This window comes from Mercenaria mercenaria, chromosome 12, assembly GCF_021730395.1.
Source record: "Mercenaria mercenaria strain notata chromosome 12, MADL_Memer_1, whole genome shotgun sequence".
In the NCBI taxonomy this organism is placed as follows: domain Eukaryota; kingdom Metazoa; phylum Mollusca; class Bivalvia; order Venerida; family Veneridae; genus Mercenaria; species Mercenaria mercenaria.
In genome coordinates, this window is record NC_069372.1 from 55,738,615 (window position 1) to 55,810,703 (window position 72,089).

A 72,089-nucleotide genomic window follows, 5' to 3' on the forward strand; every position below is an offset into this window, starting at 1 on the left:
ATATTTGCTTCCAGATATTGGTAGTGGAGGAGACCCCGTGTGCACCCCCGTGCATCATTTTTTGCACGAGCTGGCACCTGGATAGAAACACCGACCTTCTACAAGCCAGCTGGATAGCTTCCTCACATTGAAGAGTTCCGTACCAAGCGAGGTTTCAATCCAACTGCGACAATTGGCAAGTGAATTGAAGTCAGAGACTTAAACCATCAGCCATAGACCCCTCAAACGCTTCGCTAAAGTTGGATCATTTTATGTCGCGACTACAATATATCGCTTAACTGCAAATTAAAAGTTAACGTTAAACAGTTTTGTCACCGACGGTACTGCAATTTTATTCCAAGAGATAGTGATTTGAAACACCTATAAACGGATGTCATGTTTAAATAACGGCATTCTACTTATACATCTTACATATTTTTACTTTCCTCTTTTATAGAATTACAACAGCTAACTTTTCTCTGTATAATAATAATAATAATGAATATTCTGCTTCCGTGTCGGGATATATCAAATGCTACATTTATCAAACCTATTACGATGAGATGTTTAGTTCCCGCATCCTAATTATCAACAGCAAATCAAGTGCAAAACGCTTATCTCACACTAGCAATATTTTAACATAGCACCGTGCAGTAAATACGGGAACTTTGGACAGCGACATCTGCTTCGTTGTTTTCTTGGATTACCTAACGAAAGGTGACTGATATTTCTTTTTAACTAACACAACCATTTTATTCATACTAAGGAACGTCTGCATTATATCAACAGACGTTTCTGTAACGGCAGATTCCGCAAGGTAAATGCGATTCCGCACGCCTCGGTCAATATGCAAATTAGGTACATTTGTATACACGTGTCATAAAAAAGTGAAATAACTTCTTCGGCACAGTTTTTGGTATGGATTTGGTGTGACCATCACATAGAATATACATTTTTATATCGCTCTGCTTTTAACTCATACATTTTGCGGCCTTGATTACTCTTGGCAAACGAATTTTGTAAAATGTTTTCTCACGAATAATGTTTTTTTCCTATAAACATACCATACCTGTAAATTATCGGTAGTAATAAATAAATAAATTGTCCTTGAATTAGTTTGTTTGAAAATGAAAGATAACGCTCAACTTTTTTGCTTGAATGATTATTCATAGATCTTCAAGTAAACTATATTTTTATGTCCCCGAAGGTAGGCATATTAGTTTTCAATTGTCGTCACAACGTTAACTTTTTGCATGAAGGCAACGTTAACTTTTTGCATGAAGGCACTTTACTCGCGAACCACTGCACCCAGGACCTTCAGACTTCACATGCTGATGGGGTCACCAGGTCAAAGGTCAAGGCGCTGCGTGGGCATTTTTCACCATTAGTCACTGTGACAGCTCTTGTTGGGAAAGACATCCGAATCTATGCATACTTTGTTCAGAGAACTAAATAGTCCTAGAAGAGTTATCTGTCACTGGCTTCACTTTTCCAAGTAGGACCAAAATTTTCGGATTAAAATTGCCTTTCAGCAGGAAATATGAAGTATGAAAGTTAATTATTTATTTATTTGGGTTTTACGGCGCACCAACAGTATAGGTTATATGGCGCCAAACAGGACTCCATATAACCTATACTGAGTTGGTGCGCCGTAAAACCTAAATAAATAAATAAATTAACTTTCATACTTCATTTTTCCTGCTGAAAGTTAAACCATTATAAAATTGAGGTACTCCGGTATAAAGTTTTCAACAGAAAGGAATATCAGATGCAATTTGAATTTAATACTTTAATATTACGGACAAGAAGTGTGACGGGCGGACAGACGGACAAGATGGCGACTATATGCTCCCCCCACCCCCACTTCTGGGAGCATAAAAATTGGTGATACACATTGACGAAATGGGTACTCGAACGGTTTTTCAAAATTGACAGTTGTTAGCATCTTACATTTTGTGCATGTATAATAATTCTTAAATTAAATAATCATGTATTTTACAGTGAGTTTAGGATATGCTGCATCTGTTCCTTTTCATGGCTTTTCTCATCGTTTCTGTTTGATCAGCATAGAACTTCTCCATTTTGTCTCGTTCTTCTTTCAAACGTTTTTCCTGTTCCTGTTTATGCCTTCGATGCTCTTTCTCATATCTTTTTTGGAGTCGATCTTCTATATCTTGTTCAATAGCATCTAAGTAAGAAAATAGATGGATACATTTGTCTTACAATGGTTTTAGAAGCTTACCTTAAATCTGCTGTTTCATTTTTTTTAGCAAGAACAGACAACAAGCACAAATTATGATATCATACTGAAAGTAACAAACACACATCTCTCTCTCTCTCTCTCTCACACACACGCACGCACGCACGCACGCACGCACGCACGCACGCACGCGCACACACACACACACTGACACTTGGCTGACCAGTTAATGCTGAGTGCAAAGCGAGGAAACTACCAGTACAATTTTTTACGTCTTTGGAATGACGCGGCCAGGGAACGAACCCTCGACATCCAGCACTCGAAGCGGGCGCTCTACTTCTAGGCTACCGAGGGGGTTCCTCTTTTCTTTACTTCTATACCTTTCAGCAAAAGAAAACAAGAAAAAAACAGAAACACCACTAGTGGATTTACGTGTGGACATAGATAAGAATTACAGTGATAGAGTAACCTCTCTTTTGGTCAGATATTTTCTATACTTGTGTCCAGATTTAATTCTTTGGAAAAGAAAAGTATTCAAGCGAACCAAAGCTCTATCCAAGTTACTTACGCAAGTCTTGGTATTGATTGTATTCAAATGTCTGCATGAAGTTTTTCTTTTCTTTCTCAAATTCCAAGTATTTCTGTCGTAATGTTCGTTCCATTTCGGCTGGAAATAAACAAGCGCCGATTTACGAAACAAGCAGTTGTTACATGTATTAAAACAATTAAGAGAGGATAATAAAAAAAATCGTATCCTTTAAAATTGAATATGTTTTGTTTAATTTACAACTACTGAACCACAGTTTCGGTGAACTTGTTAAAAATGTTCATTTCCAGCAATATTTTCACAGATTGTATATACCACTGGTCATTTACGTAGTACTATTTGTACATGTATTTTGAGAGAAAAATTTTGCCTAAAATATGTGAGCCGCTTTTAAATTAAATATATGTTTTGAAATTCTTTCAGTGTTATACATATACATATATCAACTTATATTAACTTATATCGTGTTAGGCAATTTCATCAGTTTAACGAATATTTGCTTTGTTTGATTTATAGTCCGGCAGAAGTTAGAATCTTATTATGTATTGTACCAACTATCACAACAGTCTTACAAGTATCTCCGTAGTTGGACTTGGTGTAGTGATAGTTTTGGTCCTGTGGTATCCTGAGGTTTATACAGTTTTCATTCATGCCAGAGTTCTATTTAAGCCGATGCTAGGGGTCTAAGTGTTGATGAACATTCCATTATCTTTCATAAACAGACTCAATAAAGCCGACTTTGCTATACGTTTGCTAGGTTGCATTTTATGCTTCCAAAGACTCTTCGTGTAGATTTTATTATCTATCACAACACCAGGCAATAAGTGCCGCGTAGCAGCCGTAAAACGTCTCATTGTATTTATGTGGACTTGGGTGTTATATATTTCTATTCAATTTTATGTATATTTGAGTTTCGATTGAGACGGTGCTCGGGTGTGATGGGTGTTACTCATTTTATTACCTCTCACGCATTCTATCCATATAAAGGATTCCTTTATTATCCGCGCTGTAGGCGCGGATTTTTTGTGATGGCATTTTGTGAGTGCAATGTATGTCGTAAATCACGCCTTTATCCTTTCGATTTGCAAAATTTCAAATTTTTATTTTTCAATGTCTGAATTGGCCTATAATAAAGGCATTGGATTAAAAAACACAAACGAGAAAAATAAGTTTCATAAGAAGAAAAGAAGCAGGAAAGAAATCAAAGAGCAGAAGAAAATTTGTCGGACATCACGTGGAAAATCTCTTTCCTTTTTAGTTTGATGAATGTGCCAGAAATGAATAGTTTTGATGAGCGTGTTTTTCCATGAAGTCTAAAACATTTGAATGTGCATCTCTCAAGCTCATACTGATGGTTTACCAGTATTATTTGAAATGTAAGCTTATCCGAATATTTTGTTCAGTGTGTTGTATTAATTACCGTTTGCGTAATAATATTGACAGAAGCTTCGCAAATGTTATGTGCTAATAACCAATCTGCGCGTTTTGTAAATCGCACAGCGCAAATAGCCTATTTGCAACTAGCTCAACGATTGGTAAATAATGGTATTGATAACATCTTAGCTAAGTTTGAAACTCAGTCATTTCGGATGAACAACTACGTCACAAGACTGAATTTAAGAACAACCTTGTGTGTACACACAATACATTTCAGTCAATATACCGAAACTTAGAATAATTTATCAAGGTCAATTTCGCATATGGGTTATGATCAGTCATAAAGTAGCCACTAAATACAAATATCCTGCTCACACTACAAAAACAAGGATGAATATCCAACAGGGAAAGCCACGTTCTAAAAAGGCAGCCTCCCCAAAGGTAATCCAAGCACTCGAACGCCCACACGACCAACACACAAACATAAAGCAAATACACAAGGACAAAACAAACAAATAAAGGAACACAAAGGCAACATTCTCCAACATTCATGAAACCACATCAGACTGTCTGTTTCCTAGGGTATACAACAAAGACACCAAAAATCGTTATTTTAGCTCCTGTTCTACACTGCTTCGTTTGGCGCCGAGTTTCCTTTTGCAGCATCTTGCAGCAACTTTCGTACTTGTATATCTTGTTAGGCCTCGAAACTGTATGAAACATGTCTTTTAAATAGTATTAAAAAGATTCTGTCTGCACAGGACAGCATGATCATGCGTATAGTATTTGTAAAGCAGCTTGCCTAAATTCGCGTATTCAATTTACCTCTACGTCTACTTTCTTCTTCGATCAAGTATCTGTGATTCTCTTTCTCCACACGCAGTTGATCGAGTTGAATTGTAAGCTTTTTATCCATTTCCTTGCGCATTTGATCTTAAAAAAGGGTTTATGACATATATTACTCCTTTAGAGAATGTCGTTTGATTTTGTTTTTAGATTGTGAGAGTTTATGCAGTAATAATAAATGAAACAAACTTTATTTTTTATCAAACTATTATAATTATACAATATGTGCCTCAAGACAATCTATCATTATTTTGAGCTCTCAATTTATACATTTGCAGTGTTTTAATCTGCAAGTAAAAACGACAAGTATGCTCTCATTTAACCTGGTTTGACTGTTCGGTTATAGATAATGTCTTACCTATTTTTCTTCTCTGTGTCAATTCCGTGTCAGTCTGATAAATTTCCATCATGACGTGTTTTTTCTTCTCTTTGAAGCGTTTAACTGCTTCCATCAGCTGCAACAGTTTTGAAAATGTTATAGAATGTCATATAAATTTCGTATTATGAAACGTAAACAAAACCATAGATAAATTTCTACCATAGCCGAACTATTTTTGACTATATTCATAGACATAATTCAGACAACTTGGGGTTCTAATAATACCCTTCTCTCCATGAAATGAATAATATTACATAATGTAAATGAGAAAGAGTCTTTTGCGGTTATCCGAAATTAAGAACAAGATGCCCACGGACAACATGTCGGGCCCGCCAGCTGTCATAAGGACTATGAGTTGCACACGACATTCTAAGTCCACACAAAAATCCTTACCAGTATAGATAGGTCATAATACACTTCACAATTGGATGTAACATGCATGTAGTACTACAGAAAAGTGGTCTTTGGTTTTTCCTACGTCCAGTAATAAAAAAGTTACAATATAAGCTATTTATAGTAACAACAAAGGGAAGTAATTCTAGGTTCTTGCGCATGACACTCCGTCTCATGATGGTGAACAATTGTGCCAAGTTACATCAAAATCCCTCTATGCATGAAAAAAGAAATGCTCCGGACAAAGTCATTCTTGTATCTGACCTTTGACCTCTAAGTGTGACCTTGGCCTTAGACCTAGGGGCCTGGTTCTTGCGAATCCGTCTTATAATGGTAAATTTGCATGCAAAATTACATCTAAATCCCACCATGCATTAAGAAAAATGCTCCGGACAAACTTCAATTTGACCTTTGACCTCCGACTGTAACCTTGACCTTTAAGATAGGGACATGGGGTTTGCACTTGACACTCCTTCTCATTAAGGTTAACATTCTTGCCAAAAATAAACAAGATTGGTTCATGCATGTTAAAGTTATGATCCAGACAAAATCGGACGGACGGACGCACGCACGCACGCACATACACCGAAACGCCAAAAGTGGCGACTTAGTCGAGCTCACCGCAAGCGGGCTCAACAAAAATGTTCTGTGAAAAGTCAAAGACTTGCATAACTTTGATCTGCTGAATTTCATAAGTTAAAGAAATATATCTTCTGACATGTAATCTTACCGAAACTAACAAGTATATATATTCAACTTCATACATCATATATCATATATTCAGCAAATCATATGAAACTGACATCGCAAATGGCGTCAAAATGTCAGACTCATTTTGAGCCCTACCGCACCGTTGTATCATGCTACAAAATCTCGTGCAAATAATTTTCCTAAACTTAATGCATTACTTGCTTTTTAAACACGCCCGTTTAGCTCAACGGGGAGAGCGAGATTTGAATATCACGGGGTCGTAAGTCCGAACCCCGGGTGAGGCGTGTATTCTCAGTTACGATTTGATTAAATGACATTCTGTTTGAATTCATTTAATGCGCTATCTCTTATTCATGCGGAAGTTTTCTGTAAATTGCAGAAAACAGATAAGTACCGGTGAAAAATACAGAAACATCGGTTTGGTTAACTGCCCATCGTTACGCAACTGAAATGACGTTGAAAAACGGCGCTAAACCAAAACACGTACTTCTGAACTATTTCTTTATACTTAATACAGACAGGGCTATTACCATAGTATGTATTCAAGAAAGCCTATTTCCGGAATAAACAATGCAGTATAAATAGAGAATATTAGGTTACTGTCTTATAAATTTAAATTTATTAAGTGAGTCGGAGAAAATATAAAAGTCGAGGCTCTGCCGAGACTTATATTTTTTCGTAGACGAACTTAATAAATTTAAATTTATAAGACAGTAACCTAATGTTCTATTTATCCTACCTTCTGATCTAAAATCATTCTTTAATTAAAATTCAAAATTTACCACCAACTAGATCTGAGTCTGTCTTGCACAGAAATTAATACGCCCCACCATTACACAAACAGGTATTTAAAATAAAAATATTATAAAATTAGAGCCGAAAAACAAAGGCTAACCTTGTTCTGCTTTGTGTCTGACTTCTCTGTTCTGCTGAACATTATTAAAGAATAATTTTAATTTGCTGCCAAGTGAAGTTTTGTCCGAAGTTCAGTTGAATGTCGGATTGCCCATCCTCACCAAGCAAACGATTGACGTGACTTATATATACGCCATATCGCCGCTTGACAAAACGAATAGGCAAACCGTTTCCTCGATGATTTTATTTAATAACACTCCATTACAGATGCAATATATTCCTAGATTGACGAGTAGAAAGCTAAAATTCTGAACAAACGCTATACATGAGTCACTTTCCCTTTCTCCGAGCGTTTCCGTTATAAAAACTTTTTGTAGTAATTGCAAGTACGGTATGCATACACTATACATTTGTGATGGTCTCACATACCTAATAAAAGCGCGTTTAGGAAAATCATTGCATAAATATGTCTTTTAGCAGTTATTCTCAAAAACAAGATGGCGTCGTTTTAAAAAAAAATCCAAAAAGTAGTCCGCCAAGCTTTATTTAGTCACTGACCAGATAAAGCAAAATTTATCTGACCCCTTGATTTTTGCCTTTATTTTGCATGAAGGTAGGATAAAGTATCATATCACGTCACATTCAACACGTTGTCTCATGCCCGCCCGCTTAGCTCAATAGGGTGAGCACAGATCTACGGATCGCTGGGTCGTGAGTTCATTTCTTGGGCGAGGAACATGTTCTCCTTGGCGATTTGATAAAAGACAGTGTGTCTGAAATCATTCGTCCTCCATCTCTGAAACATGTGGGGAAGTTTGCAATCACTTGAGGAGAACAAACTTGTACTGGTGCAGACTCAAGGAACTCTGGTTAGATTAACTGCCTGCTGTTACACAATTCAGAAACGGCGTGAAACCGAAAACAAGCAAGCAAGCATAATCTGTTTCCTGTTAATATCTCTTTAATTGTACTTGGGTAAAAAGTGTACTTTGGTGATAAAAACAAGTCTTTTGATTCGTATAGAAATTCACTTCTCGAGAGCAGAATGCATCACTGCAGATCGAGGTACTGCTTTAACGACCCTTTTATTAATACATATGTATACTTGTTTCTAGTGTTATATCAGCAAAACTTTACTATAATTTTGGACACATAAGACTAAAAACTCGTTTGAAACGGTGAACGTTTTAACGCATGAAACTTCAAGACTCAATCATTATGTCATTCTGATGTCATATTTGACGCCACAGTTAAAGCAAGTAGTCCCATAATTACATATTTTAGTTGAATACGTTAATTGCATTATTGAAATACCAGGCTGTACTGCAGACAACAAATTTGTAGGTATATAATAAATAGCATTTTATCATCCAAACCCTCCGCAGAAAGCTTACAGCAAGACTTCTACTGTTAAGAAAAATGGGAAAAGAATGGTCAATGGAATTTAATCCCGATAAATGCGAAGTTCTAAGCGTGCACCGTAAAAGAAATTCTATCATATACGAGGGATGTTCGAAATGAATTGCTTATTTCTATCTGGAGACTACAAATTTCAAGTTAGCCCAAAAGGGCTCATTTCATGCCCTCGAAGTACTCCCCGTGGCTAGAAATGCAAAGTTTCAGCCGATGTATCCACTTCTTGAAGGTTTCACGGTACGCTGATTTGGGCACAGTAATAAGGTACTGATGAATGGCAGATCCAAGTGCCTGTCGGGACTGGTATTTCCGCCCAGCAAGGAATGATTTCAATTTCGGAAACAAAAAGAAATCACATGGGGCAAGGTCTAGGGAATACGGCGGTGAGGCAAAACAGTTACTTTTTCTTTCTTCAAAACGCCGTAACTATTGCGGAGGTATGAGCGGGGGCATTGTCATGTAGAAGACGGACATGTTTAAAACCAGTGGCAGGGCGTCGTTTCTGATAATACTTTTTCAGTTTCTTCAGCACTACGTCTTTGTAGTACTTTCCGGTGATGCTTTTGCCCTTTTTCACCGGCACTTTTATTGCGACTCCTTCGCCAGAGAAGAAGATTGCATACAAAACCTTCTTTGCACTCAAAGAACGTTTGGCAATTATTGGGCGTTTGCTGTGTTTAGTGGCCCAGGTCTTATTGCTAACCTTTCTGACGGGCTCAAAATAATGGACCCAGGTTTCATCACCTGTGACGACATTGGCAAACTGCTTTTTGTCATATTTTGGAAACATTCGAAGCAGCTTTTTGGCCACTTTAACCCGTTGCCTCTTTTGCTCATCAGACAACAGATGTGGCACCCATCTAGCAGAAATCTTTCTGACTTTCAAATGATTCTTCAAAATAAGGTGAACCGTTGATAGTGATATGCCTACCTTTCGTGCAATATCATGAACTGTAAATCTGGCATCTCCTTCAATGATTTCCTTTATTTTGGAAACGATTTCTTTACTAGATGCAGATTTTGGCCTACCTGATTTCGGTGCATTTTTGATGGACTCTACACCAGACTCAAACTTCTTTTTCCACCACCGAACTGTGTCATAAGACACACAAGAAGGTCCATAAGCAGTAGAAAGTTCAGTCATCAGCTGCTTCAAATAACAACCAAGTTTTGAGCGAGCGTTGATGTAAGCCCGTATTTCATCTTTCTTGTCGACGCTTCTACCAACCATTTTTACTACAGTGGTCAATGATTGCGTGTATTCAAATGGCAAATTTTATGTCTTACACTTAGTCTAACATGTACATTTATACACCGTTGTGTAGGTATTGAATAACCCTATACAGGTAGGTATTGGTTTTTATCGTGCCCAACGTGGATATCGAGCTAGATGACAATAAGCAATTCATATCGAACACTCCTCGTATCCTTACACTCTACATAATGTCCAACTTCAGTACAATCATCATGCAAAATATTTTGGTGTTACCTTAAGTAATGGTCAAATCATATAAATAACATAATATCCAAGGCCAGTAATACTCTCCGCTTCATCAAAAGGAATGTAAAAACTACTAACAGAGAGGTTAAAGAAACGGTCTATAGAAACTATGTCCGCCCCAGATCGAGTATTGTTTCACAGTCCGGCACCCCTGTCAAATCTCACTTATAAAGTAGAAAGGGTACAAAGCCCGCTATGTTTTTAATGATTACCAGTATACCAGTAGCGTTTCAGATATGTTAACAGAATTTAATTTGAAGATCATAGAACAAAGAAGAAATTATTCCTTACTGATTATGTTCTATTAGATAAGAAATGAATTAGTGGCTGTGGACCATCATCATCTCACACAGGCACGAAATTTAAACTACTTAATTCCCCAGTCCAAAACATTGTACCATGCGAATTCCTTTTTCCCCAGGACTATCAGGCTGTGTAACAGTTTACCAACAAATATCCAGTCCAGCCCCAGTTTGCAGACATTTGTCAGCGGGCTGGACTCGCACCCTCTCTAATACTATAATCTACTGTAACAGTTTTTAATTATTGCATACTTTAGGTCTTGTATCTTTTTAACTTTGCACGTAACATTTTTGAAAAAAAACACTGTTTCCTGAAAGCGCCTGCCAGTCATAATCGTTAGGCGATTGTTCGGAGTAGACAGTTGAAGTTGAAGGCGTTTCCTTTCATTCAGACACATCAAACACTGTTTTTGTCGTAAGGATTAGAAACCACTTAATCGAAGTGTTGTGTGTATTAATATACGAACTGACAACAGTTTCAATGTATGAAATAATTTGGACAACGGTGACATTGAAAAAACATCATCTAAATTTAATCGATATTAAAATGTTTTGTAGACGAATTCAAAAGTAATAGGAACTAATATGTTTTGAATATGCAAGTTTTAATGCTTATAAATCTCGTAGTTATTATTAACAGTTATTTTTACTAGCTTAGATTATCATTAACTAGGTTAATTTAATACTTATGCATTAATTTTCATCAAGTATCGGTTAGTTGCTCTGTACCACTGTTGGTACTAATCAGCCGTTCTCCCAATTGAAGATTGATCATATTTTAATTTATAATTTGCCATATTCCTGTTTCGGACCCACAGACAATTTCTTAAAATGGTACGTTATATAAATCGTTCCGCACGTTTGAAACAAAGTAGAATTTCATTAAACCGTATCTTTACAAAGCATTACTACATCCTAAGAGAAGTTATCTAATAAAAATATAGAGTCGTGTACTTGATACTTTGTTAGACCGGTTTAGAAATATTGGTCTTCCGAACAAATATCACAATGGCTTCTATAGGACAGTCGTACATCTGATGGCATTTTGGCATCATGAGAAAGTTGCACAATATATACTTTAAGGAAACTTTTCATAGTTATAGATTGTCCATTTCTCATTCATATGGCTAAATCAAATGTATAAATCCTTGTGTCTAATTCTTCAAAATTTTCTAAATATCAATTTAGCCCTTACTTTGCTGCTTATTATAGTCACTATTTTGACATATTGTTCATCAGTTCTATCAGTTGTCAAACGTAACTTCCATTTAATAAAAGTGAAGAACTACCTTAAAGATTTAGTGACTATTTGATAAATTAATGTAGTGCACTAGTAAAGTTACAGACATATGATCGCCAAGCGTAATACTTTTTCATTTGCTCAAATGCCTAGGTCATGAAAATGCACAAACAATTGCAGAGTCATTTTGCTGTAGCATAGCTGCTATTACGTTTCATAGGTAGTTTTATTAAAATGTACTAACCTCGTCATAATCATATTCTTTCATTATGCGAAAGAAAACATCTTCTATTACATGAAGGCCCGACTTGAAATTCTTGTATCCGCCTTCTGTTTTGTACATGTTTTCACTGTCCATATATATGCTGTACAGGGAGGACAGTTTGTCAAAACATATGTCCTGTATACATCTTTTATTATCTGACCTGACTTCAGTCCATATAGCTAGGACCTCCTCCTTAAATCAGAATGAAAACTTACATTGTACAAACTATTGTAAAACGCAAGTCTAATATAACTAGGAACTTCTAACGCTCTGTTGCTGTTTTGAAAATACCTTTAATACTATTAACAGCACATCTGATACGTTTGAACTGCCTGCCATAAGGCTAGAACCATGTGCAGTTAGTCCAGGGCCCGAAGCCTTGACCCCTCCATTAAAGGGCGAGTGCTCTGCCTACTGAGTTAACCAGCCGCCTGCCTGACACATATTCTTCCTTAACGCGACCACGTCCGTACCACGACATACACCTCAAAGAATTGGAAATTCGTTCTCAAATTCCGGCGATAAATAATATTTGAAGCGTCGTAAGTAAAATGTACAAAAAGATCCTTTGAAAGCATAGAACGCTTTGAACGCTTTCTAATAACATAACAGCAGACTCGGTTTGATTACGTCTGTTCCTGAGGGATAATGAAATGTGCAACATCCCTTGCACAAGCTTAGGAAAATCCTTTTATAACAAATCTGAATGTTCACAATGATCACAAAGGGCCAGAAAATATAACAAGACTATCTAAGCAAGTATGTCATGGTCCCATGTTGGGTGCCAAATATCACAGGATGAGCAAAACATTTACAGTCGCTTTCACGCCGAGCGGTCAAGTGACTGAGCAAAACGGCTGCCTGCACAAAGTTCTCCCATAACGTGACCAAGTTCGTTTATTGCAAAATTATCATTGTATTCATTTCAAAACATCTACCCATTTCTAAAAGTTTACAAGAATACACAGGAATGCTTTGTTCGCATTATACGAGCAAATATGTTTTACAAGGCTGCATAGGTGTATCTATCTAATTTACCAGACTACATTAATATCAATTTGTTTCTAATATAAGGCAGAATAATGAGTCTGTTTTGTTTTGTCATGCTTTTCCTGCCTGAATCTCAGGCCTGTGCTTGCAATATCAATACCTTTATATGTGTTTAAATAAGGTAACGATCGTAAAATGAATGAATGAAAATGGGCTATTACATTTTAATTTGTGTTATAACCAACACATTTTCTAAACTTGTGAGAATGTTCATAAATAATATTTACAGTTAACAATATGGCGTGTATTGTCAAATTATAGAAAAGATCTGTTTAGTATATATAAAAAATAACCAGTCGCTGCAAATGTTCGTATTTTTTCCAAATATCCTATGAGTTGTTTGACTTAATGATAAAGCAATTGCTGCTTTTTATGTTCGGTGAATATGAGGATTTATCAACCTGGAAAGAGTGAAACCAGCTTCTAGCTACACCATCTGTCAATATGACATTTTTCAGGTCGATAAATCTTCATATCGACCATTCTAGAAGGCAGTACTTGTAAAATATAGTATATACCATTTGAATGCAACATAAACATAACGTGAAATGTTTTCAATGTTATTTTTTATAATACTAGTTTTTTTTTGTAGCATTTTAGCACTAATGAGTGTGTAGAACTTCTCCTAGATTCTTCATTTCTTCATTAATCAATTTTGCTTGAAAAAAAGAGTTGTAATAATAACCATAAATACAAGAGCATCATTATAAAATACCAATAACAAAAATAAGTTTTATACACAAGAATGCAGATTTTATTTTTAAGGATGCCTTCAGTATTTTTTTAATTTAAAAAAGTTCGGCATATAATGTGACTAACATCCCACTACCATCCCGTAGAGCGGCGTTTTATATAAAAGTATGCATGGGTAGATAGAAGTATTCAGGCATGAGATCATATGCACAATAAAAATACAAATATCACATTTAGTTATATACGGGTTGAAAAAAATATGTGCAAACATTTCCTAAAACTTACACGTGACTTACATTAAAACATATAACAAAGATATAAAAACATTAAGCAACAGTATCTAATAAATTGGAATGATAAAAAAGATAATTATTTGAAAGTTTGTCTATGTATTTAAAATATTTTCTGCTGTTCTTATACAAGGAAAAGCCAACAAGTCATCTCAAAATGCACTTATTTTAAACGGTGTCCACGACTTGTAAAAACACAATGTACTGATTAAAATATCAGTGTTGGTATCCCCTGCCAAAAGGCACACAGGTTTATCCTTGAAGAAGCATTCTGTTCCTGCAAAAACACTTAAATGCAATCGGATTATAGTCTTTTTGAAAGCTGTCTACTCAAAGGTATTGATCGAAAATTGTTTTTTATATTTAGTAACAATGACACTGACTCAAGCCACCAAAAATGAAGACAAACAAAAATTGGTCTCAATGAAAGCTACCTGTTTACCACGTATGGTCTGCTTACCTCATTCCTAACTGAAATTAACATGAGAAAAACCAGTTTCTATTTTTCGTAATTTGATTCTTGACCTTGACCTTAGCAACTAAATATACATCTCCATGCACGCTTCCTAAATCCAAGTATGGACACAATACCCAATTTATTACTGAAGTTATTGAACAGAAACGGTTTTTTTCTTTTTTTAGCAATAGTGACATTGACCTTAACCCCAGTGGCCAAAACTCATACCATGCAACAGTTTCCAAGAAGGCTATATTTATACTAAGCTTGGTCACAATATCCCATCTGAAAATGACATTCAATTTGCAAAGAAATGGCCTATATTGTAATAACTCATATGTTCCTGAAACAACTTCACTGAATCTTGCAGGGCCACATTTCCCTCTTACAATTAATATTATAACGATATTTTATTAAAATCCTTCAATCCATGTCTGAATTTATGACTTCGGACGGACAGAAAATGGAATAAAAGCAAAATTGATGTAATATATATGTAGGTACAAAAGGCCATAAATTTTGTTTTTCTCCAAATTTCTGTTTGTCTGAAACTTGCAGGGCCTTATTTCCCTACTGCATTTAACATTACTGAAATCCATTGAACCATGTCTGAGATAGGACTCAAGACGGACAGGAAAGGGACTATCTATGTACTTTATATAACGCAAAAAAGAATCACATTTTAACCTTGTTTTAATCAAATCCTTTCATCCATGTCTGAAATATGTCTAAAGACGGGCAAAAAATGAATAATACAAAATATAATGTATGTACAAAGGGCCATAACTCTTGTCTTACTTTTACAATCTGACGAAAACTTTCTGGTGGCATTTAAAATTTCCCTACAGCAGTTAACATTTGTAACATGTTTTATTCAAATATATTAAACCAGATCTATATAGCTCCAAATAATTTCATAGATCTGGTCTTGAACGGAAGGACAACGCAGTACGTAAATGAAGAGTTAAAAAGAAGCAAAGAAAGTATAAAAAGGGTACCTCTCAGTAATAACAACAAGTGAATTTGAAAGCTACATGGTAATATCGTATCGTTTCGCTTTTCTCTAGGGATTTTGCATGTTTATTGAACGATAACGCACATTTGTAAGTGCAAACTTGAATAAGAATTTGTAACTGTGTCAAGAACTTTTTCTGAACTTTCTACAACAACAAAAGAAAATGAGCGATCATAAATGTTATTGTTTCTTTCTGGGATTTTTACGTTAGTTCTGCACGTTTGTAATACCGAAAGTCTCGTCTTAATGGCTTAATAAAACCTTTGTCCCTAATACGAATAAGAAATAATAATAAATCAAAGTTTGTGTAATCTGGTACAAGAGGCTTTTGTTTAATGTTATAAGTGGAACGTCTGCATCTGAAATAATTCCTTTTAGCATAAAAAAGACCCTAGCTTATCTTATAGTCTACATGTTTTACATTGTATTCTGTAAGCAAACATGTTTTGAAAACCGGGGTCTCCAATAGAATCTCTTCAGGAAATGTTGCTCGAACCCCAATTGTTTCTTTATGTTTCTTAGCAATACAGCAATCACATGAATATTTCTGTCTTGTTTGAATTTCTTTTTTAGTACATAATAATGTTTCGAAGTTATTGTATCAATGTTTAACTCGAATTCTAAATTGCAGAAAATATATTACTAATACGTACAGAACTGCCATATGTCACGATTTGGTTTTTGACGAAAGCATTTATTCGTTTCAAGATTTCAAATAGAGTAATATGGTAAGGCATTTATAAGTTGTTTACAACTTTGTTAACAATATTAACAAAAGTATGTTAAATACTGAAATAAACTATTTCATTCACCACGAGAGAGAAATAATTAATGTTTTCGATGGTCATGTATGGATATCTAAATCAAATATAAATAAGATATTTAATTAAATGATTGTATGTATATCTTTAAGAACATACAGATGTTATGCTAACGGGGGGGGGGGAGGTTATGGTAGCATAGCTTTGGCTTTGTACATCAGGATTGTTTAAAAAGATATAATGTAACTTTTGCTTAGGTATACGCTTATTGCGACATGTTTTACTCTTAATTCAACCGATATAAAACACGGCTATATGTAGGTATTACCTCGATGTTTTCCTCGCCTATGCTTGCTTCATAAGGAAAAGCCCCATTTCGAAACATTCGTAATGCTTTCTTCTGCACTTTGAATAGCATGCGCTGAAGATCTTCTTTCTTTGGTACAGGCAAATGTATATCAATAATATCAGACTGAATGCTTTCTTTCACTTTATTCAGTACCATTTGGTTGTGTTGTGATGCCGCTTGTGTGTAGGCATCTTCGACATTTAATACATGTCCTTTTCTCAACGCCTGCACGTACGATCGCAAAATCGCTGCAAACACTAGATGATAATACAATAAATTTGAAATACACAATGATAACTGCCAGTTTTGTCTCAGTATATCTAGAAGTATATATTTGAGTATGTAATAAACAGTATATTATTTCCATTAAACAGCAAACAGAAGGCAAATGCAGTAAATATTCTGAAGAGTTTTATACATAGCTGGTGGTACTAAACAATCCACATATTCTCCTAAAAGTATTGTAATGACTGCAGTGCTTACATCTGACATACTTCCTCCGTGATAAAAATGTGGAGTGCTATTTGCATCAAAGATCATATGTGTATTAACCAATAGCTTTTAGCCCACTTTAAATGTTTCATTTCTGGACAAAGTCAAATTAGCAGAATTTAATAAAATCTTATTTGATATAAGTTAAGATTGTTTCTTAAAATTAATATTTACTTGAACCGTCTACTGTCCTATTCATTAGAAGACGCTTGGGAGCACTTGAATATACACATTTCTTCAGCTTTTCAACATCCTGCAAGAAATTTTCAGGAAGTTTGTGGTCTTTGAAATGTTCTAGTTGTACAAGTTGTTCTCCCATAGCCGGTTGACAAATAGTAAAACATTTTCGATTGGAGAAGAACTTGTTGATGCACATGGTGCTTTTATTGCTCTCACCAGTACTTGACAGGCACTTTTCGAAGTACTCATCAGGTGTGTCATTGTTATCAAATGGAAGAAAGAAGTCTCTTACGCACAAAATTAATTTTGGTGTAACAAGTCGCACCGTATCGATCTTCTTACCACTGCCTATGCCGATGTCATTAAATGTTTCTATATTGTCTGCCAGTGCTGATATAAAACTTCATCAGGTTAAGGGTTCAACAATTTCGACAAATGTAAAGTAATTATAAATTGATCGGCATCTTTCTATAACACTGCAAATATACAGATTGTTGCGAGAATGGGCAGCGAAAAACCACGACAGAATAAGGTTATTATGGTGGCCTTTATTCAAATGTCGTCTTTTCGTTCTGCATAAACAAAAGAAATGAAATGTCAGAGCAACACAACGAAATGACGATAGATACGACACGCCGATAACGGCGCCTTAACTTCAACGAAAAGACGACAGATGACTAAACGCCTTTTGTTGTTTTCCTTCCGGTACATATGCGCATAACTTCGATAGTAATAATGACACGGCCATCAGTCAACACTTTTCTTCAAACGACATTTCTGAAACCAAACTGCTGAAGTTGATGAAACTTGGATTGGATATTCCTTACATAATCGTCTACCAAAGCTGTTCGAAGAACTCCATTCATTCACAAAGGAAATATTTAAAATTATTCTTCTCCAAAAGTGCAAGCCCCTTAGATGTATACAAAACAGACTGAAAAACTCTTAAGGCATTGTGCTTATGCATTCGACATGTAGCTTTCTTTAATGGTCATTTGTTCAAAGCGTTCTTCTTGGGTCCAATCGGCCCTGTCAATTGCTTTACCCATGTAAGGTTTTTTTTTTTAAATCTTCTTGTCTAAAACCTGAAGAATTAGAGCTCAGATTTTTGGCATGTAGTACTCCAAGTTCATTGAAATCATATACCCATCTGAGTCAGGTCAACGCTATAACGTCATCATGACCCTCTATTTTTTCTAAAGTTTCGTAGATCAATGGCATTTTCCTTATAATCTCATTCAAGTAAAAGTATACCAACATTCCGGTAAGACTTTTAGAAAACGTGCTACTGATGAGATCTTTTCTAAAAGTGGTCAATCTGTACATGCTGCTGAAGATATTAACATATTAAATCAAAATCTAATAAAGATTATTAAATAAAGAAGTAATTCATGTGTGTTTTGTGGTACAAAGCATTTTCATTTGCAGAGTTATGCTCCTATCATTTTGTTTAATTCGTTAATTAATTTGTTTAATGTTAAAATTTTGAATGAAATGAAGTATTAAAAAGAAACAGCTTGATCTCGGTCTGATTGTTGTAGATCACTACAGATAATTCTCAATTCCTTGATCCTCTGTTTTGGATTTTGAAATAGTTAAGGCATTCTTGCACTACATGAAAATGGTCAACGCATTTCTGATACATAAACTTATCACTCAGATTAACGGTATTACATATAATACTCGTAATACTTACTGCAGAGGTTATTATTCCAAAACCAGATGGAGATGGCACTTTTCAAACCGTCTGTAACTTCAAAGAGCTCACAGTTCAACATCCTACAGTGAAAAATACATGTTTGCACTGCGCATACATACTGAAAGACGAAACAGCGAAAATAAGACGTGTTTTTTTTTTTAATTTAACGTAATTCCGTTGTTTCGTGGGCAAAATGACGAAAGGACCTAATGTGTCGTAATCGTTGGGTAACAGTTGTCGTCATATTGTTTTTTAGCGTTTCCTGCGACAATAAAGGTGATTTTTCGTATTTTCCGGGCTAAACAACGACGAAAAGAAAGGACAAAATCAAAGGACTGAAGGGCCTGAGAGTCGGCTAATGATTGATGTACTGGTAGTATAGTCCAGTTTCAGTTTGTTTTTAGTTTTTTTCCCCAACTAAACAGATTTTGTTACAATAAATGAAATGAACATTAAGTCGATGCCTAGTAAAACTTTGATTGACATTATACAAGTATTTAAACCCAATATATTTCTCTAAAATTGAAGAGTGGTTCGCAGAAATAAAAAATGTTGAAAGTACAAACTACAATTTGACAGCTGACACTAAGATACTGCCCATGACTATGTATATTTTTCCAGTGAACATTTGCCTCCGGCATTGCCAAAATTGGCAATTATCGGCTGGTATATATTCGCACATGATAAAATTTGAATATGACAATTTATATATTAAAATTTTACAGCGCGGATTGCCACATACAATTTGTAACGGATGAATGAAAGAACTATTCAGGTATTTTACAGATAACGGGCATGGCGATAACCGTATCATATTTTAGGTATTGTTCAATCATATTATAAGTGATGTGAATTTAAAGTATACTTACTTTTGCGTTTAGAGATATGTAAATGTTGCTGAGTGTCAACATGTAGTGTCATGAATGTTTACACTGACAGGAAAATTGCGCATTCGAAACTAAGGGAAGTTACTCGGACTAGCTACCAATTTCGATTTCAAAAACTACAAGAAAATACAATTTAATGTTTCGCCGATTTGTTTATTTCTCGAAAAATAAGTAATAAAATCATTTTTTAATATCAGTAGTAATTAAACAAACCAGTAAGAGCTTCTTCTCCCGATAATTATCCGCTTACTGACTGCAAAATTCAACCCAAGCAAAGTCGTAGAAGCGTTGTTATAAACAGGTTCGCCGACAAGTGTCCAGAATGTAGTTATCCGCGAAGTCTCGCGGAAGAATTAACGTACTGCACATATCTTATTCGGGTCATTTAAAATAAACCTGTCATAATTTAATTTCATCGATCCGGTAAACTCTTTGATAAGAGACATTCCAATGCTTTCAGAGGTACCCGACTCAATAAAATACTAGCAGTATATTCTGGAACTATATTTTGTCTTTCGCTGGATGTTACGCAAGCTTGGTAAGCCTGCGCAATTCATAAAATGCACAGCGCAATAAATTTGTTATTTGCGCAATGATTTTAAAGATTATTTTTTTGAAACGGACAAGGTAACAAATGGATAATTTGGCTAATAAGTTAATATGCAGTTTTTATTTGAATTTGTGAACATCGTCACCATATTCATATGCGCAAATGTATTACCAAATCCCGCATAATCGTTACGCGTGTTTATGCTTAATGAGTTACCGCGGAAGAAAATACGTGGCTTTATCCGAGTATTGCACAATTACAAGTCATAAATTTGACAGATTACATCGTATATTGGTCATAACAAATAGGATTGACATAACTGAACTTCATTCGATCAATGAACTCTTTGAAATTAGAGACAATCTACTGGAACTACATCACTTCGCTGTGTTGTGAGGCCATTTAATAAGAATGAGAAATCGGGCGATAGCAAGGACTCGTCAAACGCTTGAAAGCGTTTAGCCGACTCAAAAACGAAAAGAGGGCGTTCAATGAAATCAACCAACATCCGTGTTTAATTTCGGAAATAAAAAGACACCTTATTAGAGCAGCCATTGGCTTCTCTCAAGAATGGATTCTATTCTAAAGAGAGGTTTCGATCATACGGAGATAAGGGATTGATTGGATGTCGGTTACATTAACCACTAAGCCAACGGAGTTTTCCAAGCTTCAAACCAATGTTACATAACAAATTTGATTAGTCGCATGAAATGAAGCAAAAATATGTAATTTCATTCTTAATTTTTTAAATGTAACATAGATAAACAGTCGGTTTATATAAAGCCAAAAAAAAAAAAAAAAAAAAAAAAATACAGTACAACCTCCGTAGAGCAACATCCTTTGGGAGATACAAATATTGACTGCTATGTAGAGGTTGTTGTTCTGGAGCGGTAAATTTAATAGTATATTTCAGTTTAGGGAAATTTTGATGATGTTGTCATAGAGAGGTTTTTGCTTAAGAGAGGGCCGCTCTGGAGAGGATGTACTGTACAAATAAAGTTTTTTTAAAGCCTTAACCACCTCAGTGGACAATTCCCTGCGCTTGATTTGTCGATCACTATTTTTCAATTAGAAAAGACTGCTTGATACAACGTATGAACATCACCCTCATAATTTTTTCTGAAAACATTTTCCATTCATTTACAATCAACAACGATTAACATCATAACACTGCCTGGGATCAGAGCATTTAAAAAAAATATATCATGTTCATATTTGAAATGTTATAATTTTATTTTACCAGTAAAGTATAAAATATGACCTAAGACTTAGTCCGTTCATTTGTTATAGACCGGGAAAGGTTCTTCCATAAGCGTCCTGATCTTTTCTCTTGGACCAACTACTTATTCATGTTGTTGGGATATATGGCAGTGTAGTGAACAAATGCAGCGGTTGAAAAACCCTCCTATTGAAAGATTGACGAACTTTGGGGCAGTTAGAAAATGGATTCATTTTATCTATAACCGATAGAAAACGATAACAAAATTGTGTTACAATGCCTCCTCTGTTCTGCGACCTTTTGACTTACTGAAGAATTCTGTGCTGCACGCAGTAATAATTTTGAAATCGGAAAGTAGTCTCACTGAGTATGTTTAGAAAAATATTGATGGCCATCATTACAATTTGCGTTGTAGTGAAATGCTTCATCAAGCCAAACTGTTTTCTCTGGACCATTCTGTCGTAAGATATCTTCAGTATAACAACTTGCGCCATTTTATGGCCTTTCTAAATTGAAAACTTTCAGGAGACCGATAATCATCACACATATCACGTTCAGAAAACTGATTAAAAGGAATATGAAAGAAGATGTAAACACTAAATAGCTACAGAGAAACGAGGACAGAAATACTAAAGAACAGGACGTTCATGGAAGAGGACAGATGCGAAAGAAAACTGATACCCAGGACATTTCATACAATATTTTACAATCATAGAGATCGCAAAAAATATTTTAGAAAAGTACAAGTTTGATGATTATATAGCTGCAATAAAATTGGCAGTTTCTAGCCTGTTAGTTATATTTTTGTTCGTTTATGTTAATCACAAAAAGGGGAACTATATAACACATCAATGAAAAAGCAAAAATGTTAAAACAGGAACTTTAACCACTCTAAGGGACCCCATTTCTTCTCCCCTAATATTGTATTTGCGACAAAATTCTAATTTTGGAAGACTCGCGAAATGACGAAATGGATGTGACTGATTTCACGGATTGTATCACAATATCCTATTGTTAACAATATTTTGACAGTTCTCTTATTTGTATCGTCGTTTTATGGAACTGACTGAGTTTTTTTTTAAATGTATCAATGGTTATTCTATAGAAAGGATACGTTATCTTCTCTAAAGTATCTTTGTTCAAAACTCCAACCATGTTGTAGATTAATGTACTGCACAGCAAAACGGTCAGGCAAAATATCTGGATATCATTGCCACTTCTCGTCTAGTAATATTGCAAAATGAATATTATCTTTGATAACATTTAGATATTCATGCAATGCAATATTTGAATTCAAATTTAAATTTTCTGAATACTAAAGTTTATATGATATTGAAATGTATACCATAGAATCACATTTCTATTACAAAATAGGTAAGAAATTTCCTGATATGATTAAATATTGTAGCGATCTGCATTGAAGCATTAACATGAAACATTTTTCACTTCGACTGACATATCTGCTTTTAATTACACGTCTGCTGTAACTGCAATACTTGTTATCGTTGTTTTTAACCTTCTAATAGGAAGTGGGCACATCTTAAAAGTAGGGATGGCAACGAATAGCATTTTTGGTATTCGAATATTCGGTCATTCTTCCGAACGAATATTCGAATATTCGGTCATCAACTGATCAACAAATCAACTCAAAATCTTATTATCTGTTTATCATACCCTACGACCTACATTAATTCTACTTTCGTTTCCACCGGAAGTTGTCTAGATATTGACGAATTAAGACTGACAAATCGTTCTCATCGCTTGTTTATCTTTTGGAATATAAGATGTTCGATATCTTCATTTAATTAAGTATAATTTATATAGGTTTTGTATAGTTTTCTTACAGGGATATAGCCCTCACGTAAGTAAGGTTCTCCCCAAAAATATTACACGTAGCCGACTTCTTATCGGATGATCGCGTGACGTTCTTCAAAACGGCTGGAGGCATTGCTTGAATTTTCACATTAGATTCGCGTAATATTTTCAATCAAATTAGATGTTTTATCAGTTGGAAAATCCGATCTACGTAACAAAATAATATGCATTAAATTTGCCTTTGTTTCTACACTTGTCGGCATTTTTCTTTACTCTCAAATACATCTTTTATCGACTTTGATTGAAATCTGAATTATTTTTAATTACACACGGTTCGCACCTATCGAAAACAACACGAGTAGTAACAAATTTACACCAATTTGTGACCAATTAAAATTTTCTAAAGGTAAACAAAGGGTACACGGTCGTCTACATAGCGATGTACAATCTCGGCACGCTAATATACAAAATGACACGTCTGCCAAACACAGAAGCCATTTTTGTGCGGCAGGTTTTGACAAATTAGATGAACGAACATTTCGGTACTTTCATTTGGATTTTTTTATGATCTTATATTTTTTTCCGAATATTCGAATAGTGAAACAGTATTCGAATATTCGTGTAATGAACGAATATTCGAATGTTCGAATATTCGTTGCCATCCCTACTTAAAAGTAAAGATATTTGCTAACCTACATGAAAGACAATGTCTGGGAATAAAGACACCCATTTACCATTTCACCAAATTAAAGTGTTTTCTAATTTATGGCAGAAACGTCAGCTCGAAGAGACTGACCACGTTGTTAGCAAACAATAATATGTCATGGGCCCTTGTGCATTGTGATTCTGCTTCAACCACGGAACGACGTTCTGTTTACCTATGGCGTATTTCAATTGACCGTATTATAATGATAATAATAGTTAAACTTTACACTTTCAGCATCAGAGAGACCAGCTGTATCGAGAAGTGCAAGCACTTGGCCAGTTTGCGTTGGATGTTTCATACACAAAACCCATATGCCTTTGGTATGAGATTTGACAGTGTTACCCACAGAAAAGCCTGCAAAATGACAAAACACCTATCCTAATAATTAAGCACAATGTGCCAGCTGCGAAGATCTTTTCACCATTTTCTAAGGGCTAATCAATTATTTACCAAAGGTATATATAATTATACATCTCTGAAATGTTTGCATTTAGTATTTTTAGTTGAAATATTTAGATCAATTATCTTTTGGTTTCAAATTGATAAAATTTAAATTGTGTTCCTGGGGAGATGATATGAAAAATGTTTAACCCCTCGGAATACAAATATAGTCGTCATATTTCTCGAGGTGGACATATTTCATATCACCCTCTCAGGTATGTCATATTTATATACTTTTGTAGTTTCTTTATTAGTTGTTTTGTTAATCAAAATCGTCCAGGAATACAATATGCGAAGTTGCAAAAATATTAGGCAAAGCATCAAAACATATCATTATGTTTAAGCTGACTGTACAGTAATATTAAGTCATATAACATAGAAATCAATGTTAGGCCCTAGATAACCTTTTTATTCTATATTTATTTTAAATCATTTAAAAATATACGTGATTCATCGCAAAATGTATTTCTGAAATCAAACTCTGTACATAGAGCGCTTACTTCACCCGATTTACATTCTGAACATTTCACGCAGTTCGGGTTTTATCATTTGTTAAACATCATGGGACTAGTGACCGTCCATTTACGGAAAAAAGAGGTGTATTTGAAATACTTTACACCATCTTAGGATAACATCGTGGAGTACCCACAGGTTTTTTATAACGCTATCCTACACGTCATTTAATGTAGATTAGCCTAATAAGGCACCCGTCGGTATCCGCGATGTCTTGAAGATAAACCAATCTTAACCAATGTTAAATATAAGGAAAGAGCGAAATTGAGAACACTATAATAATGGCATTTTGGATCAGGAGTATGTCATAATCTATAATTATAATATTTTATGATACTGTGGTAAAAAATATTGAAATAATAAGAACGCTCCATATACTTTGGAAAGTACATGAGTTTTGCCGTTTAAGTTTGCTTACGATATTCATTCATTCTAAAGGACATTGGCTTCCATGCTGACTGATATACAAGTTAAAGTTTGGTATCAAACAAAAATTCAACAAGATGTCAGATATATTACAAACATTTAAACGAAGAAAAAGTATCGTACCTTTTTTCCTTCCGGCTATTCTATTCATTAGATAAGATTTTCCTGTTCTGCAGACACCAGCTATTGCAACTATATTTAATGCTTCTTTTATTGCTTCAATCTGTGTCAGAACATCCTCCTTAATTGTGAGCTTTCCTTCGGTATCTATAGCAATTAAGCATTTCGGCTCCTCAAATATGGACGTAGACCTGTAATAGATTGTTTTGTCCTAGTTTTAATTTAATTCAACGGTTAATCTTATCTAGTTGCACTTATATGTTGCATGTACTTTATTTAATTGGGAACATTATTTATATACAAGTCAAATAACCTTTACACATTTTGAAACAAAGAACTTTGCTTCTCAGGTACATCCGTTTTTTAGCAGAAACGCATTTGGTGACGACAGCGATATTTCAATTTCTGGGAATGACATATACCTTTAAACGTAGGCTAGATTTGTTATCCATTTTAGTTCTACAGCGTTTGATGGTAAGCTACTTTTACAATTACCTTTAATTCAATACATAATATTATTTCACTACACTAAGCTCAGTATAAATGTACTTACGTATGGTTATTATTCAAAACTTAAATAAAAGTCGGTGCAAATATGCTTACCTTTGTTAAAGAGTAAACGGGAATGTTTATGATCACATTACTTTATATCACTTAAAGGCATACGAAGTAAGACGAGTGCATGACTCAATCTACATTCTATTTTTGCTATAGTTGAAAGCTGATTTGTTGTAAATAAAAGAATTTGATGATTTTAGTTAATTACAGTGATAGCTGGAACACATTATGTTATATATAATAATATAAAAGAACCAACTATTTAACAGAGCAAGTACTCGTTGCAAAATTCTAAGTTGGAATCTGAAATAAATTCTATAAATAGCACCAATCATAACCTACTTCCGTTAACGTATAAATAGACAGATGGACGACAGAGAAATCATTCTGTGTCCAGCGATTGATGTAGATACATCGAGAATTCAACTAGAAATTTAATTATCCCAGTACCTTGATAAGAAGGTTATTGCAAGTACGCTCTCAGGGCTGAAATTTATTAAAAGACTAAAGGAGAGTTGCAGAATTTCAACAAGGTTTTGAGCTATAGGGCCAGTGCATAGAGTTTTACCTTTTATGTCAGTTTAAAACATTTATTGGTTTGTCTGATCCCCGAAATTATCTAGCTCAAAATGAAAAATAATTTACGAGGCATTGGTAAACGAAACATTTAGGCGAGGTAGACAGTGGGAAAAAAATGCCAGCTAGCCTAGGACATGGTCACTTTAGCGATTGGACCCATTTCATTGTTCATGATTCATCAGTTATAATGCGCAGCAGCCGCAAATAACTATTTCGAATCAGGGAAATCAAATGCTTGCTATTATCTACAGTCACGTTGACATCAATCTGACTAAAGTACATCTCCTATTACGCTACGCATAGGATCTGAGAACGACCTATTCATAGCCTCGTTCTGACGACCCTTTCGCTAGCCAGTCAGAGCTTAACTTACAACATTTTGCAAATCTACCTGTAGCCTTGACTTTTGATATTTACAATTCATATGTCATAATGTGTCAGATAGCCGGTTAGCTCAGTTGATAGCCCGCTTGCTTTGTAAGCGAGGGGTCCCGGGTTCGAATCCTGAAATGAATATACATTTTCTTACTCTGACTTTTAGAACAAGTTGTCTGATTGGTTAAAATAAAAATAGCAATACTGGAAATCCAAAATATACAGAAGACGTATGTGAATGGGTCGTTCTCAGATCTTCGTTGAGAAGATCAAGTACTTTAGTCAGATTGCGTTGACATTTATGTCAGGACCTTTAAGAACATAAAGTATTAAACGTGTGTGTATATATATATATATATACATATATATACATAGAGAGAGAGAGAGAGAGAGAGAGAGTTTATATGAATATACGAATTCTGCTTTATATACGAGCCCGAATTGTACTACACATTCGTACTTGTTCAGCATTTACATAATATATACTAAAATCTCTGTTTTCATCTTTCACACATCAGTAGTGACATTTTAGTCTTTTTAACTGCTCGGGACCAGAGAAGCTATATTTTCTCTCTCCGAAAGTTAACTTGATCTCGAAGATACATTGAATATATAGAGATAGTGTCCATTAAGAGATATAATTAAATTCAGAACAGTTGACTTTCCAAAACGTAAGATCCGCTAGGATGCAAGTTCGCATTATAGATTATTATATAGTTTATAGAATGTATACGAACTAAATCACCACCACAATATACTAGACCTATTACGGCAAAGCGCCTAGCAATACAAATAAACACGTATATGTCACAGTAAGTCCGTTAACCCAATAAGATTTTGCGTAATTGGTCTGGTATATTGTTGAAGTGATTTACGAATTTTCCATACGTGAGATCACCGAGGATACAAATAAAATCTGGAAAGCAGATCCCTCGAAAGCAACGACAACAAGGCAAACAGTGATAATTGCAGACTCGGTTTGATTGTGTCTGTTCATGAGCAGTGATGGAAAATGCAACACTGCTCACGCCGTCCGCACCCCCCCCCCCCCCGTCCACACCCCCTCGACCCAACCCCCGCCCCCTATCACTAGCTTAAGCAGTATTCAATCTTCAAATATAAATGAGTTGAAATGATCCCGAAGTTTATGTAAATGTTATCATGACATATCCAGAAAAGTAAATACCTGGTTGACAGTTTCGGTCGATTTCACCGACCTTCTTCAGAACTTTGACGTCTTCCGGTACGGACTGGTTCACTGCTGGACAGGTCAGAGTGAACTAATTGTCCGTAAATGGTGCTGAGGGAGTAGGCCCAGCAAGAACCAACCATGTAATTAACTGGGAGGGGGCGGAAGTAATCGATAGGGAGGACAACCAGAGAGTTAGGCAAGTAGAGGAAGCCATCTGGATCGCGAGCAGCAAACCAGTGACGAACAGGGACCAGGGGGCCTACTCCCTCAGCACCATTTACGGACAATTAGTTCACTCTGACCTGTCCAGCAGTGAACCAGTCTGTAACCGGAAGTCGTCACAGTTCTGATGAAGGTCGGTGAAATCGACCGAAACTGTCAACCACGTATATAATTTTCTGGATATGTCATGATAAACGTTTACATAAACTACATCTACTATCCTGATGAACCTCATTGACGAATGATCCCGAAGGACCAGAAAATATAACAACACAAAGTTGCATTATAAAAATAATTTATACGAACCAGTCACAATGGGTTTCGTCCCATTCACTGCTAGCGGTATCCTGAGTGTCTTTCGTACTGCTTAAAAACGATGTTCTTGTCTGTCAAAGGAGAAAAGGTTTAATGTATTTATATGGTTGACTTTTTTCTTATCGTCAAAATAAACCTTTACGTCTTGAATGTTTGGTTAGTACATTCAATATTTTCAGTAAAGATACACACAAGCATATTTAAAGTCAGTGTTGACATATATTGGGGTTGATTAATGTCAATTGAACAACTGAAATTATCTTATGAGTCGGATAGGGAAAATGAATGAATGTTTAAGTATTGTTTTTGTTTGTTGTGTTTACTGACTACAATTTGAATGTTCAACCTCGTTCAAAGCATTAAAATATATCAAAAGATTTGTTTTCATTTATGGTGCATTATATTGTCAAAAATGTTGCAAAGTATAGACGACCCGGGTGTTTGTATCATTTCCGTTTTCAATGGTTTCAGAAATAAGTCTTATGATTTCACCAATAAATCAACATTTTATAAAAACAGTTTGTTAATTATGACGTCGCGACATTAATATCGCGTGTTGTGTCGAATTGCTATGCGCCATGTCCCATTGTCGTGCATCGTGTCGCGTGTCGTGTCGAATTTTCGTGTTTCACATCGCATATCGTGCGTCAACATAAGGGAAATTACATCCCGACGATGCGACACAACGCACGACAAAGCAACACGATACATTACAATGCGAAGCAACTTCCGACATTAATGTTTCGACGTTTCACATACATGACCACAACTCCACAACAAATATTTGTGAAAAAGACTCTCAGAAGCAATTGCTCTAGTTCCAGTATATGCCAAACAAATAACGTGAAATAATACTGTCGGGAGCTTTAGCTATTTTAATTTCGTAGTTTTGCTACTACAAGTATGAACAGTTGTTAAACAACAGTAATTAAACACGGTATATGAATCAGTAATACTTCTGTTACAGACGTCAGTGGTAGCGCTGGTACCTGTCATTTTGGAAACAATCGTAACAGTATTACTGTCGTTTAGTGCAAGCACGTGTAACAGTACTACTGTACTGCAAATATTGTTGTTATTTGATAACTGCTGATTTATACTGTCAATGAGCAGTCTGTTTCACTAATTTAACTTAAAAATAAGACAGCTTTTTATAGGTATCAATTGCTGTTACATATGACGTGGATTGCTTTGATATCTTCCCCGTGATGATTTTTCAAGTCATTAATGCTATTAAGATAATATTCTGACTGATGCGTGCACACCCTATCAAACGATAAATAGAGAAAAAAAAGGAAAAAGAAGACATAATGTATTTTCATTATTTAAATAACAATATTAACATGTTTCCTCGATACACAGCTTGAGAATTGATGAAAAATAATTGCTTTGGTTTCTTCATATCATTATTGTTAAAGTATTTTTATGATAATTAAGTAAACTTACGAATTCGGTGGATGGCCGAAATCTGTCAACGTCAGAATACCTTGAAGTTCCTAACATGTGTCGAGTACTCATAAAGCTGCAAAAAAAGTAGCATAGCCTAATACTGACTGATAAAATACTTGAAACTGCATGAACTTCATTCTCCAAAAATAACGTTTTCTACAGACGAAAATTCTGTTCATACCATGCGGTATCTAGTTACAAAGCTGCCTTGGAATCGTGTCTCTGGATTCTATTAGATATCCACGTCCCGTCTCCGACTACACAAACCCTTCTGGAGGTAGTAAATGTTGCAATCTGTCATATTGCTATTCATATCGAAGAAAAGCTAATCAAAACAAAATATTATAAACAGTCAATCTTAAATGATGTTGTTACCTTTCGGACTTTTCTTTGCCGTATGCTGTTTTACTTTCTGACTTGTATTTACCAACAACACCTTCTGGAAATTGATAGCGTAGGAATTCGTTCTGCAAAATTACTGATGTATATTTATTCAGTTAACATTATTCGGAAAATACTACCAACGTCTAGCTGTTAACGCACATGTATCGTTCAATATATACGTAGACTGATGCCACCCCTTCCAAACTAACCATAAAGACCTCTTAAACATATGTCATTTCGCAATACTGTATCTCGGCTACGTATGTACTAAATCTGAAATTGTTACCATGTAATATGTTTGTGCTATCATTATTTCTTTAAGCAAGGATTTCATTATGTCAGCTTTGTTTACTACATTGTTTGTAATTACTTTGATAATATTCTTAAAACTGTTATACGCCATGTCCCATTGTCGTACATCGTGTCGCGTGTCGTGTCGAATTTTCGAATGTCTCATCGCATATCGTGCGTCGACAAAATGGAAGTAACATCCCGACGATTCGACACAACGCACGACAAAGCAACACGATGCATAACAACTTCCGACATTAATGTTTCGACGCTTCGGATACATGGTAACAACTCCACAACGCATATTTGTGAAATAGACTCTCAGAAGCAATTACTCTAGTTCTAGTATATGCCAAACAAATAACGTGAAATAATACTGTCGGGAGCTTTAGTTATTTTAATTTCGTAGTTTTGCTACTACAAGTATGAACAGTTGTTAAACAACAGTAATTAAACACGGTATATGAATCAGTAATACTTCTGTTACTGACGTCAGTGGTAGCGCTTGTACCTGTCATTCTGGAAGCAATCGTGACAGTATTACTGTCGTTTAGTGCAAGCACGTGTGACAGTACTACTGCAAATACTGTTGTTATTTAATAACTGCTGATTTATACTGTCAATGAGCAGTCTGTTTCACTAAACAGCCTATTTCCGTAAATAAAAAAATATAAACGTATCAATTGCTGTTACATGTTACGTGGATTGATTATATATCTTCCTCGTAAAGATTATGCAAGTCATCATTGCTATTAAGATATTATTCTGACCGATGAACAGACCCTGTCAGACGATAAATAGAGACAAACTGGAGAAAGAAAACATGTATTTTCATTTTTTAAATAGCAATGTTAATATACTTCCTCAAGCATAGTTTGAGAATTGATGAAAAATATATTTGCTTTAGTTTCTTCGTATCCTTATCGTTCAAGTGTTTTATGATTATTAAGTAAACTTACCATTTCGGTGGATGGCGGAAATGTGTCAACGTCAGAATACCTTGGAGTTCCTAACATGCGTTGAGTACTCATAATGCTGCAAAAAAGTAGCACAGCCTATTACTGACGGATAGAATACATGAAATTTCAGGAATTATATTTTTCAGAAACAATGTCTTCATAAATATTTTGGTAAATATTGTCAGAAAATGAGATGAACATGCAAGTCGGATTATATTAATTTGACGTTTGTAATCCTACACTTAAGAAAAACTGTAAGTGCAATGGCAGATACAAGGGATACATGTAAAAGACTTAGAGAAGATTACAATTTAGGTGTTGGTTTGATAAGTTACTATATATAGAACAATATTTAATTAGGACACGCATAAAGACGAATTCCCCATTTCAACTTAATTTTAGTCTCTTTACTTTGACTGTAGGGACAATACAATGTTTTGTTTTGTGTATTAACGTCTGCAGAGCTGCGGGATTGTTTGTGACCGCGACCGAAGGTTTCTTGCATAAAAAACATTACCCGACGACTAAATGTATTGTTTTCATATGTGGTGATTTTACGATTCCGGTACATTTTTAATTCTCATTCTGTTGTTCTTGGAAACGGTAAACATGTTTTAAATATCCGTATCCAGGGCCCAGAAATAAACAACACAATCAAAAGCACATCCTGAACGATTTTCTTACCTCTAGTTATTACAAACATGAAATTACCAATAACTGTTCATATAACTTCACAATTTGGTGAACTTGAGCACAATTTCAAGAATAATAACTTTACATTCCAGTTATATTGAGTACGGACACAGCTGGAGTACGGATGAGTACGAACGTAGTGTCAAGCTTTTAAGCCGTATATATAAATTCTTCCAGAAATTAGGTAAAAACATACCGACTGGTACTTACCAAAATCATAAATACGATTCCTAAAAACAAACAGTCGCACAAGGTACAGGCGATTCTTAAGCATTCACAGTTATCTACAAAAACTGAAACGACGCCGAGTTCTAAAAGGGGAGTAAACAAAGGCAAAAGAAGCGAGTACGAACATTGTTGGGGGCAGTGAATTTTGCGTTGTAACTGATACAACAAAACATTCTATGGTTAAGATTGCATCTTTTATGCTACAAAAAGGTTATTATGGAAGGAAAGAAACAAGACGCAGATACCAGATGTCAATCTGCGGAAAAATACATGACGTCCCTGGGAAAGCATTTTAATAACTAGATGCCGACGGGCAACATGTCGAGCCCGCCAGCTGTCGAAAGGACTGACAGTTATGATACTATCAAAAGAAAGCTTTCGAGTGGAATCCTATAAAAGTTGTCAGATGTCAACACTAATGCCGACGAGAGTACAATAGCCCTTCTTATAATTCAAACAGTTAAGGTATAAATGGCATTTCTGAAATTGTCCAACTGTATTAGAATTCTCAATTACAAGTCATATTACGCCATGATGGTTCAATAAAATGACAGAACATAATCAATGTGTGAATGAGACATTTATTATAAGACCTATTACCACTCTAGTATGACGGTGATATCTCCAAACTCTATTGTGACAGCACAGAAAGCCATATCGGCTTATGGTATGAATAGTATGACTCCAGCACTCCAGACTGTATTTTGTCATGATGCAGGTCACTGTAGATATGATCAATTATTGTATTCCCACTAGTTGGTGGTTCACATACAAGTTGTCTCAAACCCAAATCGGCCATTGTTGTGTGGAGAGTAATGTCATGTTGAGCATTAACGTTGAAATCTCCCATAATAATGTTGCCTTGATTCTTATCCAGAGAACATTTGAGGCTCTTCATATGAGTAATTATGGTGGAGATATTTTCTCTAGGTCTGCAGTAAATGCAGAATATTGAGAACTGGAACGGCTGATGCAGTGACAACTTGGTTGTTTCAATGTGTCTTGAATTTAAATTCTGACATTCACAAGCACACGAGTTTCGATAGTAAACTGCACTTCCATATGGAGTTCTGTTTGATCTGAAATCATTACGAAACAGACAAAAGTTTTTCAACTGGATGTTGTCATCTGTATCAGTACTGCTTAGCTTTGTTTCTACAAACATGAAAATGGATGATGCCGAGAAGTTTGGATCAGCTCTAATGTCATCAATGTGTAGTCTCAAACTCTGACAGTTTTGAAAAGAAACTGTGAAATATGTTGGGGGCAGATGACATGGTTGAATTTCCGACTCAACCTGGTTAGATGTTCTGAGCCGTGCCATTTCCTCTTGGACCTCTTTTGACACTGTGATCTTCTCAGGTGAAAATTCTCCCAATATATGCAGTTTTTCAAGGGAGGTCACTTTACTGAAGGCAACATAATGCAAGTTTGCACTTTTCTGTGATGGTAAGGCAAGCACTGCTTCAGATAGAGTGTCTCCTTGTGAGCGGTGAACTGTCTTTGCAGAGGCCATTTGAATTGGAAATTGTTTCCTTAACACTTTAGTTTAAACATATTTATTTCGAAAATACATCAATTTAAATTTTTATAGGTATACATATTTAACACAAATACGAAAGGGATAAGAACGAAAGAGAACTTATATAGTTCCTCTCCCTAGATAACAACAAAAACATTTACATCAATGGCGGATTATCATTTCATTCAGTTTAAAAGTTGATAATTTTTAATGATATCTTATTTGAATAAACAGTAAAGTAGAAACAAATAAGGTAAAGGATATTTCATTATGGAATTAGGATAATGAAAAGTAAGACAAGCTTTACATTGATAAGTGTCATTGATATATAACAGAAGTAAAACAGGTGTGATAAAGAGTTTAAGAAATTTAAGCAGCAAAAAAGAATAATAAGAATAAAAAAAATATTGAGATAGTTTAGGATTCCAGACTTATCGAAGAGAGTTCAATAGGAAACAATGTACCTTTTTAGAAGCCAAAACAATGAAGTTTAGTACTAGTCCAGCTGAGGAAGAATGTACCTAACGAAAACGATTGCTACGATCAATAAACCTGAATACTGCATTGAGTATCATTACATTAGTTTGAAAGTCTTTCGAGACGTCTCCATTAAGTAAAGTGTGAAGATCAATAGTAGAAATTGGAGACAAAGTGTCGAAGAGTTCTGCTCTTTGTTGAATATAACGTGGACAAACAAATAAGAAATGATGATTGTCCTCGATTAGGCCACAACTACAAAGTGGAGAAATAACAATGTTCTTATGAAACAGATGCTGATTTAATAAACTACATTTCGTTCGAAGTCGTGTGAGAAGAATCTGAGAGCGTCGATCTCCATAATATAAGTGTTGAGGCGTTTTAGTTTTGTCAGCATTTAAAAAGTGTTTAAAGGAATTTAGAGACTGTAAATGACGAGCTTCTATTGGCAAAGAGTTCCATTCTCGAAGGGCCAAGGGAAGAAAGGAGTTGAACTACAGGGTTGTTATATTTTATTAATATTGTTAGAATTACGGAGGTGGTAGAGGTCTGGCCAACAAGATCAGGAACAAGAGATGAAGGTAGGTTGGTGTGAGACCATTTTTCATTTTATACAACTGAATGAGTTTGTGTTTATTCCTCCGCTCAGAAAGTGTTTCCCGTTAACCTCACGGTAAAGTTCGTTTAAAGATAAAATCTTGGTTGCACCCGTCACTATTCGTGCTGCCTCGTTCTGGATTTTATCGAGTTCTTGCTTTTCGTAGGTTGTACAATTATCCCATACTATATCAGCATATTCAATGATAGGCCGAATAAATGATATATAAATAATTTCTAGAGCTCGGCGGTCTAATCTGAATTTAAGTTTCCGCATGATATTTATTCTAGTCCATGCCTTTTCTTTTACGTAGCTAATATGGGAATGCCAGGATCCGTCAGCAGCAAGGAAGATTCCAAGATGTTTATGTTCAGAGACTTGTGGAATTTGTTGATCTGACATGAAAAAGGGTGAAAAAGGGAAGATGGTTGGGCTGATTTACTTTTCTGGAGATGATTATTGATTCTGATTTAGCTGGATTAAAATTAACAAGCCATTTATATGCCCAACGTGATATTTTTTGTATATCAGCCTGCATAATACTCTTTGTTTCAACTGGATTATTAACTATCAGATGTAAACTAGTATCATCAGCAAAAAGATTAATATTGGAACCTATATCTTGAACAATATCGTTTATATAAACGAGAAATAAAAGAGTTCCGAGTATTGATCTTGTGGAACTCCAGAGGCTATTGTTACAGAATCCGACATTGTACCAGGTAGAACAACACGCTGTTTACGATTTGTTAAATAATCAGAAAACCATTGGAGTAAATTTCCACGAACACCAGAGTCGTAAAGTTTAACTATAAGACCTTGTTGCCAAACTTTATCGAATGCTTTGCTAATATCAAAGAATACAACTCTAACTTCTAATCCGTCATCCAGAGCTTTACAGAATTTGTTATATAAGTATGTTAGTTGATTCACAGTTGAATCCCCTGGCATAAATCCAGACTGGGAGGGAGTGAAGAAGGAGGTATCTCTGTAAAAGTTAAAAATATGTTTAAAAACTACATCGTTCAAATACTTTTTCAATAGTGTTTAGTAGAGAAATAGGTCTGTTGTTGTTTATAACTGAAGGGTCACCTTTTTTAAAGACTGCGCAGACATAAGACAGTTTCCAGGAGTTTGGAAGTTTCTGTGTTCTTAGTGAAAAGTTGAAAAACTGATGAAGGGGAAATGAAAGTTGGCGATAAGCCTCACGAAGAACACGATAACTTATTGTGTCAGGTCCAGATGCTTTGTCAGTCCTGAGCAATTTTAATACATCTTCAACTTCTATAGATGAGATGATGAATATATCAAGAGTCTCTTGGTTGTCAGTGCCAGAAAATCTTGGAGGATCTCTATTAGAATCATCAATAACTGTCTGGTCTCTAAAGAAATTGTTTAATAAGTCAGCTTTATCTTGATCTGCCGTAACAATGGAATTAGAAACCGGGTCTACAAGAGGAGGGACACTTTTCTTAGAAAAAGTTACTATATAAGACTTCAGGATTTTCCACCAATCTTTTGACGATACTGTATTAGATTTAAGATTGTTCGAAAGTGACAGGAGGTAGTTACTTTTACTTTCTTTAACTCGTTCTTTAGATTTCGAAACTTTGACCAGTGATTTATACTTTGTGTAGATTTTGCCTTTCTATAGGCACGTTTACGTTGTCTTATTTTCATTTTTATTCGATTATTCATCCAAGGAGGGTCATTTGGGCGTATTTTGACATTTTTATTAAGAATACATTGCTTAGACATATCAAGAATGTTTTTAGTAATGTTATCTACATAGATGTCAATATTTTCATCGTGAAGGTCGTCCCAGTTTACTTGATCCATCATACTTCGTAGCAAATCATAGTCGCTTTTCTCATACAGCCACACAGTTCTATCAAACGTCTTTATTTTAGGTTTAGTGTAACTAAGAACAGCAAAAATCGGACAGTGATACCTAACCTCCTGCTGGAGAAATAGATCACCAACACCAGCCTTAATTACATGTTCGATATTGCTGGTAAAAATGAGATCAATGGTTGAAGAAGAGGTTTCTGTGTAGTGAGTGAAGTCTTCAATAACTTGGGTGAGTCCAAACTGTTGACAAAGTGGGTGTACTTTACGGAAGGAAGAAGGAAAGTTAATATTCAAATTGAAATCTCCAGTAACTATAACATCTGAAATACCTGTATCCACTGCTAATCCAAGAGAGTTTTCGATAAGTGAAGTATAAATAATGTCGGAACTTAGAGAACGATAGAATACACCTAACAAAACTTTTTTAACACCAGTCAATCTCAATTCAAGCCAAATACATTCTAAACGGTTAAGTTCTGGGTCAATTCTTCGAATAAAGGAAATAGATTCCTTAACATAGATAATAACAGGAAACAGGATGTCAGATGTAGCCACTGAGTCCCTTAACCATGTTTCAATAAAAGCAAGGATATCGATGTTACACAATTCGGCATACAGGATATCCAGCTTAGGAGAGATACTTTGAACGTTATAGTGTACAACAGTTAAGTAGTTTGAGACTTTCAAGAGATCTTGCAGAGAGTCATCTAATATCGAATCTGATGACGTTGAACTCACGGAAGAAATGTTAGGATCAGGTCCAGGATTAGGATGAATGTCCCCGCACACACTCATTAGGATATGTAACCATAAGATAAAAGTAACTGAAATAACAGAGGAAATGAAATGTTTGGTAAATTCCAAGTTGTGTATGAGCTCACTGTTAGGAGAAAATTTGACTTTAAGAAAACGTATACTTTAAATATATTTGAGGACATCAGCATGTATTTAAGTATCGAGTATGTACATTGTGATAAATGGATACTAGCACTATGAAGTGAAGCCAGACAAAATGTCTTCTATTACAACTGCAGGCTAACATGACGACGTTAAGTTTGGAGACTGATACTAAAAATATATGACTTGCCAGTAGGAAAAGCCTCCAAATATGAACTTTTAGAATTTAGTCTGGAATAACTATGTAAATTATGAACATAGAACATAAAACACTTTGGCATTCTTATAATGACCAACAGAGAAACTTTTCTCAATGGGGTCCAATTTGGATCAATATCAGGAAGGTACAAGTGGCGACTTTGACATCTAAGTGACTGCCCTATCTCAGGAGTGTCAAATCTTACCCATATGGTATTTGCACTGCGCATATTTCTTCCACTTATAAAGGCTTTTGTGAAACACCCTGCTCCATTTAACCAATCCATCACTGGTGTCAATATTGACAGTTAGTTCATTTCTTAATCCAACAGCGGTTCTTACATACTTTCCTAGACCCATAGCCTGTTTAGCATCATGTGGAGCTTTCTGCAAAATATCTTGTTTGACAGCTGGTGAAATATCTCCAACTACAGTTTCTTTTGCTTCAGCTGTGGTTTTATCAGAACTTGTTAAAACATAGATGTTATTATTGTGTTCATTAACTGAATGATTATGGTACATAATTTGCACAGCATTGGCTGGATAGGTTGGACTGGTTTCAGAAATCATCCTTGTTTTCTGTAGACTGATATCATCATCATTTTGGTGACCTTCTCTCACTCTGTTCAAAGTTTCAGCAAACTGTTTGTCACCCCTCTGACGCATGATTTCTGTCAACTCATAGAGTCTGAAGTTATCTGTCCAGATGTTTGGTGCAAGAGGTGAATAATCTGTGGAAGAGAGTTTGAATATCCAATTGTCTTGCACTGGGCGCAACTGGAACAACTGGTCTCCAACTGCAATCACACTAACCTCTCCAAACGGTAAATTATTCTGGAACAGGTCTTGTAGTCTTTAGTTTATGAAGTTGAACATTCGTGATCCACACATTGATATTTCATCAATGATCAAAAATTTTAGTTTGTCATATCGGACATGCAACGTGCTGCACATTTCACGTGACAGTTTCTTGTAGCTAAATCCCTGGTTTGCAGGAATGTTGAAAGCCGAATGAATGGTGTGTCCTTTAATTAGATATGCTGCCTTTCCTGTAGGTGCAACAAGGAGAACACTGATTGCTACTGGATTGTCACCAGCTGCGGTATTGAATTGTCTAATCAATGCCTGTAAGACTGCTTTTACAACCTGTGTTTTGCCTACTCCGGCTCCTCCACTTAAAAATGTAAACTGTTGTTTTTCACCACGTTTAGCTGCTTTCAGAACATGATAAAATATCTCCCTCTGTTTGGCATTCAGTTTCTGCACTGTTTCTCTAAACTCTTCATCAGACATTCTATTTCTGATATTTTCTTCCTGCATATCTGAGCCTGGTAGTCCCATCTCAGCCCCAATGTCATAATGGGTAAACAGGTTCTCATTACCAATATCTGTTCTGTCATCAGCTTGTCTATCTCTCAAATTCTGATGTTCTGTTACCGGGGCTACAGTATCCCACATGTCATCAGATGTTTCATTTTGAAGTTGTTCCTCTACTTCATCTATTTCATTTGCCTTGATCTCAAAGTCATCTCTGTTCTGGTCTACAACATTCTTTACTGTCTGGTACATTTTTTCATACGTTTCACTGTTACCAATGATGGTACATTCTGATCGCCAAGGATAAAACAACATCAGTGACTTCCTGTAGTAGTTTTCAGGATCTTTTTTGACTGAGTACTTAACATATCTTATGATTTTCTTTTGTTTTCTTTTTTTCATTTTTGTCCATCTTTTAGCTTGATCTGCTTATCATACTCATGTTCTTCAGGATTTATATCATCGTCATGATTGTCTTCAGCTTCACATTCAGGTAATTCATCCATTATCTTTGGACGTTTCTGTAGCTGATATCATATAATGCTGCGAAGTCAGCGAGTACCATGTTATCCAGTATTTTTGGTCGGTCTGTGTATCGTTATATGATATTACTACATTTGATGTCTTCAGAGTCGTCTGGTAGTGTGTCCAATATTTCTTGGCTTTTTAGCAGGAAAGGTCGATCATCTGGAGGTGAGGTGTTTATGAACACAAATCCTCTTGACGATTTCTTAAGGGGCATTTGTAAGGTGAGGTAAACAGCCTCCTGCGCGCTGATTTCGACATGTCTGAGGAACTTATCTGATATGCTTCGTACTTGTTCCCTGATATCTGTGGAGTTCTTTTTTGCATCAGAACAGGCCCCTTTTCATTAGGTCACTCATTCCTCGCTGACTTTCTCATGTAACTGATGATATACATGGCACACGCATAAGCACCAGTTATATACTGTAAGTCCATATTTGCCTGGGACTGTCCTATGTTTTAAGAATATCAGCATTATAAGCATTAATTCTGGTAGAATTTGGCTTTCGATGCAGGAACACCCGATCATCTTTCAGTGTTGTTCTGAGACCTGAAACATACTGCTGATTTGACAAACCAATCGAAACAAGGAATTCTTCAAAGTTCATTTCAGTGTCAGGTTTTAATTTCTTTATAGCTTCAGCAGCATGTGACCAGTTTTCTTTGTGGTGCAACAGTTCGTGAGGGAGTACATCAGTGAGAGGTGGGAGTATCTGAGTACACTGCATTGGAGGCAGAGGACTTCTAAATGTGCATGTGTTTCCCTTTCGTTTACAGGTATGACTATGGTGGTTTGACTGACGACGAATGAGATCTGGAATTTCAGTAGAGTTGTCTACCGAAATGTAGTTGTCAATGAAGGCATGTACAAGTTCAGGGTGATCACTTTTGTGTACTGGTGCATTTTCAACCCATATCACACAGTGTACATGGGGTGATCCTCGGTGTTGAAACTCGACACGCAGAAAGTAGTCAACTACTTTACCGAGAGGGTTTGCTGCACTGAGTAGGAAGTGTATGAAACAAAGCCTGCACTCTGTGGTTAAAGTATCGGGCAGTTGTCACTGGATCAGACCGAATAAGTCTAGCTTGCGTGTTGTATGACATGGATAGCACTTCTTCTTCCCCTAGAGTTTTCCTGTCTACCAAGAGAGATAAATTCTGCAGCAAATTGGTCCACCTTGTTTCTGCAGCAGACAGGGTGAGAAACCATGTTGGTTTCCCCAGCTGTCTAAGCATGGCAAAAAGATCTGTCTTTGCCGCTTCCCAATATGATGGGGACCCTCTCAGAGTCCTGAAAATTCTAAAACCTTCGTCAAGTCTTACAAGCTGTTCTACATTTTGTGTTTCTTTCAAAACTCCTGCAGTAAGTTTTTTCCTTTTAGATTGGAGTCTCTTCAAAGAAAGCCAAACCTTGTCTTGAAGGAGTTTGTACTGAAGTTTTTTAGTTTTGAAGAACATGTTAGAAGTGGACATAGCAGCTCGGCGATCTTCCCTCCTAAGCTCAGATTTACATATTTCACTGTATTTTACAGTCCTCTTTCTTTGCTTATTGTTCACTCTTCTTTCTCCACAGAATATTGTAGGATATGCTAGTTCTTCTAGAGCAGGGTTTATGCCTGTTAAAGGTCGACTGCCTTCACTTGGGGCAAGTGAAATGCATTTACTAATATCTGACTCAATTATTTCATCGAACATCATAGTATCAAAGGCACCAGCTGGCCCTTCTTCAGAATCATCATATTCAGTATTCTTTGCACTTGTACTCCCGGTACTTTGATGATTATCTGCTATTATTTGCTGAGTGTAACTATTCTCTTCATTCTCAGTGTCTTTTTCACTGTGTGCTGGCGTACCCTGCTCATTGTGAGCATTTAGACCAGTCACCACATACTGCTTGCTAATATTATCTTGTGTATTTGTAGTGTCTAATGTGTGTTGCCTACCTTTGGAAGAACTTGCAATGGTTGAAGTAACATCTGTTGAAAACTCTGTATTCAAGCAAATGCCAGTGTCACCATTTTTAGAGATTGATTTGAAGAAATCACACCACTGGCTATTATGTTCCTGAGCTGTACACGCAGAAAGCCATTGTGGATCTAAACCATTTACAACATATTGTTGAAACAGAGGTTTTTATAGCAAGTACTGAACAGCTTCTAAACACTGTTTTGGTCGCACATTTTCATACACATACTTGTATCGCAATCTTCTCTTTAGTTTAACTGGTTCCAATTTCATCTAACCTTCTTGGTAGAGTGGTGCCAGTCTGAATATTATCTGAAGGGACATTCACTACATTTCCTCTGATGCTTACTTGTCCACTACTTGGGAACTCTCTTAACTGCATGAATGGATTTACTGGAGCGACAAGTCTTTCCTCCAGAGAGTTCAGTTCCAATTCTGGTGGTTTGGCGGGGAAGAACATACTATTGTTATATGGCAAGACAGGTAGTTTCTTTTTTTCTGATGGAAGATGCGCAAGTGACACACATCCACTCATTATTATCACAATCTTTTTTCCCTGTAAAACAGTAATTGCGTAACTGTTCATCATTACATTTAACAGCTGAAGCCAACACTACAGAATTTGCAAACCACATTTGATGACAGCAAGTACATACATATTTACACCCTTTAGCAATAGCAGCTCGAAATATAGATGCAGCATATTCTACTGTATTTCTTCTTTGCTTGAGTACTTGTCTTCTTTCTTTTCTCAACCTGTTTTCATGATTTTTTTTCGAAATAGTTTTTTGTGTAATTTGTTTACCCCTATTTTTCTCGCTGACAGACTGAGGAATATGTTTATTCTGGGACAATGTGTAAGCTTGTTTTCTTCTTTCTCTATGTCGAGTAACTGGATCCTTTCTTTTCTCACTCATATAATTCCTCATCTTCAGTCTTTCTATGTCTTGAACACCCTGATTTAATCTTCTTTTCTGCATGACTGATCTGGTTCTTTGTCTGTCTCTTTCCATATGTCTTGGATCTGCCCTTATCTTGGTCATACACTCTTTAGTCCTTGCTCTGACTCTCTCCTGAGCTATGGGGTTTTGTCTAAGCGTAGCCATACACTCTTTAGTCGTTGCTCTGTCTCTCTCCTGAGGTATGAAGTTTTGTCTAAGCGTAGTCATACACTCTTTAGTCCTTGCTCTGTCTCTCTCCTGAGCTATGGGGTTTTGTCTAAGCTTAGTCATACATCCTTTAGTCCTTGCTCTGTCTGTCTCCTTAGCTATGGGGTTTTGTCTAAGCTTAGTCTTATACTCTTTAGTCCTTGCTCTGTCTCTATCCTTAGCTATGGCGTTTTGTCAAAGCTTAGTCATACAGTCTTTAGTCCTTGCTTTGTCTCTCTCCTTAGCTATGGGGTTTTGTCTAAGCATAGTCTTACACTATTTAGTCCTTGCTCTGTCTCTCTCCTTAGCTATGGAGTTTTGTCTAAGCTTAGTCATACAATCTTTAGTCCTTGCTCTGTCTCTCTCCTTTCGGATCTTTCCTTAGGTCTGTCCTTAATTTAGACATACAACCTTTTGTCCTCTGCCTTTCTGTCTGCTGTTTAAATGGATCTTGTCTGGCTTTCTGCTTTGAAACCTTTGATCTATTTCTTTCTATCACTTTTATATCCCGGTTAAGCCCCTTCAGCTGTTTTCTTTTTCCGTCGTTTTCTCTTACTTTTGCAGACTGCACAAACATGTTAGCGTTTAGAGAGTTTTCTCTGGTACAGACTTGTTGACTACTGTTTCTTCCTTCATTCAGCACATGTTTTGATTTTTGTGTTTTACTATCTTGCTTGCGAAACTGAAAAGAATATTGAGGAAATTGGTCTATGTGCGCTCTCTGTAAGCAGGTATGAAAATGACTTCTCATAAGTGAGGTATTGAGGAACCTTGATCCTGGCATGGCATTTCTCAGCAGTGTTTCTGCATTTGCAATTGAAAAAAAATCCAAACAGGTTTGTTGTCCCTTGTGACTGTGCTGCTATGTATTTCACATTGTTCATTAATAGTATAGGAGACGTCGGTCAAATTTAATTCAATATGAAGACAGTTATATAATATCCTCTATATAACAAATGCTGTGTGCACATTACAATCATAGAGAATTATGTATGACATAATACCTCTGTAATCAGCATATTTCTTTGGTCAGGCTGTTGACATGACACCTGCTATCTTATATGAAGCAATGGAGGTTGTGACGAGAGGTTCACTGTAGACAATATACCAGGCTGTGGTTGTGGAAATCCTGACTGGTCTGCATTGGATGCTGATCTGGAGGAGGAGGTTGTCCCTTCTCATTACACTGCACTGTCTGTCAATAACAATAAATCTGTGGGTAACAGAGTTGTATGTGACAAAACAATAAAAATAAGTTTCATTAGTGTTGAAAACAAGAACTTTCCCAAGACAGCATGCTCAACTATTTTCAGTGCTGGATAGTGTAATGAAAGCCATTCATTGTTTTAAGTGAATATCTGAATTAGTTACAGAAATGTAAATTTTATGCAGGTATTAGCTAAGTAAAAAAGGGGCATAATTTTGCTAAAATGAAGATAAAGTTATAGGCCATGGCCTGTGACCCAGATCCATACTGGTACCCAGACGCATTATGATGGTTTTGTGGTGCATGTCATTTAAACAAGAGGATATAAATGAAAATTAAAGGCATCATAGTATGGGACTATACTATACCTGAGACTGTCTTGAAACTTTCTTTCTTTCTCTCTCTCTTTCTCTTTTCCTTCTGTCCATGTTTAAGTCTGTATTACTAAGTATTTGATTCACAATGGCTTACGATGTTTCATCAGCTTTGGACCTAAAATTTAATTTTCATTAATAACACAAAAAATCAAATGCCAAAGTCAAAACAGAATCTTTTTTGACTTTGGTATAAACAATACAAATAAAATATACCACAGTACACTATTTGTTCGGAAAGCAATATACTGTTGATCTTTAACAATATATATTAGCAATGAGATAATGAGAAATTGTTTAAAGCATGACTGACATACATATTGTCCATAGATGCAAAATAATTTGATCAACTTAGAAAAAAGGAGCCAAGTTTGACTTTGGCATAAACAATACAAATACGATATACCACTGTACACTATTTGTTCAGAAAGCAATATACTGTTGATTTTTAACAATATGTATTAGCAATGTGATAATGAGAAATTGTTTAAAGCATGATTGACATATATATGGTCCATAGATGCAAAAATAAGAAATTATTAGATGAGTTATATATACAATAATACATACTTGTAAGTCATGCATATAAACCCATGAAAAACATTTTAAAGTACACATGCATAACCAGTAAATGTTATGTTAAATGTCCATGATGGAGAAAGCAAAGGTCTAAGATGCAGACAAGTAAAACTTTAACACTGTCGTATACATAACACTGTCCTGTACATTGATTCCACTGAAGATTTATTGTTTGCTGTTTACATTTATTCATCCTCTTGTTTGTTGTCATCACTGACTTCTTTTTCATCCCCTGCTGGACTTGCAGAAGCACACTCCTCATCTTGTATACCTTGACTTTTGCCAATATCCTCTGCATCAAGATCTACGTCAAACATACTGTTGTCCAAATCTTTCATTGCCATATCCATCTTCATACTTTTGATATTTTCCCTTAAGTCATTATTTTCCTTGTGAAGGTGCAGGCTATGTTGTTCTGTAGTGGTTAGCTTCTGGTTAAGTGCTGCAGTGCTAGTCTGCAAATCCTTAAGCACAAATCCACTCTGACTTAAAAAGGCATTAGATGTTCGCCTCACTTTAATATCAAGGTCATCCTTTGCAGTCTGAACTTCACCGACCATTATAGAGTACAGTACAGCCTTAAGCTTCGTATCTAGATCCTCCTGGAAAGCGTTTATACTTTTACCAAAATCCTCTAGACTGGTTCTAGATGGCTTTGCCATTTTAGCAGGTGATGGACCTTGCTGCATAGAGGATGAACATGGATTCTTGGTAGGAGTTGCACAAATACCCTCAGCAAGTGATGTACCAAGAACTTTTCCAGCGGTTGGTAATGATTTGTGTATATAGGATGGGTCCTTGTCCAAACATGCAGCTGGGCTCTTGAAGGACAGTTTTGGTTGGCCGTCTGTGCTACAATATCTGCGTCTTGCCAGGAGATGGAGTTGGGCTCTTGAAAGTTGACTGGGATTTGTGTGGAGTAGAACTTATTGTTGACTTAAATACCTGGAAATAGAGTTGCTTGCCCTTGGTGCTTGTGTTTTAAGAGGTGGAAACAAAATTTCTATGATCTATGATTACAATGATGCAGCATTAGTAAGGTCATACAAATAAACCATGGCCATTTGGCCACCCCAGAATATACTCAACAATGGACACACTTCATAAGTAATGAAGCCACTACAAGCAAAATTCTACACTATATATATGAGGATACACTGAGAGGTTACATGAAGCACTACACCAAAAGTAAAGGCTAGGTATCACTTGCTATATTGTATGATTTTGTAAGGGTGAGTATATTAAAAGGTGTTTCCAGGCACAACCACACATGCCTTAACATGTCACATTATTATAAGTTAAACAAGTAGTTGAATTTTGTATCTTTTATAGTTTAAAAAGGGGGTGAAAATTAAATATTTGTTAGTGTGAAAAAGGACATCTTAATTGAATTATATGCCATTTTCTACTACATGGGGTCATATTGATACTGATATAAGTATCTGAAATTATAAGTCAAAATCTGTAATAGTTTTCAAGAAAGTGACAAAATGCTAATGTTCCAAGTTTGAAAAGGTGCATCATTCTGCCAAAATGTATGATAGAGTTACCTGTCCTTGCATTAAACAGTTAAGGCATGCTCGCGGAGGTAGACCATGAAACATTGCATCTAGCTCACACAGGCCCAAATATTGTTCATCAAGTTAAAAATGATAATTAAAATGTACTTAATATATCAAGACTTGAAATCTGTCTTTTTCATATTGATTTTTTTTTGTTAATTTATGAGTGCAACATACATATAACAGCTAGAAGCAATGCTGATAGGCAAAACCAAAGAGAATGATGCATAAACTCTAGAATTTAAAATTAAAAAAAAGCTTCACACAAAATTTAATACAATGCACTTCATTACATCTGGTTTTATCCCTATTGTGCCCATATCAGCACAGATAAACAAACCTACAAGAACACAGAAAAGAGTAAATATTACCAAATATTACCTTGAGTTTTATGGCATTTATCCACATCTTGATCTTCCTTAGATGATCTTTAAGCTACCGATCTGTTTCTTGGCGGCTGGCCCGAAAACGAAAACATACCCTATTTTTGACTTTTGACTTCTAAGTGTGACCTTGACCTTTGAGACATTAATGCGGTCGACACACAGTCTCATGGTGGTGAACAATTGTTCCAGGGACATATATGCAAATGACTATTGCACATGACACCCTGTCTCATTGAAGCAAATATTTATTCCACATAAAAAATGATTGCAAATAGTTACAATGTAAGTTATTTATAGTAACAAAAACGGGAAGTAAATCTTTAAAAAAATCTAAGTCCATACAAAAATCCTTACCAGTAGAGATAGGTCAAATAAACAACTCAAAATTGGATGTAACGAGATTATTGTACTACAGAAAAGTGGTCTTGATTTTTCCCTACGACCAGTAATAAAAAGGTTACAATAAAACCTATTTATAGTAACAACAAAGGGAAGTAATTCTAGGTTCTTGCAAACGACACTCCGTCTCATGATGGTGAACGACACTCTGTCTCATGATGGTGAACAATTGTGCCAAGTAACATCAAAATCCCTCCACGCATGAAGAAGAAATGCTCCGACAAAGTCATTCGTGTATTTGACCTTTGACCTCTAAGTGTGACCTTGACCTTAGACCTAGGGTCCTGGTTGTTGCCCATGACACTCCGTCACATGGTTGTGAACATTTGTGCCAGGTTACATCAAAATCCCTCCATGCATGAAGAAGAAATGCTCCGGACAAAGTCATAATTGAATGTAACCTTTGACCTCCAAGTGTGACCTTGACCTTTGAGATAGGAACCTGCGGTTTGCGCATGACACTCCGTCTCATTGAGGTTAACATTCGTGCCAAATATAAACGAGATTGCTCCATACATGTCCAAGTTATGGTCCGGACGAACTCACGCACGCACTCACGTACGCACATACACCGAACAGCCATTTGGACAACTATGTCTTCGCTTCCGCAAGCGGGCTCGGCAATAAAAATCATGTATTAACAACACGTGAATTATCCTGTTTGAACACGATTTTTTCTCCCGTTAATACATGGGCGGATCCAGCGAAAAAAAGTAGTTTTTATGCAAGAATGGTTATAAAAGCTCTTTTGTAGCAAGAATCCCCAACTACATAAACCCTTTATAAGGCTGAAAATGTTGCAACCTATAACATGGCTAGTCATATTGAAGAAAAGCTAATTAATAATTAAACATTCAAAACTGTCAAGCTAAAGTCATGTTGTTACCTTTCGGGCGTTTCTTTTCTCTTTGCTTTGTCACTTTCTGATTTGTATTTACCAACATCACTTTCTAGAAAATCAGAGCCTCGGAACACATTCTGCAAGATTATTTTCGTCTATTTATTCAGTTTACAATATTCGCAATACCAACAACGTGACTAGCTTTAAACATATAAGTGTCGTTCAATAAATACGTAGACTGATGCCATAACTTCAAAAGTAGCCATTAAGACACTTAAGGTCATATCATTTCGCGACAAATCTGAAATTGTTATCGTGCAGTATGTTTGTATCAATAGAAAACGATAACGAAAACGTTACATGAAAAGTCGAGTCATATGAAAATAATAGTATTCATTTTAGAAAGATCTAACTCTTGGATAATGTAAAATTACGTTTGGCTGAAGCATGTAGATACTTTTATCATTCATTTCACTAAAAATAATACGACAATTTATTTAAATGTGTTATATGCCCTCTAAAAATTTATGGATGACTGGGCTACAAGTTAAGGCGGGTCAACTAAACATTCGCAAAAGTTTCTTTTGAAATATTCTTAGTTCTTGAACTTTTGCTATTTAGTGTTTCACTCAGATTTCTAGAATTTTGTGAGGTCATTTTCATGTAAGATCACGTATGACTGTCATTGACTAGGAGATGTTTATTTTAAACGTAAATGACCAGCTGACCTGAAATGAGACATGATTAAACTATATAAAGAGCATTATCACAATGATGTGTACTTTTCTTTTGAAAACATTATGTTTTATTGATGATATTACATTTAAGACGTCAAAACTTCGACTTGGCAGCTAGCATGCTGCCATGATAATTAAATAACCTTAGTTCTTTAAGGACTTCGGACACTATCATATGCTTCTAGCCTACATTTTGACGGCACAATTCTCATTAAGTATTTAAACAATACAAAATTGTTTCGAGTCAATGATAAATCAATGTGTTTGTTAACTTATTACAGCAGAAACTAATTTGTATCTGTTCCTTTCAAGATGTTTTTCTTATTTTATCTAGGCCAGGGTATTCTTAAAAAAAATTAAAATGTTTAATATCCGTAAACATATAATGTCATCCCTTTACGGAAGTTTTAATTATATGAATTCCAGTCGAATAAAGTGATAAAATCTGTTTATTTAAGAAAAAAATAACATTTTAAGATTAAAATCCTATAGATAAATAAAAAATAGAACGATATTTTTGCAAACAACATGTACTTGATTTATCTATACACTGTTCTAATGTAAAGTTATTACATGTGTGAAAAGGTATACATGTATAAGTGACCGGTCAGTTTTATAACAGTGGTTCAGGTAGTTATTTAAGTACATGTACATGTCTGTACAGTTCTGTTATAAGTGATAGCAGATTATTTGTGTGCTGTATAACATTAATACTAAGAAAAAGGCAGTCAGCTTATCAAGGCCGTAGGGTTGGTTCTTGCTTGGAATAAGTACAAGCGGCACAGATAACATTTGAGCCGCGCCATGAGAAAACCAACATAGTGCAATAGTGACCAGACTAGTAAGGATCCATGCTGTTCGCTAACGGTTGGTCTAATTCCAATAGGCTTTGAAAGCGAACAGCTGTGATCCTGACCAGACTGAGCCGATGCACAGGCTGGTCTGGATCCATGCTGTTCGCAAAGCCACCATGTTGGTTTTCTCATGGCACAGCTCATTTGGCTTAAACATGTAATAAAAATATATTCGAAATGACAGTTATTTGTGGGGCTTGCCTAAGGAAGCGGTATCGGAAAAAAGTTAAATCGGGATAAGCCAGACTACAACGAATCTAAAGATAATGTCTAATCAGGGCTGAAATACATTCAAAATGTGTCATTTGTAGGGCTAAAGTAGAAGCAGGTCGCTGCATAAAAAATCCACCTGAAACTCGGCTGGACCTTTTAGTTCCTTTTCGCGTCTAGCCGTATTTATGTATGCCATCTGCTTTGATAGCGACTTGACACATCACTTTCGTGGCATCACACTGAATGTGAAACCGTCACTGATATGACTTGCCATGAAGCTACTGTTCTTGACCTATGCATCACAGGCATATCAATGCCAAGCGTTATTTCTGTTGGGATAGACTATAGTCAGGATCGGATTAACTGCTGTGCACAGTGCAAATATCACCTCTATTCTGGTGTTTAGGCCTAGTCCGCCGCTAAGAACAGTCTTCAATTCAGTTTTCACAGAAGGAAGAACATGAAGTGATGAATGCGTGTGACATTTAGTATGTGTCTAAAAGAAATAAATATAAACGCACAGAAGAAGATGAAAAAATAAAGAAATGAAAAATGTATAAGAAATACAAAAGAATAATAAAAACAAAATGGAAAACAAATTATACCCTCATCGCTAGTGGTGTGCGCGTCGCGAGGGGGCTGGGGGGTGGGGGGTGCAGAAGATTACCTGGTGCGTTACAAGTATGTTAAAGCACATATTTGCCAATCTACTGCAACAAACAACCAGGATAAGCCGATGAAAATTTAACCCAACGAATAATAATGAATTCACAGTATTTGCTTCTCTCACTACCACAAATGTATAACATGCCTATGTGTACCCTTTCAAACATTTGTATAGTATCTGAGTTACAAACAGATGTAAAAATATGTGACTATCAATTTATTATAAAAAGTATTGGTTACTTTACATTTGGGAACACCCTGTAGTTATATTTTTTGTTTAAAAGTACTGTTCCACCCCTTGCATCAACACAATAGTCACAGAAAATGTGTATAATTAATATCTACATATGCTGGCCAAATATGATTTTGATGCACGGGTGGGAACAATGTTGTATAAAGCAAAACACTTTTTATATCTATATAACAGGGTACGTAATTCTATTTAGAACAAAAATCACCGTTTTATAAAACAAATATTGAAAATTTGACTTTAAGAAATGATCCCAAATATGTATTTTGATGGCACATATAATTAAATACTTATTTCTTAGTGGTTTATTTTTCACTCTTGGAGTAGGCAAATTCAAATAGAAAGTGTCCGAAGTCCTTTTTTATGTCATAATACTTCAATAGTTTTCAATCACATGTTGTCGCGTATGTGTTTAAATAAACTCTGTCATTTAAATGCCCTATTGTCGGGAGTCTTTTAAAGTTTGATCAGTTAAGGGAATGTCCAATTTACGTAAATGATAGTCATGTCGAGTTTGAGCGGATACCATAAACTCACAACTGTCTGCGCTATATAATATCTTCATCATTCAAATGTTAATATAGGCATACTGTATTTCAAATGTATTTTGAAAATGTGGACAATAGCTATGTCTTACTACATGTTATATATATATTTTTTTGTCTTTTCAAGCCAAACATTTTACCTTAGAAATTATATTTCAATATCATACTGAAATATGCAATAGCACAGCATTACCTCTGATAGTCTTTTATGATTTGTTTCGCACTTGTCATGGAATTCCTAAAAGTCGTAAATAGTAGAATAAAAGAAAAACACTTCCTAGACAAATGTTAATGCTATTCTTATATCGAAACTAACAGAAAGTGATCAAATAAATACCCTGAAATCCCACAAAATAAGCCGGTCTCGAAAATAAGCCATCATTTCACTACAGGCAAAAAGCGCTCATAGATTAGCCGCACTCAAAAATTGGCCGTCCACTTCAGTGTATTAGAAATACAAAATGTAGTATCAATGACCTTGTTTTGTAATGTGACACAACTTTTAAGATTAAATTTGCTCGTATAGCTCCAACGGTTTTCTTTTGGCGTTTCCATTTCTTAAATCAGCAGACAGTCACCTTGTTAACCTTTAGCCTACTTTTTTTTTAGCTCACCTGAGCCAAAGGCTCATGGTGAGCTATTGTGACCTCTCAATGTCCGTCGTGCGTCGTGTGTCCGTCAACATTTTCTAAAAAAAATCTTCTTCTTAAAAGCCACTGGGCAGAATTACACCAAACTTTACAAGAATGATCCTTGGGTGACCCCATTTCACAATTGTTCAAAGAATTGAATTCCATGCAGAACTCTGGTTGCCATGGCAACCGAAAGGAAAAATTTTAAAAATCATCTTCTCAAAAACCAGAAGCTCTAGAGCTTAGCTATTTGATATGAAGCATTGCCTAGTGGACCTCTAGCAAATTTGTTCAAATCATGACCCCAGGGTCAAAATTGACCCCACCCCAGGGGTCACATGATTTTACATAGGAAAATCTTAAAAAATCTTCTTCTCAAAAACCAGAAGATCTAGAGCTTAGATATTTGACATGTAGCATTGCCTAGTGGACCTCTACTAAAAATTTTCAAATCATGACCCTGGGGTCAAAATTGACCCCGCCCAAGTGGCTTAGATATTTCACACGTAGCATTGCCTAGTAGACCTCTACAAAATTTGTTCAAATTGTGACCCCCGGGGTCAAAATTGACCCCGCCCCAGGGGTCACTTTATTTTACATGGGAAAATCTTCAAAAACTTTCTAAAAATAAACCAGAAGGCCTAGAGCTTAGATATTTCACATGTAGCATTGCCTAGTAGACCTCTACAAAATTTGTCCAAATCATGACCCTCGGAGTCAAAATTGACCCCGCCTCAGGGGTCACTTGATTTTACATAGGAAGATCTTCAAAGAATTTCTAAAAATAAACCAGAAGGCTTAGATCTTAGATATTTGACAGGTAGCATTGCCTAGTAGACTTCTACAAAATTTGTTCAAATCATGACCCCTGGAGTCAAATTGACCCCACCCCATGGGGTTACTTGATTATACATAGAAAAATCTTCAAAATTTTCTTAAAATAAACCAGAAGGTCTAGAGCTTATATATTTGACATGTAGCATTGCCTAGTGGACCTCTACAAAATTTGTTCAAATCTTAACCCCCCAGGGTCAAATTGACCCAGCCCCAGGGGTTGCTTGATTGTACATCGGAAAATTTTCCAAAAAAAATTCTAAAAATCGTCAGTTTGAAACATGTAGCTCATATTACTCAGGTGAGCGATCCAGGGTCATCATGACCCTCTTGTTTAAATAGACTGATCTATTATTCAATTTTGGCAGGACCATTTATTATTCGAAGGGGTATTCACTGAAAATTTACTGACTGAATAGCGAACAGTGCAGACCAAGATCTTGGTCCGCACTGAATCACTTGCAACAGATCATTCAATTTTGGCAGTACCATTTATTACTCTAAGTGGTGTTCATTGAAAATTTACTGACTAAATAGCCAACTGTGCAGACCATGATCTTGGTCTCCACTGGTCGCCAGACAGGACTTCTTAATTGGTAACTATCTGTAAGCATCGAATAATTTTCTTTAAGAATTTGTTACAAAACCAGTGTGGGGGAACACGTAACTTAAAAAGGCAGCTTACACGGAAAAATGGCCGATAATTTCTCCGATTCGTCAGGAATATCAAGGTATTTCTATTGATAAACGTTTGTTTTAGATGTTCTTATATGTCCTATCATATACCCCTTACCTTTCGATTTCCTCCGGTACCTATACTCTGTCCCATTCACCTATATTTTCAGAGAGCACTTGGGAAGTTTGAAACCATTCGCAGTTTTTGGGATGACGGTATCCACGGACCGACACAACTTAGACCATAAAATACTATTTACTTAAGTAAATGACAGTACAATCACACGAAAAGTTAACAAAGTATCCAGTCCATCATAAACATGTAACGAAGTGGCAAAAACAAACTGCAAAATAGAGAATGTCAAAATCTACGAAATGGCGCTGAACACGTACACAGTCTTCACGGGCGCTGTGCACGTAGAGGGTCAATGATTCAATTTTATACTAAAGAAATACTCAGTTGCCACGAGGCTTCTGTATTTAAGAGTGTTTTACATCGGAAAAACAGGATCTACCAAAGTTCATGTACGGCACTGAAGCAGATATGCTCCATATTTGTCCGCATAATTTAATTCAGAACGTGCTTGAAAAAACACACAAGAAAATAAAAAGAAAGCTTTTTTTACAACCGTTACGTCTTTATAGATGGACTGCATTTTTACCCAATTTATTACATAAACGCAGTATTTAGAGTCATATCAACGTCAATACTTGCTTACAAAGTGTTATATAACGTCTAGGAGACACGTAGGCACTTTAGACACAGGCCTACATATTTTCTTCAAATATGAGAAATGCCAAAAATGCAATAAAAATACGATGGTGTAAAGGATGATGGGTGTTACATATATTTCCTAGTTTCTGTAAATTCATATGAAAGTCATGTTTTTATTAACATATTTTCAGAATGTTTGGTGCTAAACAGCGAATATCTAATGCAAAATGGTTGTCCGGTCACCATTGGCGCAAAAGACGATGTATATTGTGCTAACTGCATTTTGTTTTGGAGAATTGGCAGTAGGAAGAAAACCTTCATATTAGAGCTACCGGTAAAAGATCTGAAGAATTTTTTCATCTGGCTCAAAAGACGTTATAAAGAATCCTGTCATCACGTTGCGTCGGTCCTAGAGGGAAATAATGCGACTATCAAGACAGGAAAAAAAATTCGATAAGCAAAAAATATCTGAATCAACAAAGAATTCAGTACAAAGAAATAGACACATACTAGGGGAAATAATAAAGGTTACAGCTGCTTGTATCGAGCAGAATATAGCAAAATACGACCATACGTAACAGGGTAGCAACTTCATGACAATGTTAAACACATTTGCGCAGGATGGTGATATTTAAAGAGAGCACTAGGGCGATGCACAGTATAATTTAAAAAAAAAACACATCTTCTGACAATGCACATATAGAGATCAAATTCAAAATACGCATCTCCTGACATTCAAAATGAGATATTCGCTCTAATCAAATACGAGAAAAATTGTAGGCGGACTGTATAGATACTCCTTTCTTTGCCATCGTTGTTGACGAAGCAACTGACAAATCAACCAAGAAACAAATCTCGCTATGCATTAGGAATAGGCCTACTGATTATAAATGTGCCTCTGTAAAGAGTTCCTATATGATATATTGAGTTCAAATCTATCAAAGGTGTTAAAAGTAATCGCAATATCTTGGATTTCTTGCAAGAAGCTGATCCAGGTATTTTAAAGTTAAGAGCGCAATGCTATGATGGGGCATCAAACATAAAAATATCATGGTGTGCAAACGCTTATAAAAGAACGATCCCCAAATGCAAACGATATACATTGCAAAGCTCATTGTTTTAATTAAGCCTTAGTACACAGCTCTGAAATCCCATGTGTCAAAACCATGATGGCAACTCTGCAAGATATAAGCTTTCTGTTCGATTACTCAGCTAAACGATCAGTAGCGTTTACCGAGGAACTGGCAAGGGAGACAGGTCCAAGGGAGAAAATGGAGCAACGCATTAAAAAGCGAACCATTTTTGTGTCTCTGTGGTCAAGTTGGGCCTTCTACATATTCAAGAGCACGTTTCCAGTGGTAATCCATGCTCAGGAAACACTGTATGAAGATGAAGATGAGAAGGCGGGCCAGTATCTTGCTCCAGTTCTTGGATTTGACCTTATCATTTCTCTTGTATCTGAAAATGTGTTGAGTATCATCGTAGCGCTGACGACCCTTTTGCAGAAGGAAGATATGGACTTGCTAAATGCCGTTATAGAGACAAAGATACAAATTCTTCCAACGCGGAATACGCTGTGTGACATGCCCGATACGAAAAGGCAACGCGTATGATCAGAGACTTCGGCACTAAATTATCTAAACCAAAGCATGTTGGAAGACAAATGCATAGAGACAACCATGATGCAGAATCTGTCTTGGATTTCTGGCAGTTTATGGTATACAATGTATTTCTCGACCATTTTGTCTAGAAATGGCAACTCACGTTCTACAAAATGAAGCCCGTTTTGCCGCCGAAAATCTACTTAAAACCAGTCAGAAGTGCCAGTGCCTATTTACACCGCATATTCACCAGATCTTCATGGCACATTTCAGATATTTAAAAATGAGGTAACAAAGAAGAAACTAAACTAGAATATTGCCAGACAGAAACCACAGACTTCAGAGCACTCTTTAACAAGGTCTTGTAACCGTGTGTAAACACTATTCTGTTGATGCTTCTGACTATGCCTCCCAAATCTGCATTTTTCAAACGCTCATTCAGTGCAATGAACGCATTGAAAAACTATTTTCGTTCAACAATGACGAGTGATAGAATGTTTTACTAGCTATATACACATTCACAAGGATGTTTGCATTGCTGTAGACCACGTCTTCAATGCTTTCTCTCCACGGAAATGCGGAATATGGACTTTTTCTGACCCAAAGACCTTTTCCCTTTATATACGACTCAGTTACCGATTATTGTTAAATGCGAATAACATATTGTAGCGGTTGTTAGAAATGATTAATAAATAAGTATAACTACTCAAAACTGAACCCCATGGTAAAATTCGAATAGCTAAAAGTCAAGATAATTACTGGTACGATTTTGTGCATGGTGTAGTATTTTTAAGTGTGGGAAATTAAATGTAAAACTCTTGTTTCTCAAAAGTGTAGTCCAAGATGTATTTTCAAATATAACAGAACTGTGGAAATGGCCGCTGAGTTAAAAAGAGACAAATATAAGCTAGGTCAGTTCTGCCTATTTAGAATTGTTATTTCTTAGTGTCTCTAAGTCGTTCTACGGGAAACTGTCAGTGAAATAGGTCAGTACCGGCATCTGACCACAATTTCAAATTCTGGAAAAAAAGTCAAAATAAATGTATAAAATATATTGACAATAATATGTTGCTGTAGAGGTGCTAAGATATGTCCAGAATGTAGCACAGGGCGTTTGAATACCAAACAATTTTCCGGAGGAGCATGTCACCGAACTCCTAGATTATGTGCAAACACATCTATGTCGGGAAAGGAATGCCCCTGCAAAAGAAAATAAATCTTACAAATCAGTTTCCTTATTCCCAACTTGAAGGCATAGTAGATTCACTTAATATGATGAATAGTGTTGTGTGTTCAAATGTTTTCCAGCAAATTCTTTTAAACAGCTACGGCCGAGTGAGTTAATCAGGTTTCTCTGCCAATACTCGCTGTTGTGTTTAAACAATACAATCATGTTTTGTCCTATAATCTACCCAAAAACTTTTGAATCTTTGTGATTTCCGAAAAACATTATTTGGCATCGGTGCGTGAAACAACGGTGACGTATTAAAGCTGAGACGTCACAATATTATTAATAGCAAAGAACAATCATATAGTGTGTGAAAATACAGAAACCTCCTGGCAACTTTAGTATTTCTATAATATAAACTAGAATAGTTGTCCCTGTACGTGCACAGCGCCCGTGAAGACTGTGTACGTGTTCAGCGCCATTTCGTAGATTTCGACATTCTCTTTTTGGCAGCTTGCTCTTTGCTAGTTCGTTACATGTTTAGGTTGAACAGGGTATTAGGTTAACTTTTCATGTAACTATACAGTCATTTACTTCAGTAATTTGTATTCTTTGGACAAAACTGTATCCTTCCGTGGATACCGTCATTCCAAAAACTGCGAATGTATTCAAACTTCCCAAGTGTTCTTGGAAAATATAGGTGAATGGAACAAAGTATTGGTACCGGAGGAAATCGGAAGGTATGGGGGCATATGATAGGACATATTAGAACATCTTAAACAAAAGTTAATCAATTGAAATACCTGGATTTTCCTGACGAATCGGAGAAATTATCGGCCATTTTTCCGTGTAAGCTGCCTTTTTAAGTCACGTGTTCCCACACACTGAAAACAGGTATGTCAGAAGTATAAGAATTTACCGACGTCGATGTTTTTAGCAAAAGATACAGCCGTATCTGCAGTATTTTTGATACTCGAAAATACGCCGGTTTTTCAAACCGTTACCGAATATATATATATGGATGTATACTTATGACAATCTTACCTTTCTTGCTGTTGGTATTTCTTCAACTCTAAATTCCCTACGTGTATACAAAGCCGCTCTCCAGTGCTCTAAAGAGCTTGTAAATGGTGTATCACTCTGCAAACGAAAGCACTATGAGAATTTTTATTTTAAAAATGAGTCTGAAATTGATAAGTCTTAGACTTGCTAGATCATTAAAACTGATAAACATGTAATGTAACTTGCTACGTTTAAAGTGTCAGTTTTTATTGTTTATGCACTACTTGAGCTGAACGTCTTGGTGCGAACAGAGAAATTTGTAATGACTCCTGAATAAAACTTACGATCTACTACGTTTTACTTACTAACTCCAGCGTAGAAAATACAAAGCTAACCTTTAAAGCCTCCTCACACATAGGCGAATCCATAAAACGCAGTCTGGCGAATTGGGTAAATTTGTAAATTCTGACGAATTTCAAATTCTGACGAATTTCGACCGAAACTGTTTGAAAATATGTTAGATTGTTTAAAATATAACGAAAGGTAAACGTAGGGGAACTATTTGTTGCGAATGATTTACGAAGTGTGACATATGGTTACAGTTATTCGCTAGAATGCGTTCGGTCGCTCAACCAATCTTTGTTCTTTCCGTTAGCGATTAGGAGCGCAAACATGCGAACCTAAGCGCAACTTTGCGCATGTTTGCGCATGCTTCCGAAGCCGTCCTAAGCTTTCCGAAAGGGTATTTCCGCATCCGACCGTTACCAGACGCTATACAAAGTACGATTATGCTGAAGAAATGCTTATTATCTTAATATAAGGAACCAGACCTGGCAGGCTTGCTGATGGCAAGAACACAATTAGGAAAGTTCCACTTCTTGAGGAAACTATCAGCCAGTTGTTTCCATTCTTCATGTGTGGAGGGGCTCATCAACATATTCCTCACATATTGGATGACAAACTTCTCTGACCACTACACAGAAGGTATTCTCAGCGACCCGCCAGCTGAGTATATGGCACCAGAAACCAGGTGGCGTAGAGTGGCAGCTAACTTGAGGCCTGGATACAAGGGTTTCGTGTACCAGGTGTGCTGTTTCCAGAGGCGATGACGGACCTTCTCGAATATTCCACCATACAGTTCAGTTGGCATGCAGAGGAATTTCTTGAAGGTTCTAGGATCTTCTCTTCTAAGCTCATCCATGAGCTGATCAGATCAGATGCGACGTGCTCTGGCTCCTCTTCTCCACCTAAATCTCTGATAAACTGGTGAATGTTAAATTGTTGCTGGAAGACTTCTTGGTGGGCCATAGCAACCACATACAGTAGCATCAGGCGTTGTATATCTTCCATTTTGACAAAGGAATAACTAATAATCTTGAAATTAGCCTCCTCATTTTATATATTAAATTCAAGAAATCAAGACAGACATATGTCCACACAAAACTGTTGAGGTACTCAAAACCAATCAGGAAATTTAGATGCGTTGTGTTTCTCGTGGATTCGCATGTCGTAGTTACCCTTCATAATGATTCGTATGCAGTCGTATGCCGTTCGTTTTCTGAACGTCTATAAATCGTTACAATTCGCTTTCATTCGTCATGAAATTCGGATTCAAATAGCTTAAATACGTAACTATTCGCTATTATTTCGTACAAGTTCGCAAACTATCGTAAAGATGACCGCTTGATATGCAAATTAGCTGGTCACGGCATGATAACTTGCGACCTCTAACGCAAGTTAACGAACGCTATGCGAATACTTTCCGATTGGTTAACGTATTGAAACGAATCTTAACGAATGACAGACGAAACTTTTAATCGCCACAAAATTTTCAACATGCTCAAAATTATCCGACGAATAAAACTAATCGCAACGGACGCAAAAGCTCACAAACGCATCCATACGAACACCACCAACGTTGTACAACGTACATATACCAATGGGAACGAATTTTGCTCAAGTCCTATTCGCCAGTACACGCAAGTTGACGTCGGGGGTTTTTCGCCTATGTGTGAGGAGGCCTTTAGTATTTTGGATTTGGATGAAATTCGTGAAATTAATACAAAGACACCAACCTGAAGACTATGTTGAAATTTCATTTTGTTATTGATGCAAATTGTTCTAGATGTATGAGAATTACGCGAAGTATGGAAAACGGTGCAGAATGTATCGAGTGGGTGAGGGCATTAGAATATTCGATTAGTATATTATAAATGTATGAAAATTACAATGAATAAACTCCATTCAGTCACGAGTTGTGGAAATAAAGCCCGTTTTAGGTTTGTGTATAATTTATGGAGGAAGTTATGTATATGCGCATGCCTAACCGGAAGCCTACAAGAAGATTCACTAAAACGTTTACGACAACTAAATTTGTTTGTTTATTTATTCTTCTGGAAAATATCATTAAATTGTCTCTGAAGTGATGCATAATGATTTAATAATAATGAAATAATAAATAAATTATCGAAGGAACGCTATTAAACACTGTTGCCTTATAATGACGCCATCGTCGTCATGACGTTAAGTGGGAGTTACCACGCAAAAATTACAGATTTTATCTTGAATGAACATACTTTTCAGCATTGTTTACATTTGAATTTTTTAAACAGCCAATTATTGCCGAATCTTTCGTTCTGAATAATTATGAATATAATTGCTATATATTTTTAATGTTATGTGGAATGTAAGAATATGTATGATGGGAACTGATGGTATTGGGATACAGTATAGCTGGGTAAAAGGTTATTTATTTCAGTCATTAAGCAGTAATAGTTGCAAACATTTTTCCGTTTCCATTGAAAATTTGATACTGAGGTACTATAATTATACCTTAAAAGGACATCGGACATTATGCTAGGGATTTTGCCCTAAGTTCAATGCTATTTCTTGACTTCAATAGCTGATAGTTTTATATAATGGCTTCAAGTATTGATAAATAAGTTATATTCCTATCAAACTGTCACAAACAAGAATATTTTATTTCATATTCGTTTTCTTGAAATTCGGACAGTTTGTAACAAAGGGTCACATTTTTGAAAAATTTAAAATGTGTATTTTTAGTTAAAATAAGCATTGGCATTTAAGGTATGTCTACTATGAAATATTTTAACACAATAAATAAACTTATTCCATGCAGAATATCAGTTTTATTGGCATTTTTAAAAATAAACGAAAAGGAAAATATTAAAGTGGAACAAAACTTTTGGTACCATAACTATACATACAGTTATTTCCACCCGAGTGCACATGATAACTGATGCATTGATCATAGCCTATTGTTTATTTTCTATACATCTATTGCTATACTGTATTTACACATGTACAATACTGACCGGGCATTATGTGGAGGATTATTATTGAATACATGCAATGGTGTAGCTGGCCATACCGCTGCCTATTCCACTTTGGGTTCAGGGCTTTCTTACTTTTAGCATCTTATATCAGTGGAACAGAACTTCACTAGCTAGTATCAACATTTATGTAGATATTCTTGGGGTGTCTGTGTTAGTTCTTTGAGGTCCTTACTAGTATTTCGGTTGGCTTCGAAATAAGTTTCAGACGTGTGAGCGAATTGATGTTAAGTCTGGGGGTGTCAGTGTTAGTTCTGGGCGAGTCAGTATTAGTTCTATGGGTGTCAGTGTTAGTTCTGATAGCAACTGGGTCAGTTAAGTAGTTGGTGTCTGGTGTAGTTCTGTTAGAGTATAGGATGCTTGATCGAATAAAAGCAAATGTTGTTCTAGGTTCGCTTCAATTGTGTCCTACAAAAGGTAAAATATTTTCACCAAAGTGGCACTATTCCCATAGAAGTTCATATATATCTCTTTGTCATGTTTACGTTGAAGACACATATATGGAATATGTCTAAGCCACTTGCTTGGTTCTTGACTTACGACAGATGCAGTTGTCTCAATCCTGATGACACTCAATCGATGAACTTAGACTGTCAAGAGGTTACAGATCTGATTGAAAAAAATCATACGATATACTGAAAAGGATCAGTCTGCATTTTAGCTTGACTTTCTATGTCCGCTATTTATTTAGCTTAGTCTTTTCTATGCCTGAAATATTTACAAAAATAAATAAAGCTGTAGATATGTAAGGTTTAGGAAACACATGCAATAAGTGTCAAATATTTATGTAAAATTTGCTAACAACCTGTACGTAGTTTTTATGCCCGCGAAGGGAGGCGTATAGTTTTTGAACCGTCTGTCGGTCTGTCGGTCTGTCAGTCTGTCCGCAATTTTCGTGTCCGGTCCATATCTTTGTCATCGATGGATGGATTTTCAAATAACTTGGCATGAATGTGTACCACAGTAAGACGATGTGTCATGCGCAAGACCCAGGTCCGTAGCTCAAAGGTCAAGGTCACACTTAGACGTTAAAGGATAGTGCATTGATGGGCGTGTCCGGTCCATATCTTTGTCATCTGTGGATGGATTTTCAAATAACTTGGCATGAATGTGTACCACAGTAAGACGACGTGTCATGCACAAGACCCAGGTCCGTAGCTCAAAGGTCAAGGTCACACTTAGACGTTAAAGGATAGTGCATTGATGGGCGTGTCCGGTCCATATCTTTGTCATCGATGAATGGATTTTCAAATAACTTGGCATGAATGTGTACCACAGTAAGACGTCGTGTCGCGTGCAAGACCCAGGTCCGTAGCTCAAAGGTCAAGGTCACACTTAGACGTTAAAGGATAGTGCATTGATGGGCGTGTCCGGTCCATATCTTTGTCATCGATGGATGGATTTTCAAATAACTTGGCATGAATGTGTACCACAGTAAGACGACGTGTCGCACGCAAGACCAAGGTCCGTAGCTCAAAGGTCAAGGTCACACTTAGACGTTAAAGGTCATTTTTCATGATAGTGCATTGATGGGCGTGTCCGGTCCATATCTTTGTCATTCATGCATGGATTTTAAAATAACTACGCATGAATGTGTGGCACAGTAAGACGACATGTTGCGCGCAAGACCCAGCTCCGTAGGTCAAAGGTCCTAAACTCTAACATCGGCCATAACTATTCATTCAAAGTGCCATCGGGGGCATGTGTCATCCTATGGAGACAGCTCTTGTTTTTTCAATTTTAAACACTTTCCCCCTTGAGACCAAGTACCATTTTTGCAGCACACATATATAATAATTATTTACAACGGCATGTGAAATATGTTCTTGCGTCACTGGGTGAATGATGTTTAAAACGTAGAAATGATTTATGTTCATATTTTAACAGAAAAGAGAATGAGAAATGTCTACAAAGTCTTCTTTTTTGTTCATTAACTTGTAAAATGAAGTCGCATTTATCTAGAAATGGTCGTCAGCTGTCGTTACTATGCAATTTCAGAAGTCTAGCCCTATGTCACTTTTTCCTTAATTGGATAGGCAATCTGAATAGGAAAATGTCCGAGGTCCTTAGTAGTGTACCATGTCTCTTTATATCTAGGTCATTCTTCTTTATCTATATAAACCGCCATTTTGTTTCTTGTCGGTCGGGCGTGAATTTATTGGGTGTATTTACATATCTATCCTGTAGCAGACGACGGACACTTGGTGAGGTGGCTCATCCACAATCAATAGGGGGTGGGGGGGCTAAACTTGTTCCCACACGCTCATGGAGAACAACAGAGCCCCTTTATTATAAAGAATAGGACGGATTTTATTTCAACGATCCGCGCCCAGTTTCACTTTATATTACTACCATCTATTCAATTTAACCCGAAAATAAAAGCCCTTGGGCAATAATGAGTCAGATGGACAGGTCTTGACATGTAAGAAAAGTGAATTAGGGTCAATTTTGACGTTCTGGTATTTTACATATTTGCTAAGTCCGAGTGGTGTACATTTCGAAAATCTGATTCCCAACCGGAAACGACCTCATCAAAATTTGAAGTCATCGTAGGGGCTAGGGACCTGCATCATTAGAAAGGTCTTATCGAGTAGGTTCAGAAAATTATATTTTCATGAGTCTATCACGTATATGTATAATTTTCGAGATATCGCGGTTTAAAACGAAATTATTCATGCGTTTCAACCCGGTTTTTCTCCTTCGTGATTGGACTTAATCGTTTAATAATATTCTATTGCTTATTACTATTTACATTTATAATAGCAAACATCAAAAATGTACATGTACAGCCAAGAAAATAAGCAAATGGGTCGGGCCACAAGTTCTAAGAACATCAGTAAACGGCCCTACCCAATTGAAATAACATAAAGTAACTAGGCGGGGAAAACAAATTAAATATGAGAAGTTGTGTTATTAATATTGGAATAATTTGTAATTAATTGATGGAGAGAGAGAGAGAGAGAGAGAGAGAGAGAGAGAGAGTTGGGGCTTGTCAAGCCTTTTAATGTGTCGTCTATTAGTTAAGATATTTTCATATTTAAGAAAGTGTCATTAGAATCTGCCTGTCTGTTTTATATATTTTTGAACTTGTAGAAAAATGAACGTGTTTTCATCTTCCGTATATGGATCATTCCCAAACAGAATTGTTTGTAGGTTTAGCGGATGAAATTTACGTGAAACAAAACGATTGTCTGAGTATGATAATTCCTACAGTTAAAGAAAAAAATGATTGGCGTCTTCGTTTTGATGGCCACATTCACATGAAGAATTGTTGCGTAAATGATTGTTAAAAAAAAGATCAGCATTCAGGTTACTACAACAGTTGTGTATGCGTGCGTGATATACAGAAAATTTTCGGTTACCAATACAAAAATATCTAGGAATTATATCTGCTTTGTATTTTGCTTTCAATCTGGTTTTGAAAATATTCAATGAATCTGAGTTTTTAATATCCATTTCAAGATTATTCCATAGAGAAGTAGCAGATGTAATAAATGATGAATTATATATCCGGGCTAATGTCACGTAGTCATTGCTATTACTAAGTCGGTATGAGTTTGATTCGGATACAACTGTTCTAGGAAATAAATCAGCAAGATAATCTGGAAGTTTCCCTTGTCTTGCTTTGTATATAGTAGTTAGTTTTTGAATAATACGTCTGTCTTTTTTTGAAACCCAGCCTATTTCTGTTATTAATTTTTCAATGGAGACATATCGGGTTAGTTACGTGACAACTCTCGCAGCCTCATACTGCAGTTTTTCTAGAGAGCATACTCTAATATGGGTCTAAAGTACGAAATATATATCAGGTTTAGTGAATTACGATTTATTTTAAACTTTAAATCTCGCAAGATCCAAGAACTTTCGATGCTGATGAGATGATGTTATTAATATGATCATGTCATTTTCCATCTGATCTAAATGTTAGTCCTAAATGTTTATGACTTTCGACAAAATCAAGTTTAAACATTGTTAAATATCAACGAAGGTTTACGTTCTGACCCTAAGGTAAAAAATACTACTTCAGTTTTGTTTGGATTAAATTCAACGAGCCATTGCTGGAACCAGTCACTAATCTTCTGAAGATCAGAATTTAAAGTATTTTGCATAAAGTTTATATCTGAGGATGAAACAGCTAACGAGCTATAATCAGTAAATAAACTGGTAGCACTCAATAAATTTTCAGTAATGTCGTTAACATAAATTTAAAAGAAGAGAGGTCCAAGCAGTGAGCCCTGTGGAACACCAGCTGTAACATATTTTGTATCAGAAAAAGATGATCCAACAAACACTTTTTGATTACGTTCTTTAAGATAGTTTTTAACCCATAGCAATATATTATCATTAATGCCATTTTGTTTAAGTCTGAAAATCAGACCCTCGTGCCATACTCGATCAAACGCATTTGATATGTCACAGAACACCGTACATGTCGGTATTTTAGAATCGAATGAATGACAAATTTGATTGTAAATATCTATTAACTGATACACTGTCGAATGGCCTGGTATGAAACCTGACTGCTTTGAGTATAATAAATTACATAAATGTAAATGGTTATAAAAAATTTTAAACATGATTCTTTCTATAATTTTCCCAATGCAACTGATAAGCGAAATTGGCCTGTAGTTGGAGGGTGTATTTTTGTTACCTTTTTTAAAAAGCGGCATAACTGTAGCAGATTTCCATATGTTCGGGTATTCGCAACCGCGTAGTGACCTGTTATACAACATACTTAATGGCTTATTAATAGTATTCATACATTCTTTTAACATCCTATGGCTAATTTCATCCGGGCCTGACGCTTTATTAACTAACAGAACTGATAAAATATCAATAACTTCTTCTTCAGTTATCACGAATTCTTCTAGTATATTCCTAGTTTTGAATGTAAATTGAGGAAGTTTAGATTAAGAAGAGTCTACTGCAGAGATTGAAACAAAATAATCATTTAAACAATTTGCTTTTTCTTTATCAGAAGTAAAATATAAAGTGTTGTTGTTTACGCAAAATTCAAGTGGAGGGATAACTTCACTACCTTTGTTTTGTTTTATTAGCATTTTCACCATTTTCAAATAAAACCTTGGGTTGCTTGAACTAGTTTCATTAAGGGTAAGTTAATGAAAATGTTCTTTTGCGTGCTTAATTAAGTTACTCGCTTTATTGCGTAATCTAGTATACTGTTTCCAATCAGATATATTATTTGTAGTAAGAGCTTTTCGTTTCATTCGGTCTTTTTGTCGGGTCACACGACGAATTTCAGAGTCGAACCATGGCTTATCATTAGGTCTTATTGTGATATAACTGGTTGGAATGCAGTTCTTTGCAAGTTCAATAATTTTAAATTTTGTTAGTAAATTGGCATGACGCCTCATCAATAGTGTTTAAATTTATAAATAACCAGTCAGTATTTCTAATCAAATCGTTTAATTTACAGAAATATGCACGTTTATAATTCCAGACACGCCGTTTGTACGGGACTGAGGAGGGTCGGTCAAATTTAATGTAAATAAAAGAACCTGAGCGATCACTGATGTTTGGCGGAGTATCAAATGTACCATGGTGCAAAACTGAAATATCATTTGAAATAACAATCGGATCAAGAAGAGTTGTAGACTGAGGAGTTATTCCCGTTGGTTCTGTTATAACATTAACCATGTCTTTTAACCTAAGTATATCTCTTAATTTATGATTGTTCAAATTTAGTTGGTCCTCGTTGATGTCACCTACAATCAAGATTTTATTGCTTAAATCAAAAGCTTTTTCAATAGAAATATTAAGTCTCTCCCAAAAATCGACAGTAGCGTTAGGCGGTCTGTAAACTGTAGCAATTAAATATATTTCATTTCGACATTTTACTTTAACCCACAATGATTCAGGTAGATTTATTTCGAGATCAAAAATTCTACTAGATATAAGATGTTCTGTGACATATATTAAAAGGCCTCCTGAATGACTGGTATTATCTTTTTGATAAGGCTCACTATAGTTGTCTAACTTCAAAATTTCTATGTCAACTAAAATATCTAAATGAGTTTCGGTAAAGCAGAGTAAATCAAACTCTAACCAGTTGTCCCTTACAAAATCAAGTTTGTTTCTGATACTTCTAATATTTTGATGAAAGACTGACAAACAGTTCTCATCATTGTTTATCAGACCAGGATTTACTTCAACATCCCCTGAAAATATCAATATTTTTATAAAGATAAAAACATATTTAACATTCAAAAACAAATAATCGTCTGCTGGAATAAATAATCTGATAGCTGCATGGATAGTTCCAAAGGATACTAAAATTCCTTTTGCAGATTAACAAAATTAAGAAAAATTATTGACATTATTTGTCTTATTAGAAAACAAGAGGGCCATAATGGCCCTATATCGCTAACCAGAGTTGATCTGGCCTACTGACCTAGTTTCTGACCCCACATGACCCAGTTTCGAATTTGACTTGGAGATCATCAAGGCAAACATACTGACTAAGTTTTATAAAGATTGGGTCACAATTGTGGCCTGTAGAGTGTTCACAAGCTTTTCCTTTGATTTGACCAGGTGACCTAGTTTTTTATCCCACATGACACAGATTCAAACTTGAACTAAAGATCATCAAGACAAACGTTCTGACTAATTTGCAGGAGTTTGTATTATTAATTCCATAAATTATAAATATCTCCTTTGTCCAGTTTGGTGTATATCCTTTTTCAAAATGTCATTTAAGTTTGCTTAAGCGAACTCGATCACCAATTTTAAATCTTGGTTTACTCTTTGGTATCTTTAAATTAAAGTAAACAGTACCTTTATTTAAGTTTTTACTGGCTTCAGTTGATGCCATTTTTATACTAGAATGTTTTCTTTTGTTATATTTATCAACCATATCCTGTAAATTATTTAAATAAGTGTAAGTTTTATTTGCTGTAAAATATTTCCACATTATTCGTTTAAGTGTTCTATTAAATCTTTCGCTTATTACAGCTTTTCCTTCATCAAATGTATGATACATGTTAATCTTATTTTTATTCAAAAATGATTAAAACTTTTTATTATAAAATTCTTTTCCTTCATCTACCCATAAATTTGTTGGTGTTCTACCTTTAGAAATTATTTTATCAAATGCTTCAGTAACAGATTCTCCAGTTTTATTCTTTAATGGAACAACCCAGGTATATTTGCTAAACACGTCAATAACGGTTAACAAATACTTTACACCCTTATTATATTTTGAAAAAGCTTGCATATCAACTAGATCAGCAGACCAAGTATCATCAATATCATTTACTATCACTCTTCTTTTCATAAATTTTCGTTTAATAGGTTTATGTAATTCTTCTGCTAATTCATCACTCCATGTTATTTCGGGGGCCTTTTTGAGTAAGCTTTTAGCTCCCAAGGACTTACGTCCAAGTAAATGCTCTACCCCCTTTTCCCGTTTTTTGATTTTTGTTTTTGTCCAAGTCCAAGTTTCTATTTCATATTAATTGCTGGTTTTACAACTAAATGTTTTGCAATCTTTTCTCCAAATGTTTTTGATTTAGTGTTATTTAAGTTGGAAAGCATTTGCTTGTCACATAAACCTTTTTCTACACCACTGCCGTAGCAAAAATCATGGGACTTGCATACTACGTCCAGTTCATTGACAGGAGGCCCGTTATCTAAAGGGTTTTCTGCCCCGCAATAGTTGTATCCTTGGAGTGTTAAACCTTTCTTATGTAATAAAGGTAACATTGCTTTGTGAATATCAAATGCTCCTCCGACAAGTGGATCTTGATCCCCGGTGGCTTGCCGCCGCTTCGCTGCACCTCCAGAATGTTTAACAAACTGTGTTTTTATATTACAGCAGGATGCACACTGAGCTCTTACCATAGGTCTACCATTTTTTGTTGAAACATATTCAGGGTTTATACTGTCAGTAAATTTCCTTTCTTTTACGCAATATATTTGTTTTTGATTCATTTATATTATATGGTGTATTTAAAATTATTAAAAGAACACTTTTATCAACAACAAAAAACTGGCTCCAGGAGGACACGAACCTAAAATTGTAATTAACACAGGATAATGTTAGAATTTGAATACTCTTTATTATGGGCCTAATACCTTAACACGGTTTTACAAACTCTTTTTTCCAATAATTATAATTATAATTTCGTCTGCTAAACAGTCTAAAGTGTGTACATGCTTACGACAAAATGGAGTTATAGGTTATAAAGTCAGTATATGAACGGGTAAATATCTTTTGTCATGTTGTTTTCCTTTTTTATAATATATTAAGAATTTAAGACGTTGGTTTGTTTTAATTGTTTCTGACTGATAATGATACACGTTGAAACGCTTTCGAACAATATATTTCATTCAGTAAAATCAATGTATTTTAAAGGTAAAAATTATTAAAAAGTGCAAAAGCCCCGTCTGCTACACATTATTTTTAACCCCGACATCGGGCAATATCTATCACCTGTTGGCTCACAGCAGGATCACCTTCAACTCCATTGTTCGTTGCCTCGAAACAGAGACAAGAACGAAGTAAGGCAAGCCGGGTGGCTATTACAAATTATAGGAAGAAATCTATTATGCGCGCAACCTTTAATTTGTAATAGTCACAGCTGCTGGCATCAAGCGGTTGGAACAGACTTAATACCGGACTTCTGAATCAAACAGGCTACCATTAAACAGGCAAAGATAAGACGTCATACTAGGCCTTCCTGAACGAAGCATGTAACAGTCGCGACCTACTTAAGAGTATTAAAAAGTCCTTAAATATTTAATACTACACTATTGTTCAATCCGCTTATCGATAAGGTAGTAAAAGCTATATATAAATACCGTGCGCAATCAATCAATAAGGACAAAACTATTGTAAATTGTTTTCTCAGTGTGGAGTTTAAAGTTTTCTTCCTGGTTTTTTAATGAAATATATTTTATATAAAATATATGTTTTCTTTACTTTGTTAAAACCTGTGGTTTTTTTTTATTTGGTTAAACCACAGGTTTTTATTTGGTTAAACAAGAGGTTTTCACAGTACCAAGGGTACTGGGTCGGCAGTGGTCAGTTTTAGTTCAGGATAAGGTCAAAATGAGGTCAAACTGCGCTTATAGAACCAGGGCAAGGGTCAAATGAGGTCAAATTAGCGTTAATAACCTTAATTATATAACTACTCTGCAGTTACGCCTTTTCCTGAACATTTTGATAAATACGCAAAATATCAAAGACCAACATCCATAATAAAGCGCAAGGTCATTGATGTGAATTAGCATTGGGTTCTGAATATGTATGCCTTCATCTATGACTGCCATTACCATAGGTTACCTAACAGCTTTCAAAAGAAATATAGATGTAACAGCAAAACAACCTTTTGTCTCACACACGACAATACACGTAAGAAAACTGTTCATTCAATTGTCGCAAAAAGTCATTTTAGAAAACACTGGATTTATTTAAAACAAAAAGAAAGAAAGAAAGAAAACAGACGACTGTTTTCGAGGCTCTGTCAGACAGTGCTTGATTCCACTCTATCATTGTTATAAAAAGAACTGATTTGTTGTAAATAAGAGTACTTGGGTCATTAATGGCTGAATTGGGTTCATTATGATATATTATAGATGTATAATTTCGTTATAGTTGTGTTCTAAACAGGTCACAGCAGAAATGTCAAAAATTAGTTATATAGCTAAATCTAGCTATACATAGCTAATAACAATTGTTCTAAAATACGATGTATGTAGATATCAATTATAAAATAAAATAAAATATTTAATATCCCATTCAAATGGTTTATGTTTTTATTTATTTATTTTTTTGTTGGGTTTAACGTCGCACCGACACAATTACTGGTATCGGACCAGTAACTGATAAAAAATGAGGGGTTTCATTATATTTATTTTAAAATACAAATTATTTACCAAAATTATCTACAAAGCATTAAACCCAAGTCTTTACTCTTTGCAAGGATGTAAACAATACCAGCATTATCTGCGCATGTGTCCAAAAACAGGGGCTCCGAAAGAGCAGTCTAATTAACGTTAATTGGTTTATCTACAGTACCAGTTTCCGACAAATGGTTTTGTACGCAGCTTTAAAA

At 35.7% G+C, this 72,089-nt stretch overlaps 1 protein-coding gene across 1 annotated transcript; it reads right to left on the bottom strand.

The window, feature by feature from the left end:
* Positions 1–1,642: 1,642 nt before the first annotated feature.
* Positions 1,643–60,010, bottom strand: LOC128547582 (guanylate-binding protein 5-like). Its single transcript, XM_053520590.1, has 18 exons — positions 59,713–60,010; positions 59,056–59,162; positions 58,703–58,798; positions 48,814–48,905; positions 31,999–32,074; positions 30,740–30,831; positions 30,362–30,437; positions 28,907–28,986; positions 25,678–25,865; positions 24,401–24,528; positions 22,768–22,877; positions 17,293–17,699; positions 16,606–16,883; positions 11,991–12,203; positions 5,308–5,404; positions 4,929–5,036; positions 2,748–2,846; positions 1,643–2,167 (listed from the first exon to the last, which is right to left on the bottom strand). The coding sequence occupies exons 1-18, from the start codon at positions 60,008–60,010 to the stop codon at positions 1,986–1,988; spliced, it is 2,727 nt and encodes a 908-aa protein (XP_053376565.1). The 3' UTR covers positions 1,643–1,985.
* Positions 60,011–72,089: the final 12,079 nt, after the last annotated feature.

Excerpts from the sequence above, each read along its gene's own strand:
- LOC128547582 (XM_053520590.1), bottom strand. The coding sequence starts at position 60,010 with ATGGAAGATATACAACGCCTGATGCTACTGTATGTGGTTGCTATGGCC. Across the intron at positions 59,163-59,712 it reads CCCTTGTATCCAGGCCTCAA|TTTCGGTCGAAATTCGTCAG; the intron begins GTTAGCTGCCAC and ends ATTTTCAAACAG. Across the intron at positions 28,987-30,361 it reads TTCGGCCATCCACCGAATTC|ACAAGAACATCGTTTTTAAG; the intron begins GTAAGTTTACTT and ends CTCCTTTGACAG.